The sequence below is a fragment of the Xenopus laevis genome, chromosome 3S (genome assembly GCF_017654675.1).
Source record: "Xenopus laevis strain J_2021 chromosome 3S, Xenopus_laevis_v10.1, whole genome shotgun sequence".
Classification (NCBI taxonomy): domain Eukaryota; kingdom Metazoa; phylum Chordata; class Amphibia; order Anura; family Pipidae; genus Xenopus; species Xenopus laevis.
In genome coordinates this window covers 66,832,161-66,893,108 of record NC_054376.1, presented here as the reverse complement: position 1 = coordinate 66,893,108, position 60,948 = coordinate 66,832,161, and the positions used below count along the sequence as shown (strand labels likewise).

At 36.9% G+C, this 60,948-nt stretch overlaps 1 protein-coding gene across 4 annotated transcripts; it reads right to left on the bottom strand.

Moving 5' to 3' along the window:
* Nucleotides 1-638: 638 nt before the first annotated feature.
* LOC108713041 (protein TASOR 2) lies at nucleotides 639-54,568 on the bottom strand. 4 transcript variants are annotated; one of them, XM_018255701.2, is made up of 23 exons: nucleotides 54,419-54,568; nucleotides 52,165-52,286; nucleotides 51,857-51,876; nucleotides 51,293-51,392; nucleotides 50,740-50,840; nucleotides 49,434-49,537; nucleotides 36,630-36,702; nucleotides 34,813-34,887; nucleotides 32,831-33,532; nucleotides 32,544-32,753; nucleotides 30,161-31,076; nucleotides 28,621-28,981; nucleotides 25,973-26,194; nucleotides 25,602-25,826; nucleotides 24,532-24,957; nucleotides 23,417-23,680; nucleotides 17,687-20,140; nucleotides 14,987-15,109; nucleotides 13,201-13,354; nucleotides 12,967-13,072; nucleotides 8,775-8,959; nucleotides 2,747-2,855; nucleotides 639-1,355 (listed from the first exon to the last, which is right to left on the bottom strand). In XM_018255701.2, coding segments are annotated over exons 2-23 (6,939 nt in total). In that variant the 5' UTR covers nucleotides 52,167-52,286; nucleotides 54,419-54,568; the 3' UTR covers nucleotides 639-1,348. The 4 variants fall into 4 exon arrangements, with proteins under 4 accessions (XP_018111190.1, XP_018111193.1, XP_018111192.1 ...); XM_018255704.2 differs by having other exon boundaries at nucleotides 639-1,352; XM_018255703.2 differs by having other exon boundaries at nucleotides 8,775-8,956.
* Between the last annotated feature and the right edge of the window lie 6,380 nt (nucleotides 54,569-60,948).

Here is a 60,948-nt window from a genome sequence, read left to right as displayed (position 1 = left end):
GAAGTTGGAGAGCAACAGAAGCATGCAAAAGACTTCCCAGGGGTGCCAAATATGGACTGAAATGCAACAAGATGGCATCGCAGCATAAAGCCAACTTAATCCAGCAGTACAATAGTTTTTATTAACTCCAGCCCATCACTTGGCAAGCATCCCATTCAAGAAACTGGAATCTGCTGATGAGAGAATTGTCACAGTATGATCAGTACCAATTAGATTTCATGCTATAAAAGCTTCTGCAAATGAAACAAGATCAGGCCTTTGTGGTGGAAAATCAGGGGTATTTTTTTCCCCTGGACTTTTCCATATCAGCACTCACCCCCATGCCCTAGTGGAAGGACCCTTCCCAAAGCTTTAGAAGCCACCGACATTCTTTATGGCTTCTGTCATTATTTTGGCATGCCTTTTCCTAGTTTATGCCAAGTGGAGGCTAGGAAGGTGTTAGTTTTGGAGCAAATAAATATTAAAGAGTAGGGAGAACACTATGCTATGCTCCTCCCTACACCATAACATTCGATCACGTCGGGCTTCAGCAGAGTCTTCCAGATACTTCCACTTAAATCATTTGCCTGGGAGAAAATATATACGCTGGTCATTTGAATATTGCGAATAGTAAGTATTACACCTTAACTCTCACCACATTATGTATAGAGGTCTTTATTCAATTGTTACAAAGCCAACAATTGGGTCATGTAAATAAGCCAATATACACAATTCATTCTTCATACTGTTACTTGTGCTTTATTAAAAAAAAAAAAAGTTATATTAAGATGACACTCAAACCGAATCACCCGTATTTACAAACAATACTTTAAAGGAAAATAAAAATATAATGTAAATATATGCAAATATCTTGTTGAACAGGTGTGAATGGAACCTTGTAACATACATAGCTTATTCTCTTCTGTTATCATAGTGTTGTGTGTACAAAGATTTACAGGAAAGTTGTGAAAAAGAACCCTAGGTGGATATATATATATAGATATAAATTCTAAATATGTATATATATATTTTACATATTAACTAAACTGTTTACATGTTAGTTTCCTATAACACAGCAATAAAAAGAAAAAATAATTTAAATGCTTTTAAAAAGAAAGGAAACACCGTTTACAGACTGTTCTAGGCAAGTTAAAATGCGGAGTGTAAGCAGCACATATTGTGCAAAAAGCAACGTACCAAACTTTTCTACATCAGTGCTGTGTCAGCAAAAGATAAAAATGGTAAATCTTTTTAAATGGTGCCTCCATTCATCATCACTTCCAGATGATATATAGATATATATTATATAAGGCGCACAGACACCATTCCCATCAGTCTCCTCTGGATCAGCTTGTGCTCTAATGTTTCATTACCTGCTAAAAAAAGACAAATGATTACAATAAGTTCCACAATGTCACATCAAACTGCTTTGAAAATGACTGCTTCAATATCAGTAGAACCCCCGCCGAATGTAAATTCAGGGAAATGCATTACAAATGGTGTAAAATGAGGGGAAACATAAAATCAGGGAATGTAAAATGGAGGTATCACTGTATATCTGTGTCCATGTATTTTCCCAGACAATTACATAGTTGTGGGGAAAAAAGCAAATAAAATACAAGTAGACAAAGAGAACCTGAGTAGACACATAGGGAACAAATTTATTTAAAGGAGAAAGAAAGGATAAAACTAAGTAAGCTTTATCAGAAAGGTCTATATAAATACACCAGTAAACACAAAGTAATGCTGCTCTGAGTCCTCTGTCAAAAGAAACCGTTCTTCCCTTCTATTGTGCACACATGGGCTTCTGTATCAGACTTCCTGTTTTCAGTATAAACCTCCAGGGCTTGGACTTGAGCATGCTCAGTTTGCTCCTCCTTCCCCCCTGTAATCTGAGCCCAGAGCTATGAGCAAGGAGGGAGAGACTCAGGCAGGAAGTGATGTCACACCAAGCTCATATGGCAGCTGCTATCCTAAACAACCAGATAGAACTTCTAGAGCACTAAAATAAATATAGTGTTCTAGCTTGCACTATTGTGGCTAATCTATTGGTAATAAACTGTCTTAGTAGCTTCCCTTCTTTTCATTCCATATTCACCTGAGTAACTGTTTCCTGTGACCACAGTCAGTTGATAAACACACCAAGTTGATGTAACACAGCCAGGCTTAATTGCAGTCAGCTCTAAACCACTGAGCCTTAAATGAATTGTTCAGTATAAAAATAAATAGGTAAATAGATAGGCTGTGCAAAATAAAAAATGTTTCTAATATAGTTAGTTAGCCAAAAATGTAATGTATAAAGGCTGGAGTGACTGGATGTGTAACATAATAGCCAGAACTCTACTTCCTGCTTTTCAGCTCTCTTGGTTTACACCGATTGGTTACCAGGCAGTAACATACATAACTATTTGCTTGTGAATCTGAGCTGAATGCTGAGGATCAATTGCAAACTCACTGAACAGAAATGTACCATGTGGCCCCCCTTCAAGTCGCTGACTAACAGAGTTATAGAGCTGAAAAGCAGGAAGTTGTGTTCTGGCTATTATGTTACACATCCAGTCACTCCAGCCTTTATACATTACATTATTGGCTGACTAACTATATCAGAAACATCTCCAATGATGACACGAACCAGGAGGGGCTGGGAAAGTAGTAGAAAAGTAGCCAGATGGAAAGCACTGCTAAGAATAATATCAGTGTTTACAAAAATATACAGCATTTCACACGAAAGACAAATGGCAAATAACTAGTGGCAATAAGCACTCACCATGAGTGAAGTTCTGCGTCAAGTTTCTGGATTCTCCTAATAAACCTGTCCACATCCAGCACAAGGATACCGTACTGCTGATACTCCTCTCTTACTGGTCTAGGCTTATCTGAATGGGAATCAGCACAACGAAAGAATTCATAACAATGCATCACAATGAATGGCGGCACAGTTACAAGAATAACTAAAGAAAAAGATTCTAGTTTCACAATGATATGGTATTGTATTTTAGTTGAATACTTTTATATGATAAAGTTTGGGAACCCCTCTCAGCCTGCACAATAATTTACTCCACTTTCAACAAAATAAAAGATAACAGTGGTATGTCTTTCATTTCCCAGGAACATCTGAGTACTGGGGTGTTTTCAGAATAAAGATTTGAATGCATGTAACTGCTCAATACTGATTACTGGCAACACCAAATTGGTTGGGTTAGTTTGTTAAGCCTTGAACTTCATAGGCAGATGTGTCCAATCATGAGAAAAGGTATTTAAGGGGCCAATTGCAAGTTGTGCTTCTGTTTGACTCTCCTCTGAAGAGTGACAGCATGGGATCCTCAAAGCAACTCCTAAACGATCTGAAAACAAAGATTGTTCAGTATCCAGGTTTAGGGGAAGGCTACAAAAAGCTATCTCAGAGGTTTAAACTGTCAGTTTCAACTGTAAGGAATGTAATCGGGAAATGGAAGGCCACAGGCACAGTTGTTGTAAAACCCACGTCTAGCAGGCCAAGACAGGAGCGGCAATTGCAGAGGATTGTGAGAATTGTTACAGACAACCCAAAGATCACCTCCAAAGACCTTGCTGCAGATGGTGTATCTGTACATCGTTCTACAATTCAGTGAAATTTGCACAAAGAACATCAATATGGCAGGGTGATGAGAAAGAAGCCCTTTCTGCACTCACGCCACAAACAGAGTAGCTTGTTGTATGCAAAAGCTGTGGGACGGTGTGCCTAGTTCAGGGACTGGGGCCCTTGTTAAAGGACCAGTAACATCAAAAAATAAAATTGATTTAAAGTAATAAAAATATCATGTAATGTTGCCCTGCGGTGGTAAAACTGCTGTGTTTGCTTCAGAAACACTACTATTGTTTATATAAATAAGCTATGTAGCAATGGTGGCAGTCCTTCAAAGGAGAAAAGGCTCAGGTTACACAGCAGATAAGCTCTGTAGAAAATATGTTATCAGTTATTCTTTTTTATCCTGTGCCATATAGCCTTTTTTCAATTTCCACCATTGCTACTCAGCAGCTTGTTCATATGAACTATAGTAGTGTTTCTGAACAAACAGATCAGTTTTACCAGTGCAGGGGAACAGTACATGATATTTTCATTACACTTTCAGTTTTTGGTGTTACTGTTCCTTTAAAGTGGAAGGTCGAATGAATTCAACCCAATATCAACAAATTTACGCAGGGATTGGATATTCCAACAAGACAATGACCCTAAACACACTTGGAAATATACAAAGGCATTTATGCAGAGGGAGAAGTACAATATTCTGGAATGGCCGTCACAGTCCCCTGACTTGAATATCATTGAAAATCTATGGGATGATTTGAAGCAGGCTGTCCATGCTGAGCAGCCATCAAATTTAACTGAACTGGAGAGATTTAGTATGGACGAATGGTCAAAAATACCACCATCCAGAATCCAGACACTCATCAAAGGCTATAGGAGGCATCTAGAGGCTGTTACATACAAAAGGAGGCTCAACTAAGTATTGAAGTAATATCTCTGTTGGGGTGCCCAAATGTATGCACCTATCTAATTTTTTTTTTTTTAAATTTCTTTATTTTCAGTTTTCAAACCGGGGTACAAAAAAAAAAGGGAAAATAAAAGGGAAAAGTAAAAGGTGATGTGGTTACACTTCCATATATCTGCGCATATACATTATATATTTCGTATATCTAAACATATGGTTCAAGTAATGCATAATCAACACTTTGCTCCTTTAAATTGCCTTTTATTCTCTCCTTAAATAATCCTTCAAGTATCTATGCCAGGGTGACCATGTTTTCCAATATTTCTTGCTATTATTATAAGATATGTGGGTTAACTCCTCTAATAGACTTATTTCTCTCACCGCTCTCACCCAGTCCTCATGAGTCGGGGGTTGTTCAGACTTCCAATTTCTCGGGATTAGCGATTTTGCCGTCTGGATTAAGTGAAAAGTAAGGGGGTCTTCTAACATAGTTTGTTTTTCTTTATTTATATTGAACAATATCAATGTACTATCCCCCCTCCGGATTCTTATCCCCGTGATCTTGTATACACTTTCCAATATCTGTTTCCAGAAAACGTCCAGTAGTGGGCACGTTACCCATATATGTAAATGATTCCCAACCCATTCTTTGCATCTCCAGCATCTATCCGATGTTTGTGGGAACATTCTATTAATTTTACTAGGGGTATAGTGCCACTTAGTTATCAATTTGTATATAGCTTCTTGTGTTTTCGAGACCTTTGTCATCTTATTATTATACTTTAGTATCTTATCCCACTCTTGTTCTGTAACTGTAACTCCCAGTTCCTTCTCCCATTCCTGGCTAAGCAGGGAAAGATTGTGTTCTTCTCGCGTTGTTAAAATGTTGTAGATTTTTGATAGAGGTTTCTCCATCTCCCTTTCCATTTCCAAAAGCTGTTCCCATTGAGTAAGGGGTCTATCCCAATTAGACTTATCTAACCTGCTGATATAATGTACTAATTGGTTATATCTCCAATAATCTCCCAAAAGATACCCCCACTGATCTTGTATTTCAAAAAGTGGGACCGTTTTTCCGGACCTGATAAATTCTCTCATTCTGGTCAAGTTTGTATCTTTTCTCCCCCACCTCTCAAAAGCTCCCTTTTCCATGCTAGGAGGGAAATTCCGATTGCCTAATAATGGTTGTAATAAATAAGGTGTCTCTGTCAGCTTCAAAGCCTGTTTGTTTTTGTGCCATATTTTAAGGGTCGGTGTAATCAATGTATGCGGGTCCTGATCCATCTTCATCCTTACTCCCCAATCCTCCCATAATGCACATTCTAATGGGTAATTTCCCCATCCCTGTTCTAGTATACACCAATCTTTTTTTCTACTCTTCCTGGTCCACCCTACTATCCTCACCAAATGTATCGCCACATAGTACATATATGGGTCCGGTACTTTCAATCCCCCCTTTTCTTTTGGAGCAGTTAATAAGTTATATTTTAACCTCGGCTTCTTGCCGTTCCATATAAATCTAGAAAACATAGATTTAATTGATATAAAGAAGGAGTTTGGGATTTCCACCGGTAGTACCTGGAGTAAATACAGAGCTTTTGGCATTAATACCATTTTTATAGCTTGGATTCTACCAAACCAAGATATTTTAATATTTTTCCAATTATCTATTGTTTGTTGCAAAGTAGCTAATAAGGGTATAAAATTGTCCGCATAGGCTCTATTTAATTCTCCACTCAGCTTCACTCCCAGGTATTTTATTGATGATCTGGCCCATTTAAATGGAAAATTTTGTTTAATCTGTTGTATTGTTTTGCCGTCTAGATTGACATTTAGTATCTCTGATTTAGTATAGTTTATCTTAAAGTTTGATAGCTCTCCGAAGGTTTTCAACAGTTTCATTAAATTTGGAAGTGTTATTAGAGGATTTGTTATATACATTAACAAATCATCCGCGAAAGCGGCACTTTTATATTCATTACCCTTTATATTTATCCCGCTTATGTCCGGATTATTCCTTATATGTGATAATAATATTTCCATAACTAGCAAAAATAATGTTGGAGATAACGGACATCCTTGTCTCGTCCCATTAAATATCTGGACACTTTGTGATAATGTGCCATTGATTTTGATTTTCGCTGTTGGAGTATCATACAAAGCCAAGATCCTCTCCTTCATTTTATTTTTTATCCCAAAATTTGAGAGTGTCTTATCTAAGAAGGGCCATGAAATTCTATCAAATGATTTTTCAGCATCCGTGGTTAACAGACAGATAGGAAATTGTAGTTTACGTGCATAGTGAATTATTGAGATTGTTTTAGCAATGTTATCTTTCGCTTCTCTTTTAGGTACAAAACCAGTTTGATCTTCGTGAATAATATACGGTAGGTATTTTTTAATTCTTTTCCCTAGTATATTAGCATATATTTTCATATCTATATTTATTAACGATATTGGTCTATAACTAGAGCATAAAGTAGGATCTTTATCCATTTTTGGTATTATTGTAATCTGGGCTTCTTGTGCCTGTTTATAAAATCCCTCTTTCTCTGATATATTGTTAAAGTAAAGATATAATATCGGGACTATCTCTGCTTTGAATGTTTTATAGAATGCAGCTATGTATCCATCTGGACCTGGACTTTTTCCTAGTTTCAGCTCATCTATCCCCTCCTCTATTTCTTTTAGTGTAATTGCTAACTCCATCTCTTGAGCTTGTTCTTCAGTTAATAAATTCACTTTGGCCTCTTTTATAAACTGCTCCATTGATGCTTCCTTTTGTAGAGAAGGTTTATCTTTTTGTATTTTATATAGCGTTTGATAGTAATCTTTAAAAGTTTCTGCTATCCCTTTAGTGTCGTAGTGTGTAATGTTATGGCCATTTTTAATTGCAATAATGTTATTCTGACCTTGTATCTTTTTTAGTATTCTCGCAAAATATTTATTTCCCTTATCCCCAAATTCGTATGCATTCTGTTTAGTTCTAAGATAAGCTTTATGTATTTTATGATCTAATACTTTCTTAAGATGGTCTCTCTTAATCTCCAGTATCTGGAAAGTTTTTATAGCTAGTGTTTCTTTATGTGCCTGTTCTAATTGTGTAATATCAACCATTAGATTGTTAATTTCCTTTTCTCTCTTTTTTTTAGGCTTGTCCCCAGGGCGATTAATCTTCCTCTCAATACGCACTTGAGTGTCTCTCATAATGTTCTTGGGGCTATATCTGTCGTATCATTCTCCTTTATTATTTGTATTATCCATTCCCGTATCTTGTCTTTATTTTCCCTATTATGTAGTACGTATTCATTTAATCTCCAGTTAAATTGTGCTTTACTCACCTCCGGAATTAAATATTTTACTAGTACTGGTGCGTGGTCTGAAACTATTGTTGTGCCTATAATTGCCTGCTGAAACAAATGTGCCCACTGTTGTGATACCATTATATAATCTATTCTTGAATAAATTTGATATTGTTTAGAAAAATATGTGGTCTTTTTTCTCCGGATTCAAAGCCCTCCATATATCAACCATGTGTATTTCTGCGAAATTTCTTTTTATATCTTTCAAATTCTTATACGATAGATATGTTTTACATTAAAATCACCTCCAATTATTATTAAACCTTCGCTATATATTTCTAGTACATGTAAGAAGTGTTGTAAAAATTTATTTTGATTTGTGTTCGGGACATATACATTCGCTATTGTACAGTTCTGATTAGCTAGTTTACCCTTCACTATTATATATCGACCCTCTTTATCTATTTTATAGTCCACCATGTCAAATGGCAAATCTTTGTGAATTAAAGTCATAACCCCCGTTGCTTTCTTAGTTGGATTATTACTCAAAAATATTTGAGGGTATTCTTTGACCTTTAAACTAGGAACATGATCTTGTTTAAAGTGGGTCTCTTGTAGCAAAACTATTTGCGCTTTACTCTTCCTACACTCATAGAACACTTTTGCTCTTTTAACTGGCTCATTAATCCCATTTACGTCAAATGATAATATATTACACTCCATTGCTTAGTTTTATTCCATTTTCCCTTAATATCTTTCCGTTGACCTTGAATTTCCAACTAATATTGTGTATATATGCATGTATCCCTTGTCTCACCTATCTAATTTTGTTATGATATTGCATATTTTCTGATTATCCAATAAATTTGATGTCACTGCTGAAATACTACTGTTTCCATAAGGCATGTTATATATTAAAAGGAAGTTGCTACTTTGAAAGCTCAGCCAATGATAAACAAAACTCCAAAGAATTAAGAGGGGTTCCCAAACTTTTTCATGACTGTATATACAGTTGCATTACCTGTCAAATACACAGCAAGTCTACTATGTATTCTCTGGTTCTGAAGATTTAGGATACATGACAGTTCATCTGATGCTTCTTTTTTCTTAGAGTCACATATGTGGTAAGGCAAAACTTCAATCAAATTCCTTAGTTGGTAAGATTTTAGAAGTGAACTCTTCCTCTGAGAAACAGAACCCATTCTGCTGGGAAAAAAATGCAGTGGTTCATGCATGTAAATTACATTGTCACTCACCAGGGTGAAACATCACTGAGCTGATGCAGCAGATCACACAGAGACACAGGCAGCCATTAAACACAATTTCAAACAAAATAGCCTGCCCATGTTAATAAATCAATAAATTAAGTTATGTGTAATAAAGTAGAATGACACATAGAATAAGTATGTAATACATGAAGAAAAGGAGGTGATAAAAGTCATGGAAAGCCAAGAAACCTGCTGAAATCTGTCAGTATTTAGAAAGCAATCCTGCCCCCTATCAGTGCAAATTTATATCAGCTGGTTTAGTCCTAATTGATGGCCTATAAAAAGGTTTCTCATTACCAAGGTATCACACAAGAAGCATCTCTTGATGGGTAAAAGCAAAGAGCTCTCTGAAGACCTTCACAATCTTATTGTTGCAAAACATACTGATGACATTGGTTACAGACATATTTCTAAGCTCTGAATGTTCCAATGAGCACAGTTGGGGCCATAATCCGGAAGTGGAAAGAACATCATTACACCCTAAAGCAGCCATGACCAGGTGCTCCTCACAAGAAAGAATAATGAGTTGTCCTAGAGCCAAGGATCACTCACAAAGAGCTTCAGAACAACCTTGAATTAGCGGGTGCAGTCGTTTCTAAGAAAACAATAAGTAATGCACTCAATCGACATGGCCTCTATGCATGCTCATTGCGCAAGGCTCCACTGAGGCTGAAGAAAAAGCATGTCGAAGCTCATTAAAGTTTGCTGCACAACATTTGGACAAGCCAATGAAATTCTGGGAGAATATAGTCTGGTCAGATGAGACCAAAATGTAACTCTTTGGATGTCACTGCACACAATTTGGAGGAGAAATGGCACTGCACATCATCTCAAAAACACCATACCAACAGTGAAGTTTGGAGATGGGAACATCATGGTGTGGGGCTGTGTTTCAGCATATGATACTGGCAGACTTCATATAATTTAAGGAAGGATGAATGAAGAAATGGACATTCTTGATAAGAATCTGCTGCCATCTACCAGGATGCTGAAGATGAAACAAGGGTTGACATTTCAGCAAGACGATGATCCCAAACACACAGCCAAGGAAACTCTTAATTTGTTTCAGAGAAAGAAAATAAAGCTGCTAGAATGACCCAGTCAATCACCTGACTTGAATCCAATTGAAAATTTATGGAAAGAACTGAAGATTAGAGTTCATAGAAGAGGTCCCCAGAACCTTCAAGATTTGAAGAGAGTTTGTGTGGAGGAATGGGCCAAAGGACTTTCTTTGGGACTAAAACCTTTGAGTAATTATAAAACCTGAAGTGGATAATAATGTTTTTGTGTATGCGTTTGTGTCCTATGTTAAACATGATATTGCTGAACTTTAGATGAAATATAAAAGTGGAGAGCTTCTACACCTCCATCCCCCATGATTTGGGTGTGGAGGCTGTCTGGACTGAACTGGTTTGTGATACTACTATGGATAGGTCCCCAAAAATATTTATTTTGCAATGTATTGAACTGGTTTTCTATAACAACTTTTATGTTTCAAGATGAGTCTTAAATGCAGTTAAGGGGTACAAAAATGGGGTCCAATGTGGCCCCATCCTATGCAAACATTTTTCTTAATAATTTTGAGCATAAATTTGTATTTTCGAATAAGTGGTTTCAACAGCACTATATGATATGGTTTTGTTATATTAATGACGTGTTCGATATTTGAATGGGTGCCCTTTGGACCCTACATGCATTTCATGATGGGATTAATGCTGCATTGCATTGACATTCTGGTGACTAAGAGGGATGGAGGTCTGATTACTAAACTTTTTGTAAAACCAACAGACAAGAATACGCTGCTTCATTTTAATGTCACCCAGTACAAACCAGGAAACCACAACCAAAGCCCCAATTTATCCGTGTTAAATGGATTGTGTCAGATAAGAATCTTCTAATAATAACTGGATGGGATGGAAATGAAAATTTTACAGAGGGGATATCCAGCTATTAAGACAAGAAATGGGCAGATATTCAGGAATTTGATGTCACCCCACACATTTTAAGGTCTAGGGATTGGGCTGGCCACTCCATAACGGCAATTTTGTTGGTCTGGAACTAAGATGTTGAAACACCCATTTCAAGGGCATTTCCTTTTCGGCATAAGGCAACATGACCTCTTCAAATATTTGATGTATTGAAACTGATCCATGATCCCTGGTATGTGATAAATAGGCCCAACACCATAGTATGAGAAACATTCCCATGATGCTTGTGCCACCATGCTTCACTGTCTTCACTGTGTACTGTGTTTTGAATTCAGTGTTTGGGGGTCATCTGACAAATAGTCTGCAGCCCCTAGACCCACAAAGAACAGTCTTGCTTTCATCAGTCCACAAAATGTTGCATCATTTCTGCTTTTCAGCATGTCTTTTTTTCAACAATGGGAATTTGCAGGAGCGTCTTGCCGATGGTTTGGCTTCACATAGGCGTCTTCAATTGTAACAGAATTTACAGTTAGCGTTAGACCTTCTTTGATCTTCCTGGAGCTGATCATTTGCTGAGTTTTTGCCATTTTGGCTATTCTTCTATTCATTTAATCATTAGTTTTCCGTTTTTTCCCCAAGTCTTTCAGGTTTTGGTTGCCATTTTAAGAATTTCAGATAATTTTAGCTGAACAGCCTATCATTTACTGCATTTCTTTATATGTTATAACTTTTTAATCAAAGTACACTGTTCTTCTGAACAATGTCTACCCATTTTACGCAAATTTCCGAAGAGAAATGCACTATAACCAGCATGCATAACATTTGCTGCATTCCTTCCCAAAATAAGGGTCATAATTGACCTCACTAATTGAACTCCACACTGCTATTATTTGGAAGTTATTATTTTGAACACTGTTATTATTTGGAACAAGCCTCAATTAATGATTCAATTACAGCAGCATGCATGTCATGACTGTTGGGTCTGTTGGTTTTCTATTACTCTACTACACCTACTAGTAAATTATTTGCTATGTAGAAATAGAATTTCTACCAAAAACAGTGATTGATCAGGTTAGCGATGTTGGGCTGCTATTATTCTGAATACAACTGTATATAATGATTTGGCATGTGGTGTTGCTTTACTGGCAACTACTACTCAAGCAATGATTAACTTAATTTCTTCAAGGCTGAGTACATAAATTTCTTTTGTGTATACTTTTAAAAAGTCATAGATACAATATGGCATGTGGTCCTAAACAAGAAAGGACTACATTTTATAATTGTTGGGGTGCGTTGGTGTACCACCACACAGCTTTCCAAAAAGTGGAACTTGTTCCCATAATTGAACAGATTGAGTCAATAAATGAGGAACATGCTATTCATTCTGAAAACTGTGAACCCTGATGGAAGCTTTATCTAAAGGTAGCCATACACAATAAGATCCACTTGTTTGGCGAGATCTTTCCCCGATATGCCCACCAATGGCAGTGCAATATCAGGTTAATTCAGCCCTAGGGCTAAACAGTTGGATGATAACTAAGGATGATAGCAGACGGGACGAGGACCGCATCCTCTAGTTGAAAAATAGAAAAATCAAAACCTCCCCAATTGATATCTGCCTGATTTTAATCTGCTTGTGTATGGCCATTTTAAGGCTATTTCCACCTGGGCTCATACTGCCAAATTTCCCTGCATTTGACATATTAAATTAAAGGACAACTAATCTTGGAATTAACAGTTATGAGTATTCACAAGTTCAAAAATATTTGTGAATCCAAGCAGATGGAAAAAAAGCATCTGTTATAATGTTATAAATATTTTAGCTGTATTACTAAGACAAAACATAGAGGCAACGTTTGCTACAGGTCTAGTTACCTACGCAAACATTCAGCAGCCGGAATGTACTGGTCACCTGTTTAAAAGCAAAACTCTCATTATTTGCTTTGTGTTTTTGCACATGAGCAAACCTTGTCCTTGTGTAATGTAAATTGCTTTATGATCAGACACTTACACTTACCTTTTATCATCTTTTAGTTTTCTACTCTCTCTGTAATGAATGAGCCATTTCCAGCCAGATGTTTTGTTCATCTTCTTCAACAGTCTTAAAATGTCTTTTAATTTATCTGGATAAAAACAAAGCATGGCATAGCGAGAAATAAGTGCTTGAAAATGAAAATGAAAATATTCATCATGTGCCCTGCTGGCAGTTATACTTCCCAGTATGCATCCAGAAAACAAGCCAAAGAGTTACCTAATCTTATGGAGTCCATCACTGTCTGGTCAGAAACCACAAATCCACCAGACTGGAAGAGTTCCTGAAATGATGAATCCATTATATCTTCTGGATTGTCCACACCAGCAAAGGTTACATTTGGAAGGAGCCTCAGTTGCAACAAACAGGGAATCTGCAGAAAAGATAAGCCATGTTTTTACAGAAAACAATCTAACCTGTAAGCAGTTACCCCTTCTGCTGCAGCCATTGATATATAGGCAGCAGGGTGCTGCAGTGGGTAGCACAGATGCTTTGCAATACTGGGGTAGTAGGTTCAATTCCAGCCAGGGCACTATCTGCAAGCAGTTTATATGTCCTTTCTGTGCCTGTGTTAGTTTACTATTACCTCCCACACTTTAAAACCATAAAGGCAGGTTAATCAGTCATGATAAAATGGTCTATATTGTGTACGAATATGATTTGGACTTGGATTGTAAGCCTTAATGGAGCAGAGACTGATTTGAATTTCTACAAAAATGGAAGAAATATGTCAGCACTATATGACAGCATACAATTACAATGAATTTTGACTTCCTGGCAACAGTTTCATTTTTCAGAATTTTTTCAATGATGTGACAGTTTAATCCAAAGTAGAGACCAGGCAAAACCAGCCCAGCATTACAGAAACAGTAGAACTTGATTTTTACACTAATTTTCTTTCAGCTATTTACAATTACATTCATTTATTTATATATTTGTAACACAACCCGTAATGTTGAAAAATTAAGTTGTATTCACATTTCTTAACTCTTCCACTAGGTGGAGCATGTTCTGTCAACTGCATTGCAGCTAAATGTTCAGCACCGAGAAATGAACTATGCGGATTGATAACCACTATAGTCAGGTTTTGTTCAGTTTGTTGTGGGGAAAAAATAGCAAAGGCCACAATGTGTTAAGCACAACATTGGGTAGTGTGTGTGTGATGTTGCATAAAGATTAAAATATATGTTAAAATTCACCTTATATATAGCTCTAATAAACCTACCCATCTATCTACCATGAAACTTCTATTTTTTATCTCCAAATTTTTAAGTTTTCCCTTTTTTCCCCTGTTTTTTGTTGTCTTTAAATTTTTCTAGATTTTACCTAAATCTATCTTCCAATCTATCTATCTATCTGTCTATCGAACTGTCTGTCTATCAATTGGCAGGTAAGATCTTTAGCTTAAAGAAAATCTACAGTTAAAACATGCAGGTGCACAATTTGGCTCTATCAAAAATTAGAAATCTTTTGGTTACAGGTGTTTCTGAAAAAAGTAGCTGTGTTAAATCATATCTTTTCCAGGACCCTATCTGTACTAGTACAGACAGCTTGGCTGAATTAAATTAGCGTCTGACACAGCATTGCTTAACATTTTTTAATAATGTTTATATGAAAAAGGACAATGGCCTCATGGAATAAAGCCTTGAGTACTAAGAAGCCTGACTAAAACTGAGCTAAGTACACTATTTCTCATTTCACCTGGTAGCAATGGATTGGAAGAAAGCTAATGTAATTCTGACACTTGACAATGAATTATAATTAACCTGGCAATTATGGGCCTGATCATCTGACATTAGTATTTGGCATGTTATCTGACAGTTTGCTTCTACAGTCCACAGTTTGAGATTTGCTAAATCTGTTTCATGTTTCATTTTTAACTGATAAAACATTTAAACAAGTTTTCATATGAAAATGCTTCACATTATGCAAAACCCCAAATTGCAAGTATTCCAGGTAACAAAACCTCTATTTGCATCACAGTGAATTATTTATTGTTGCATACCTTATGGATGTGCACAGATATGTCTTCATTTCTGATGATAACAAACATCTCCTCTGATGCTTCATTACTGTCGCAGAACTGTTGAGGATCACTTACAGTGTGACCAGCTTGATTAAGTAAATTCTAGGATAAACCGATATCATGTTTTAAAAAAACGTACTGATAACGTGCATAATGTTTAATAATGGACATCATAAAATTGATAGGGGGTTCTTCCCAAAATCTGTAATGAAAAGTTACAGAGACATAAACGATACAAACCTTCAGGATCATTTATATTTCGTGCAGAAGCTGGTGGTAGCATGGTTCGGGTAAACTCGCCAGAATTTGTTTTGGTGTGAAGCTACGTGCCCTTGACTAATGCAATGCAGTCAGTGCTGTATTAGTGAAGGGAGCCGCTGATGTCTGCTCTCCAAAACAGATGCCGAGTATGGGGTGTGTCTTTTTTTTTGTTTGTTTTTTTTACATTGAGTGCTGCTCTTGGGTTCACAAATGAGCCCAGATATCTCTATACAAGTACCATGAAAAAGATTCATGTCTCAAAACATTTTCAGGATTGTAAAGATAGCAATCTGAAAAATCTTTCAGTAACAGGCACTGAGCATATTACCATGGGAAAAATAGGAGACATTAACTAGGAGGTGACGTAGAAATACTTAACCCACACAAATCTTTCACGGCGTGAACAGCAAGTTTGATGTTTCATGTTACTGTGGATTATGTTTGGTTCTTGTTCTTAATTGTATTACTTTTTTCTTGTTTTTTATCAATAGAAGAGAAGAACCCTGTCATATGTATAGTGTTTTATAATACATTAGTTGTTAATAGCATAGTCATTATCATGCATCTGCATAATGTTTTATTGCCATTTGATTGGACAATTTATGCGGCTTTCTGATTTCTTAATGGATGCGGTAAAAACACATCATAAATAGTGCTGCTCCAGCAGAATTCTGCACTGAAATCCATTTCTCAAAAAAACTATTTTGAAATCTTACATGGGTCTAGACATATTGTCAGTTTCCCAGTTGCCCCGAGTGATGTGACTTGTGCTCTGATGATCTTCAGTCACTCTTTACTACTGTACTGCAAGTTGGAGTGATATCAACTCCCTCCCTTACCCCCCTAACAACAGAACAACGGGAAGGTAACCAGATAGCAGCTCCCTAACACAAGATAACAGCTGCCTGGTAGATCTAAGAACAGCACTCAGTAGTAAAATCCAGGTCCCACTGAGACACATTCAGTTACATTGAGTAGGAGAAACAGCCTGCAAGAAAAGCAGTTCCATCCTAAAGTGCTGGCTCTTTTTTAAAAGCACATGACCAGGCAAAATGACCCGAGATGGCTGCCTATACACCAATATTACAACTAAAAAAAATACACTTGTTGGTTTAGAAATTACATTTTCTATTGTAGAGTGAATTAATTGCAGTGTAAACAGTGTAATTTAGAAATAAAAACGACATCATAAAAATCATGACACAATCCCTTTAATGAACAATGTGAAGCTATTGGTCAAGATCTATTAAAACAGATGAAATGCCCTGAGAATTTTTACCTATGGTCAAGTGTACCTTATGCGTGCATGCCTCTGTTTTAATAAATGTAACATGATTTTACATGCTTGGATTGGAGTGAAGTTTTAAAGTGCTTGCCACATATCAGCACAGTAAAATAAGTGGCCCATATGTTATCACCTTTAAAGGAACAGCAAACATTTTAAAGTAATTAAAATACAATGTACTGTTGCCCTGCATTGGTTATGTGTTTGCTTTACAAAGATTACTATAGTTTACTCTATTTAAATAGGCTGCTGGTTAGCCATGGGGGCTTGACAAAGGGGAGTGTCCCCAAAACGTTGCGCATTGCATTAATAAAACTGCAAGGGCTTGCCCTGCTGCCAGTGTATTTCTTTGCATCCTGTAAGTGAGGTGGCCGACTCCTCTATCACTGGGCACCAAGAGAAGGTAACTGGGTACGTAAGGTGTGCGGTTTTCTCCAACCTTGTTTAGCCATGGTGGCAGCCATTTAAAGGACATGTCAACCAAAAAAATGCTTATAATTGTATTTTGCTTTCAATAGCAAAACAAATAAAAATAACTTAAAAACCATAGAAAATATGTAATGAATGTATATGGCAAAGTTGTTTAGAATTATGTTTACTTTTATTAGGCAAAAAAAATCATATTTGGGGTTGACATGTCCTTTAAGCTGAAAATGGAGAAAAAGCACAGGTTACTTAGCAGATAACAGATAAGCTCTGTAACAGAATATAATGATATTCTGCAGAATGCATCTGTTATCAGCTATGTAACCTGAGCTTGAATGGCTGTCCCCATGGCTACACAGCACCTTGTTTCTATAAACTATGGTAGTGTTTTGGAAAGGAATACACCACTTTTACCAGTGCAGGGAAATAAAACATTATAATACATTATATTTTAAACACTTTAATTTTTTGCTGTTCCTTTAAGCTATGTGAAGCATATTGCAGAACTTTATAATTGATATCAGGACAAATTATAAAATGTTGCAACTTTTAAATAATAATGTACATTTTAATATTTAATTAACTGAAATTTGAATAAATCTTAAAGTATGCTGACAATATATATGAATAAAAAGCACTTCATATTTTTTTAAAGACACACAACAGATATATTTGCGTAATACTTACAATTGGAAAAATATTTTTACCTTTACTGAAGAGAAGAAATGATCATCACTGGTTTCGTTTACATAAAAGTGAAAACTCCTTCTGTTGGATTGGTTCGCGACATTGTGCAATTTACAGTGGAGAGTTGTGCAGAGGTCTGAAATGATGTCCTTCACAACACATGGATTTTGTGCATCAGGATCAAAAGTCTGTCTTGAACAAGCCTCTCTAACATTTCTAGAGGTGGTGTGATCTGTTAAGGGGTCGCCTGAACGAACTCTGCTCAATTTTAAGTGAGTAGACTGAGCACACTCCTTGAGGATCACTGAAATGTCATCATCATTTGCTTTCTTTGACCTATTCCCATATTTTAACTGTTGTAAATGAAAAGTAGTTTTTTTATATTCATTGACTTTTTTTGTGTTCCTGCAGCTATGCGCTGATCTACCCTTTAGTTGATATTCGTTGATCACTTGGGAAGAGTAGGTACTATTATGCCATCTTCTGTGTTCAACGCCATCCCTTTTGTGATCAGAATGCTGAATTGTGATAAGAAGAGGGTGTTTTATTTTAGATGAACCTGAACAACATGGAATTCTCTTAGATTCAAACATTGTCCGAGAAGGAGGTTCAAAAATATCTGTTTCCATTGAGGCATTTTTTAAAACTCTTTTTAATCGATGATTAAAACGCAAATGCTCCAGATCAAGTGTACTCTGTGTTGGACTATCTGATTCTATTCTTCTTTTTTTAAATATATTGAATGGTTCATGTTTGTTTGTAGAACCACTTTTTCTATGCGAAGGCCTATCAGTTTCTAGAAAATATCTACTAACTGTTACATTCTCATATTTCCTCCTTCTTAAAACATCTTGGTGTCTAAAGTACTTAGGGATGTATTCTTCATCATCCAAAGGAACATCATAAACATCTAACGTTCTCTTATAATGCCTTGTATGTCTTACTTTTGTGGAGTATGTAGCCTTGTGTAATGATGTGCTTTCATGATCTGAACTCGGGTGGCATGAGTACGGTTTGTAAGGATTTCCAGGTTCTTGGGCAAATGCAACATCTTCATAAGTATTGTCTGACCAATAATCGTCACTTTCTGCATTTACACCAGCAGTGAGGCAAACATCTAGAGATTTTGGGCTTTTTAATGTGTATTTGTCTTGAAAGATCACATCAAATGGTTGTTTAAGTGATTCAGAAAGAGGCGCAGAGGTGTTAGAATGGAAAGAAACTGCTTGGTATTGCTTTACCTGTACTAACTCATCTCCAGAGAAGACAATATTCTCTTTACCAGAATTCTCATTTGTTGTTAAATCGTTAGCTTCCTGGATTTCTACAGTATATCTTTCCTCAGAGCCAAGCACAAGGTCCCCTTGCTTTGGAGATTCAGGGTGAGCCAGGAAAGTACTACAGTCAAAGGTCTCATTCAGGCATTGTTTTTCCAGTTGTACCTTTTCTTCAGAGAAGACGGCTATCATGTCAGCACTGGCACATTCTCCAGGTGCAGAAAGATTTTCATTCACTGTTAAATTGACTTCCTTCTGCATTTCTGCACACTTTTCCTCCTCAGGGTTAACCGTAAGATCTTCAGATAGAGCATCTATTCCTTTGTCTTTAATTGCATGCACATAGTCATGGTACACATGTAATAAGTCGGTTTTATTTTCATTAGCTTTTTCAGCCTGGGCATTAATATTTTGGGTGCTGTTAGACTGTCCAGGGTAAACATCTTTGAAATATACTGCACATTCTTGTTTAAGTATTAGAGGATATTGCTTTTCTTCAGTTATTAACTTATTTTCATTGGATTTTGGCAACGGTTGCACATTGAAAGCATTTGCAACATGTGAATTGGACTCGTTTTTATTTAATATTCCTTCTTTGGAATTTTCACATGCAATTTGCATACCTACAGTTTGAGGGAGTGCTAAATTTTCCTGACATGCATTATTCGATTCTGTTTGTGAAAAATGGGTAGAAGCATTTGCATCATCCATAAAACCATATGCCTTGTTAGTTTCCTCACTGAAACTTGTACAGGACCTATTATCTTCTATGGATAAAAGAATTGAACTTTTCTGGTCATTGCTACACAATATAGTACCTTCTGTTTTCTCTGTTAATTTGAATTGAACTGCACAATCTGTTTCATTAAGGGAGAATAGTTCCGTGGCTAACTCTGGGCAATCCATACACATTTCTACATGGGTGGAATTATCCAGTGAATGCTGTTCTCTGCAGATTTCTGACTCATTAAGCTTGTCAGAGACTGCATCATTTGCCAAAGATTCTTTTGTTGGAGAAACAACTGATTTCTCTGTGGGTCTTTCAACCACATTTTGAAAAGTGGTAACAAATCCATTTACGCTTTCATTTTCCATGACATTTTTTTCAAATCTCGCAGTCTGGTCTTTCCTACAGTGCTCTGTGGACTGCAAGGGAACTGTATTTACATCTGTATTTTGTCTTTCAAAGATACCCTCCTGCAAAGCAAACAAGATACAGTCAACCCTACTTTTATCAGTGCTTATTCTAGGTGAAATCATTCTTACAAAGTATTCTTTAAATAATAGAATCATTAATCTACTTTTTAGTAGCTACTTGTATGAAGACCAACAATGTTTTCATGAATTTTCTAGAAAAAGATTGCTTTGAATCAGATGCTTACACATATATCTCTTTAACTGTACATTACAGAATGGTCATACTTTCCATTTGCCACTGCTTCAATTGCATTTTTCATATAGTGCCATGTTACAACAAGGCCTGGAGCTTATTTAAAAAAAAAAACATTAACAAATATATATTTAAATATTTGCACTATATTAACATTCATTCATGTTAACTGAACTAGCGCTAGCCAAACCCATTGCTGCCACTGTTGTACAATAAAGCACATGGCCACCATGTAATAACCAGCAAACCACTAACAAAAAGTGGCCATGCACAGGTTGAAAATAGCTGCTGACAAAGTCAGTATATGGGGCCAGGGATGTAGCGAACGTCGGAAAAAAAGTTCGCGAACATATTCGCGAACTTGCGCAAAAATGCGAGCGGTTCGCGAACGGTTCGCGAACCCCATAGACTTCAATGGGAAGGCGAACTTTAACATCTAGAAAAGACATTTCTGGCCAGAAAAATGATTTTAAAGTTGTTTAAAGGGTGCAACGACCTGGACAGTGGCATGCCAGAGGGGGATCAAGGGCAAAAATGTATCTGAAAAATCTGCCTGTGTGTGCTTGGAAGAGATAGTGTAGGGGGAGAGCTGTTAGTGATTTCAGGGACAGATGATAGTAAGTTTGCTGGCTAGTAATCTGCTTGATACTGCTCTGTATTGGAGGGACAGAAGTCTGCAGGGATTTGAGGGACATTTTAGCTTAGGTAGCTTTGCTGGCTAGTAATCTACTGTTCTCTTTAAACAACTGCCATACGTTGACCTTGTAGGCATTGTTTGCCCAGTTTTTTTGGACGCAGCCACTGAAGCACAGTTGCCATAAAAAATATGCCATATAAATGCTGAAAATAGTAATTTTTCGCCATACGTTGACCTTGTAGACATTGTTTGCCCAGTTTTTTTGGTTGCAGCCACTGAAGCACAGTTGCCAGAAAAAATATGCCATATAAATGCTGAAAATAGTCATTTTTTGCCATACGTTGACCTTGTAGGCATTGTTTGCCCAGTTTTTTTGGTCGCAGCCACTGAAGCACAGTTGCCAGAAAAAATATGCCATATAAATGCTGAAAATAGTCATTTTTTGCCATATACGTTGAGTCAACGTATGGCAAAAAATGACTATTTTCAGCATTTATATGGCATATTTTTTCTGGCCTCTGTGCTTCAGTGGCTGCGGCCAAAAAAACTGGGCAAACAATGCCTACAAGGTCAACGTATACACTACTACAGCGGTGGATACGGATTACGTAAAATATATGAATGCTGCTTGAAAAAAAGTAACTCAAGTGGTTTTTCTAGAGACGATAATATTATCAATATTTAGACAAAATGTGAACAAGCTCACACAGCTAGATGGCGGGTTGAAGAAAACAGTGTGCAAATAATGCCTACAAGGTCAACGTATACACTACTACAGCGGTGGATACGGATTACGTAAAATATATGAATGCTGCTTGAAAAAAGTCACTCCGGTGTTTTTTCTGGAGACGGTAATATTATGGATATTTAGACAGAATGTGAACAAGGTCACACAGCTAGATGGCGGGTTGAAGAAAACAGTGTGCAAATAATGCCTACAAGGTCAACGTATACACTACTACAGCGGTGGATACGGATTACGTAAAATATATGAATGCTGCTTGAAAAAAGTCACTCCGGTGTTTTTTCTGGAGACGGTAATATTATGGATATTTAGACAGAATGTGAACAAGGTCACACAGCTAGATGGCGGGTTGAAGAAAACAGTGTGCAAATAATGCCTACAGGGCAAATAATGCCTAAAAGGTCAACTTATACACTACTACAGCGGTAGTAAAATAAAAAAAAGTAAAATAAAAAAAAAATGAATATTAAAAAAAAAAAATTAAAGTTGGTGCTGCTGAACTACTAGGAGCAGCAGATTAGCACACCAGTCCCACTCCCCAACACTGCTAGACTAATAGCACTGGGCTCTTATAGTAGTAGTAGTAGTAGTAGTAAAACAACAAAAAAATAAATAAAAGCAGTCCTTACAAGGACTACTGTTATTGCAGCAGTCAGCAGATGAGATCAGAAGCAGGACAGCTGCCCACTGCAGCTACATACAGAGCACTGCAGTAGAAGGTAGATTACTAGCCAGCAAAGCTACCTAAGCTTAAATGTCCCTCAAACCCCTGCAGACTTCTGTCCCTCCAATAACAGAGCAGTATCAAAACGATTACTAGCCAGCAAACTTTCAACTGTCCCTGAAATCACTAACAGGCAGCAGCTCTCTCCCTACACTATCTCTTCAGCACACACAGGCAGAGTGAAAAAACGCTGCAGGGCTTCGGTTTTTATAGGGAAGGGGAGTGGTCCAGGGGAGAGCTTCCTGATTGGCTGCCATGTACCTGCTGGTCTGGGGTGAGAGGGCAAAAAAAAGCGCCAACAATGGCGAACCCAAAATGGCGAACGTCGCGCGACGTTCGCGAACTTCCGGCGAGCGCGAACACCCGATGTTCGCGCGAACAAGTTCGCCGGCGAACAGTTCGCGACATCTCTATATGGGGCCCTCCGACGGTAATCCAGAATCCTTATCTGGCTGAAAATTAGTTCAGATGTCAGTTGGGCAGTCTTAAAATAGTATGCACTAATATTCTTAAAAGCTCTGTATTTTCTATTTGTAGCAAATGTATAGGAGAAGGCCCCTGCTGTTTCACCACGATAATGCCTCCATGCATGAAGCAAGAGCAAAATTGTTTTTCTGAGATAAGAAGCAGTTGACTGTGCAGAATGCTGCCAGCAAGATCTGATTACGCAACATCAGTACCCAACCTCAATTACGCACATGTGGTTGAATAGAAGAAACAACCATCATCACTTATTCTAGTATTAAAGAAAGGACCAGATTCATAATATGCTTTGTTTCAAAATGTTGGCCAGGCAGGTGTACTTATGGTCATATAATGTATTAACATATAGAGAAAAATATGTTCTGATGTTGCATACTGTATCTTGTATGAATTCATACATCTTTCTGCTAATGTTTCAGTCCTTCTTGAAGGCCTCTGTCAAGGCAAAACAATTGAATTGAATTCATGAATGGCCTGTTTCTGTGTTTACATACCTGATGCCCATTGTTAGAGGTACTCAAAAGGTTTTTGTCCGGTGTAGATTCAATTTGCACTAAAGCTGAAGTTTCCTCCAAGCTCTCATACGGCTGCTCCTGCATAAAGTTCCTAGATTCTTCCAGGAGCCTATGCTCACAAATGTCAGATTTTACACTTTGGTTGCAATTAATTTCCTTAGCTGTGTTTGCAATAGAGTTTTCCAGAGCAGAAATTAGACATACAATATTTTTTTGGTGATTTTTGCACTGAGATGAATCCACCTATAACATATTAAAAAGAAAATATTTGTTCAGTGCCACAAATATAATGTAAAATACATATCCTAATGCAATGTAAATATAGTCACTAAGGAGATCCTTGACCCTATATAAAAGTCACTTGTGTGCAGGCCTTAGTCAAATAATGTAAAAAGAACAAAAATAATATTTTGCTAAAAATATATTTTGCCAAAATATACACACACACTTAATTATATACCTTAATTTATAATGTAAAAGAAAAAAAAAGATTTTTTTATTATTGTTATTATTGGTGTTAGTCACTTTATTTTCAAAACTAGACAGAATTAAATGCAGTTACTCCCCACCTCCAGTGCCAGTTATCTGCTTTGTTTAAGTTAAAGGAGAATTCAACCTGTTCAGAAAAAAACCCGTACCCCCACCCCAGGTAGACCCCCCTCCCTCCTCCCCCCAGGCTAACTAACCCTCCCCAGGGAAATATGCCATACTCAATACTTACCCCTCAGCGCAGATTCTTCCAGCGGAGTTGCACGCATCCATCTTCCACGATCTCAGTAAGCTGATTGAGAGATCGGCAATTTCGTGCATGCGCAGTTGTCGCAAACTTCTCCAACTGTGCATGCACAGAAATACCGATCTCTCAGTCAGCTTACAGAGATCTCGGAAGATGGATTTGTGCAACTCCGTTGGAAGAATCTGCGGCGACGGGTAAGTATGGAGTATGGGGCATTTCCCTGGGGGGAGGGGTAGTTAGCCTGTGGGGGAGGAGGGTCTACCTGGGGAGGGGGGTACGGGTTTTTTCTGAACAGGTTGAATTCACCTTTAAGTACATTACAGAAACAAGCAAACAGTTAATTTGCAGGAAATGTTACCTCATAACTGAAATCAGTTACAATTGCATTTGTCTTATTATCGTTCTCTGAACATTCCATTGTCTCATCCACGTTCTCCTTGTTTCCTGCACAGGTTTCCATCGTCTTGTGAGAACTATTGAGATTTGTTCTAGTTGATTCAGAAGGATCCAATCCATCTCTGCCCCCATATTCCACATTGTCCCTTGAATCTGCAGTCCTGGATTCCTTCTCTTCATGTTCATATACCTGAGGTATGCCACACATTTCAAGAATTTCTTCCTGCAAAGACTGGGATGATTTTACATTAGATTTGCTTTTATTTTCTTCTCTCTCACAGCCTTTTAGTACTGCAAAGTGCTTATGTGCTTCAAAGGCCTCAGAGCATGGTTTGTCTTTTTTTGGACTGGCTGGTCTATCCTGTTCAGCTTCATCAAATTCAGGATCCTAAAAAATGTCAAAGAGCACAAATACGTTTTTTAATAATTTATACTAAAAACATTCTATAAACATGTTTAAATAGATTTAAGATAGTTACAATGTACAACTTTCCCAGTGCCAAGTCACACAGGAAGCTACAATTGGCAAAGAACCAATTACTGTGAGCCAATCAATGTATCTCTTAGCTTTTGGAGTTTAGAGGAACTCCATAAAAACATAGGGACAATATATGTATAAACTCAGTGGCTAGAAATGTCAGACAGCAGTACTATCTGTCACATATATCTGATCCATCTATCAATCTCATCTACTATACATGTATATAATATCTATACCCACTTAGCTATCTCTGAAGAAGAAAAAAAGCAGAAGAAATATACAGAACATTCTCTATTGATAAATACAAAGGACAAAAGCTATACAGCACCAGTATGTTCCCCATAGCTGTAATAAATTAGTAGATGTCATGCAACACATTTAATAAAGAGGTTAAATGTGAGTTTAGCAGTCACCCTACACATCCAAGGAATATATATATTACAATTTAACCCCACACAATGTTTATGCCACGCAGTACTAGGCAATTGCATCCTAGTGCTGATTTTCTTACATAGGAGAAGTTGACCATACAGCCCTATTTTAGCACTTACAATGTCCCCTGTTTCCTGATCCAAAATAGCATCATCTGTATCCAGGTGATGCTTATTCTTTGAATCATTAGAACATATATTGCTATCAAACTTTTCTGGAGAAATGCTTGCATCATTGTTTGATGTGACAGCATCAGCCTTTTGAAAAGAGACATCATCGATGTTTGTTTCTTGTTTTTTGTCTGAAATAATGTTTTTGCTCAACAGCTTTTCCAATACTCCACCCTAGAAGAGAACAGAGGACACGTCTGCTGTAATGTACTCTACTGGGAGAAGATTAACACTAGTAGTTTGTCAATAATAAAGAAGATATACGTTCAGTTCAGAGCTTCTTCAAGTATGTATGCTGTATTTAACACAATTGAAGTTACCTTTTCAGTGGTACATCCAGTGATACTGCTACAGGAATTTTCATTTTGATCACTCACTGCATCTATCTGGTTGGTGTCACGTACATAACACAGAATTGGAATACAAGTATTTACTGGCTTCACACCTGTTGCCTTTTTATATTTATCTGTTTCTTGCATCTCTTTTTTTTGGAAGGCGCTTAACACATTTTCATTTATGTGCATTTGTTCAGTGTCCTTTTCCTGAAATGTTAAATCAGTGTTGTTACTTCTTCAATACAAAGAACAATGAAAAAAACAATTAATACTGGTTTTAGTATAGCTCAGTAAGAGATATGTTTTATGATCTTTCATTTGTCAGTACAGGCAGGCCCGGACTGGCAATCTGTGGGTTCTGGCAAATGCCAGAGGGGCTGCTGTATGGTTCCATAGAAAGTTACCATATAGTGGGCTGGTAGGAGGCTGTTTTGGGCTGGTAGGGGGCTGTTTGGGCCTCTGTGTACTTGGAATGGCAGGGCCTATTCTGACTCCCAGTCCAGGCCTGAGTACAGGTACGTGTTGCACCACGTAATGGGCATATATTGAGACAGCTTTTTGGTGTGGAGTTACCCAGACTGAATTCAAAAGTAAACATCAGTGAGTTCTCCCTGAATTTTATACTTTTTTAGCTCTGGTTCCAGGTTCCACATCAGTGACCAGTGAGCAGGAATATACACACTGAATCAGGCCTGTGGGATGGACTTGCAGTAGGCATGGTTCTGGCTCCAGATCACCATTGTGGAATCTGGAACAGGAAGACACATTGCTTAATATGCAGCTCTGAACTCTGGGAGCCTGTATGAAGGAATATTTGGTGCTGTGAGAATGATGTGGATAGGGAGCCTGTGCCCTGGACTTGACAGCTACAAATGTGTGGAGAGGGATATACTATTGACATAGGATTTTTTAATGGAACTCAGTATTAGATATGTTATGGTGGCAAGGTTTAAAACCAAAGATTCGGCTTAATATAAAGTATTCAGGAAAAGTCATTACAAACTGGTATGTAACAATGTATTTATTAACCCACAAAAATAACCATAAAAAACATTAATTGCATTTCTGTTTTGCTTAGTACAGATATAGTATCTATTATCCAGGATCTAGTGCTTTCTAAATAACTAGTCTTTCTGTAATGTAGAAGATGATCATACCATAATGTAACATACTGTATACTGTTTTAAATACCGACATGTGGGTCAACGAAAAGTCAACCCAGCACCTATCACTAACCCACCCTGTCCCAACCCATGAGCCATTATTCTTTGTATACGTACATGCCCCCCAACCCTGACATCATTGAAGTGGGTAGGCGTGAGTAAGCTGGCAGAAGAGGAAGAAGTGTGCATCACAAGCAGAGAGGGCCATTGAAAACATTTGTTCCCTCACTTGCAAGTAAAATAACTGGCTGACCTATGGGTACTGCAGGTTTAAAGCCCAGCCCACAGGCCACTAATACATTATTTATACCATGCTTGTTTTCCAAGTGAAGTGATCTATTCTTTTCATATTGCTATTTATAAAGCACTACTTGTGCATGTATGCATCTCTGCACATTTCTTAAAATGCAATGATATTATATAAGTGTCAAGTGTTAAAAGACAAGTGAGAAAAGAGGACTTACGGAAGATTATAAGTGCAGGCATTCACAGATGGTCCACAAACTCATATGGACCTAAAGACTTAATTAGAGAATATTTTGTGCTCTAAGAGCAAATCTGATAAAAGTTTTGATGGGGCTGAGCAAAGTTTGCTTACAGAACTTGTCAGTGTGACCACTTTGAAGCCCTGGAAACACATTGGCCACAGGCTAATGTGTAACCAAACAGAATACCGTTATTAGTATTTAGTTATGCATTTCTTTTTGATCTTACTACATCATAAGATCCAAGGAGGGAGGCTGATGGATGAAAATATCCTTGTCACAGTAATCGTTAGAAACATATTCTCACTTAAATATCTGTGTAGCTGAAATATGAATAAAGGTGCTTAACTGCACTACTGCAATCACAACAATCGTTAGATTTTAATGACTTTTCTACCTTGTAAGGTGAATTGCTGGTTGTTTGCTGCACTGCTGTATTTATCTGATGCATGTTTATTATATTTGGGTACCTCTATGACAGGTATATTAAAATATGAACTTCCTGAACAGACATACACACCAATACAAAATGCTTGTATAGGTCATCACTGATACACTGCAGTTTTGTGTAAGCAGAACAGCTGACAAAACCAAGTAAACCTGCCAGTGAGATTGAAAATTAAATTATTACTGGAACTCAACTTTTTTAGCACTAAGTAAAATGTTCTGTTAAAGGCAGGCAGCAATGTGTTGGAGCAATTTTATTCAATCTGCCCAACTTTAAATCATTCAGGTGTATTTATTTAAATACCAGTCATACAAAAACAATATCATATAAAAATATTATATAGAAACAGATGTTTGATTGAAAATGTATTTAATTAAAATACATTTATTTCGAAAAATTATAAATAGATGTGGTTTAGAGAATATGTCACACTATGAGCACCAGCTTTGTAATTTCTCAAATACAATTCAATTCCATATCAAAAAAAATCATATTTCTATCAAGTCATATTCATATATCAATACATAAATATCATACCTGGGAAGGTACTGGTAAGATTACTTTTTCGTCACATGAACGGTTTTCTTTCTTTACACAGTCATACCTCTGTGAATAATTAGACTGAATTTCGTTACCAATTGGAATGAGCAGTTTTGAATTCTGGGAACCTGCTGCCGATGTCATATCAAACATATTTTCAGCCTCTCTAATTTTGCCCATTTTAATAGGTTCACGGATGGTACTGATTGAAACAAATTTGGCAGGATTGCTGTGTTCCACCACTTTTCTTGAGCTGCAGTTCAACGCCTTGTTTGATTTGCTGTAAAACAGAGCTACCCACATATGCAGGATAATTCTGACTTCTTCTACCTTTTCCCTTAGACTGAGATTCCATGGTCTAAAATGAACAAAAAGAAATACAGTTTTAAAAAAAGAACGATAAAGCAAAACAAGAAAAATATATTACACTTGAAAAAGCACAATGTTGACCATTGACAGCACCATAAAATTCTCAAAAAATAATCCTAGCTATGGGTAATGGCTACCTGCAGGTGAAAATCGGCTAAAATATTTTCGCACCTGAGACAATAAAAAATACTGCATGTTAAACACATCAGTCTGGTAATTGTGCAAAGTTTTCCAAACTTTTCTGCATAATATGTTTCTGCTTTATAAATACAGGTATGGGGCCTGCTATCTAGAATGCTTGGGACCTGAGAACCTCATACTTTGGAAATTTGTGTTATTTGCATAAAAATAGAGTCTATGGGAAATGTCCATTCAGTAATTTAGAGCTTTTTGGATAATGGATTTCCAGATAACGGATCTGTATTTATGTGTTAAGAAGAAGGCGAAGAATGCATGTGGTGTCAATACATATGACCTGTAGATGTCCCCATGTTAAAGACTTTTGCTTTATATGCATAGTACATTCTATACTGCTAAAAGTGTTAGAGTAGAAGCTCCTGCTTAAGTGTAATGGCTGACTGAAGCTGTTAAAAGAACAGTGTCAATATAATGTAGTGTTGCACTGAACAGGTAAAACTGGTGTATTTGCTTCAGAAACACCACTGTAGCTTATATAAACAAACTGATGTGTTGCCATGGGGCAGACATTCTGAAGTTCTGAAGAATGCCATTGTATACTACAGAGCTTATCTGTTATATGCTGTGTACCCCCTTTTCATCTTTGAATGGCTGCCACCATGGCTACACAGCAGCTTGGTAATATTAACTATAGTAGAGTATCTGAAGCAAATACAGCAGTTGCAGGGCAACAGTACATTGTATTCTCATTACTTCAAAACATTTTAATTTTTTTGATGTTACTGTTCCTTTAATAAAGGACGGTTATACCTTACCCACTCTCATCTACAAAACATATAACAATGATAATAATATTACAATGAAAGCAGTGAGGTTTAACACTTTTAATATCATGTATGTGTAACCCCTCATGTTCTGTCCTGGTAAGCAACTAGACAGAATGCCAAAAGCTTACTTTATGGATGCAGAACAATAAAATAAATAAAAATACGTGACTTTATGTTATGTAATGTTCTAATATTGCACCTACCCATGTAAAGCTCGATTAACTGTTTTCTCCAGAGAATCACAGGTAAATTTACTGTCCAAATCAAAATCATATTTTGCATCCCACTTCAGCGTAATCTTGAGGCCATCTCCAAACTGTAATACAGCACGAGGTCCTTTCTTCAAGTTCATATGAATATTCTTTCTTGGCAAACATGCAGGGTTTTGTGGTTGATCTAAAACCATAGAAGCCTTGACAGTGGGGTCATGAAGAGTCTTAACTTCTTTCTCATTGGTTTTGTCCACAAGTGGATCAACTTTAGGCTCATTCATAGGGGGCTGTGAATAAGAATGCTCCTGACAGATCTTGCTTAAAATATTATTTTTGGTCTTTGCAACTGCAGCATTTATTGTCCGTTTTAAATTATTTTCTGCTTTAATCATGGAAGAGTTATTCATATAACAGGATTCATTGTCTCTTTTAGGCTCATCGTGTTTAATATTTAGGATCTCATCAGACTCTGTTGTTATTGTATGAAGAGAAACAGAAGGCTGTGTAGGAGGACTGCAAGCTCTGGCTGTATTACATCTGTTTTCAGAATGAAGGCCTTTCACAAGAATATCAGTGCCATTTTTTGATGCCTGTGAGTCTGATGCAGCATTCGTACTGGGGAAAAGGGCTGCTGAAGAACTGAATGAGTTTAAGGCAAGGTCTGCTAATAAATTTAAAGCATGAGATTCATACATACTTATTCGTTTCTCCATTAAATTTCCAGCTCCATCACATTTTGTATTGTCCTGCTTGGGCTTTTCTCCTGACCAACTGAGAGATTTTATAACTTTATGACTATTTTTCTTAACCTTTTCCATACTCCTTATGGACTTTTTCATAGATTTATCAGAATTCTTTTCAACTGAACGCTTTAAGCTTTTTGCCTTCATTTTAGATTCCAGTTTAGCTATGAGAAAGGAGCAGGAAAAACAAGACAATATATGATTTTGTTCTTTTTAAACATGGTACACATTTTTAAATGTAATAATGAAACAGACTTAACCAGTTTAGAAGCTGCTTTGATAACTTGTGTTTGCAAGATAATAAATGTTACATCGGATTACATTAATAGTGGTAATTATTTTTTAGCAGGTTTTCATTGTTTAAAATCTCCCTCTCTCTTTTGCCCTTTTTCAACCTGGAATTGAAACTGCTGTCTAATTGATGATGAATACTACCTGCTCTAGGGTTACTAGACCTACAATATGTGTCCTTTGTGTCATTTATTGCATAACTCCCAATGATTGCAAGAGCTACAACTTTTGCGTGTTATTTGCATTTAAGTTAAATTCCTGCTCAACCTAATAGCAATTTAAATAAAAGTTGCTGAACAAAAAAATAGAATTGAAAACATCCATGGGTTTTTATTATTTCTTGCCCAAATAGGGCACAGACTGAACCCCCCCCCCCTTTCCTTACAGGGATGCACCGAATCCACTATTTTGGATTCAGCCGAACCACCGAATCCTTCATGAAAGATTCGGCGAATACCAAATCCTAATTTGCATATGCAAATTATGGGTGGGAAGGGGAAAACATTTTTAACTTCCTTGTTTTGTGACAAAAAGTCACACGATTTTCCTCCACGTCCCTAATTTGAATATGCAAATTAGGATTTGGATTCTGTTCGGTCGGGCAGAAGGATTCAGCCGAATCTGAACCCTGGCCAAATCCTGAACCGAATCCTGAATTCGGTGCATCCCTACTTCCTTATCTTGCAAACAACTGAGGCAGACAAAGGTAGTTAAATTAACAGCTCACTGAACACTGAAAAGCCTGTTGTATAATGAGATCCTCCCTATCTCAAATAGTGAAAGCAGCAGCTAAGGGAAAGAAGGGATTTATTTATACTGTATATGAAGAAGTCATTATGCCAAATAAAGCAAGCTATCCTGATTACATCTGTTGAGGTAGTAAAAATTGATAGAAAACTTGATTAATATGAGCTTGATTATGTAAGTTTTAAACTCCCATGTTAAACATAAGCATATTTGTGGGGTTTTTTACTGCTTATATGCAGTTGAGCATTTTCTGTGAAGCTGAAAATTGAAACACTGAGCTGAATGTCAGCTTACCCCTTTTCTATACCCTTGAACATGTGGAAACACAGTTAACTGAAAAGGTTTCTGTTGGTGTTTTAAGCCACTGGAACTTATAAAATGGCACAATACACAGTATTACAAAAATTGTGCTGAATGTCTTACAGCATACAAGAGCATATTTAAATAAGAAGTTTAATAACTGGGTATTAAAGGTATCGGAAGTGATCAATGTCAGGATGGATTTTTCTCCAATATAGTTTAAAAAACTAAAATATATAAAAAAGTGATCATCAAAATGATAAAAACATTAATGTACTATATATATGGCTTACTGTTTTTAGCTGGCTCTGAGGTCTTTCGTTTTAAAGCTGCGTCCTTATCCTTTACACCACCTTGGTTTACAGTTTTACTTTTTTGCTTTATTAAATTACTGCCATCAGCTGTGTTTTTTACATCCCCGGTTTTGCTCTTCCCCGACACTTCTTTGGACATTTTTTCGGTATCAGCAACTTGAACAAACTCAGCTGTAAGGACCTCTGCCCCTAGAAATGCAAGTGAAAGGTGTACGTTAATCAATGTACAAGAAGATAAAAAGCATATTAAATGTACATTAACTAACCTCTTTTTCTTCTGTTTATGCCAGTGCTGGCAAGTTTTACTGTTGTTGTGCTCGCAGAACTAACGTGTTTGTGCTCCCCAGAAGGATGAAAATGATTTTTGTTTGTATAGGACTTCTCCGTTCTCTGAATAGGAGGAGCTTGACTCTGCGGTAGGTGTGTTTCCTCATCTATATTAACTCTAGCTTTCTCTTCTTTAATTGGATTGCTGTCCTTTGCATTAAATGTTTTGCTTTCTTGTTTCCCATTTGGTGGGTTTTTGTTCTCAGTCTTAAACTTACTTTCTGATGAAAAAGCCACATTGGTCTCACAGTCAGATATTTTGAAATCTTTATTATTTAAATTGTCATTATTAGAGTTTGCTGGTTCTTCCGCTAAGAGTTTGGAAGCTTTCTGCAATGGAACAGAGAAATTTACTGGATTTGAAATATAAGAACTCAGCCGTGAAAAGTCAAGTTGACTACATTTTCCTGATAATGTATATGTAGTGTTTGCAAGATCTGCTTTTCTTTTTGATGTGCTCTCCATGTTCTTCTGTTGAGAAAATGTCTTTAAATATTGTTTTATTAATTCTTTAGGATACAGATCTTTCCCTTTGCATGATCTATTGGTTTCCAAAATGGCATACTGAAGGCCAGGCAAAAGAGGTGCAACTTTTAATGAAATGTCTTCCTTGGCAAACTTCCTCTTGCATTCTTCTTGCTCTACAAAAAAAGAAAATTTACAGTATTACACTACCCTCTACTTTAAGTTGTTTCCTTCCAAACACTTTTTTACATATTTTTTTACAACAGAAAGACTTTTTTTCAGTGACTTTCTATTTTTTTAGTAATTTTTCTAAAATTTCAATTTAAAATTTAATGTTTCAGTCTGGAAGCTCTGTAATCCAGGTACAGACTCTGAACTGTTACACTTTGCTACAGTAGTTGACACATTTCTCAGCAGCTTTTGTTTGTATTACATTAGCAACCATTGTTGTAAAACAGCTGCCTTTAATGAAAATCAGGGAATATGCTCAGGTGGGCCAAAGTTAAGAGATGTTGGTGACAGACTATTAAACTTTAAACTTCAGCATTTCAACAATGGTCAAAAACACAAAAAAAAAGAAACGTAAAAAAAGGTCTTTATTTCTTGTATACTACCCAATATCAACTAAACTGAAAAATGTGTTTTGAAGGTGAGTGATCCATTTATCTACTTGCATGCTACAATTTTTTTTAAATTTGTTTTATTTCTAATCAATATCATATTAAAAATAAGACAAAGCCGTCATTTTTAACATCCTTTATGGCTATTTTTATAATTAGGAAATATCTATGGATTTTGTTATCTCTAGCACTAATCTGGGCAAAATTAGAAAAGTAAACTAAAGTCACATACAACTTCCTGATTCCAATGAGCAAAGTCAAATAAATCAGAAGTGCACTAAGACGCCTTTGTATAATGACTTATTCTTCATTTTAAAAGATAACAGGCTGTATCTGGGGTGCTGGGGTATATTTACAAAGAAGGAGTCTTAAAGATAATTGAACATTTGTAAGTAATATATATTGGAAAGTAATTTTTCATTGGAAAGTCATGTTTAATTTTGGTTAACAACCTAGTTAAAACAATAGGGAGAATTCATGCCAAATAGAAGTGATATTGAATATATTCATTTTGAACATAGATGTATATTGACCCTTTAAGAAAATGCTTTATATTTTGATAACTGATCATGTCCTTAGCACCAAAGCATATATTCCGTCTAACTTACTCTTAAACCAGAACCAAAACTAAAACTAAAATCCACAATATGCATTCTACTATTATCTATTGGCAAAGATAAATATCAAACCACAGGGAAAATAAAGGCAAAACCTAAGGAAGCCCAAACCCAGATTAAAAACTAGTAAAATTGAAGGCAATGTTATGGTGTTGTTATTACACATATATCTAGTGTGTTATTCACAGTTTTGACTTTTTTAAATTCATTTGTTTTTACCTCTTTTTCCCAGGGATTTGGTGTGAGGAAATAAAAATAATGCTGTCAAGCAGGAGGAATCTGCTTGGTTTAGATCTGTAAAAAATATTAAGATAAAGAGACATTTAGTTTCTTTTCTTTATGTTTGTTCAATCAGATCATGTAAATGTAATTAAAAACATATATAGGAAGAAAGACAAGAAAAGTAAAATAAAACACCCTCAATTTTAGCAAATGAAAAGGCTCATCTATCTGTCCAGACTCCCCTTGCCTCAGCTCTGAAACCACTTGAGCATGAAAAGCTAAGAGTAGTGCTCTAAAATGGCTTCTGTTTCAGAGGAGAATAAGTGCACTTCCTCCCAAGATTCCATCCCAAGACAATTCTAGCAAAGAATGGCATTAAAAAATGCAGCAAAAGGTAATGGTATCAAGCAGACAATTTGCCAGAACCATATAATAAACGGTATAGTACATGTGTGGCTCTAACCTTTGACCAAGCTAATATAAAGTGTAGTATTTGATAACTTTATTCTATTGTTTTTGAATGAACAGGACCCCTACAGATCTCCCCGGCCACAGCTGCATAAACCACCTGACACCAAAAAGTAGTTGATGCAGCTGTGGCTGGGGGGGGGTCTGTAGGGGTCCTGTTCATTTAAAAACAATAGAATAAAGTTATCAAATACTACACTTTATATTAGCTTGGTCAATCATCACCTTAGGAGTCAAAGGTTAGAGCCACACATGTATGATACCATTTATTATAATGTGTGTGTGTGTATATATATATATATATATATATATATATATATATATATATATATATATATATATATATATATATATATATATATATATATATATATATATATATATATATATATCAGTGAAGAGCCGGCACTACTCGTGATCCGCTGTGTTATTTGCCTGGGTGCAAAAAAGCATCATGAATATCCAGGAAAAAAGCGAGCACTCACAGGTCTTATCAGTCTAATAAAGGTGTTTTATTTAGCAAACAGAAGCTGACGTTTCAGCTAGAACTCTAGCCTTTCTCAAAGTATATAAGAGGATTTACCTTCTCTATACACTTACAAAAATATATGAAATGTGAAAAGTAGCAGTACTTAATGTAGTCAAGCTAAATAATGAACTTAAGGTTATTACACATTTACCAGAAACTACACTGCCGGTAAGTTTGTAATATCAGCCCTGGTATTTTATCAGTGTTTTATAGACCAGGTCGGTAGAATACTGGCCAGGTGGCAACCCGTGCATATGCCCTAATATGGAAAGCTTGTGCAAGGACTAATAACCTCAAACTGTAGTATTTACTGGTCTTATATCTGAATCCAAATATCGGTTTGGCTGCAATGGGTTACTAGACACCAAAGTGTGGGGCTAATGTATTAACGTTTGTACGTTTTTCTTTTCCATGAATCAAACATTTCAGCTCTAACAATCATGCATGCAAAATCATTTGTGCCATCTAAAAGCTGTCAAGGTAATATACAAGTCAACGGGAGTGGTCCTTATCAAATTATAAAATATTTACTTACTTTGAGGTTTTAACGTTTTTCTGATTATTTTTCTCTTTTAAAAGTACAAATAAAATGAGTTTGAATGTGTTTTTGAGACATTTGTATACCTATTTGTTTCATGCTTTTATTTTATTCATACTTTTGATATTCAGATTGTTTTAATAAACAAGGAAACATTTTTTTAAAATTGTGAGTGTAAACGACACACATTCAAATTTTGATAAATAAACCACCCTGTGCCCCTTATTTTTACTTCAAAACTAATTTGGCAAAAAAGTCATTAGAACACACTTAACTTACCTTGACACGGTTCAAATACAGAAGATGATAATAAAATTAAGACTCCCTGGTCATTTAAAAACTTGACTAGTGCCTGCAAAAACATATTGTTAAATGTAAGAAAGAGAATTTAGCATTAACACATTTCCAAAAACAACAATAAAACACTAACAATGAACTGTTCTTTTCACTCACAGTGGCCATTTTGATTTTGTGATCATTGAAGACCCAACCAAGTCCCTTCCTATGACCTTGCATACATAATTTTTTTCTCTCTAATGCTGTATATTACATTAATCAGGTGAGGCGCCAGGCTGGTTTCCTCTTGTTACTTTTACACTTGTAAATTCAGCACATGTGATTATGCCCAAGCCCAAATACATTAAAAGCAAGGAGAGACAGGAAGTGATTTCTTGTGAAGCAATCTACTTGTATTAGAAATTATTTTTTAACTGCTTCTGGCACAATACTAGTCGGAGTAGTTCAGTATTGCGTTTGCAAAGCCCAATATTATAACTGATTTTGCGGTCAATGGTTTCTGTGTACTTTAAAAGCTTGTCCAGGACTTGGCCCTTGCTTTTCTGCTTAACTCTAGATAAGGTGAGTGATGCCTTCAATGAATAAATAAAAAAAAAAGAGCACACTATGCTTGTAAACTTGCAGTAAAAGGTTCTATTATGGGAGACAATTGGTGAAGATAATGACAAAAAAAAGTTGCATTTTCTATTCAAGCCAGCTACTGCTCATGAATAAAAAAAAATCATTCAAAACACTGTCTGACTGTTATTGTAAGTGGGACCAATTCCAGACTGGATAACTGCAGGACCAATAATTTAAAAAGTAACAAAGAATCAAACATAGAAAGTCATAGAATACCACAGGCTACATCGTATTGCGTTAATTCTAAGATGAATGTATATATTTAACACAGCAACACACATTCATTAAGCAGAGTATATCATCAATACACTTTCTTAATTTTGTTTTATTTGTGCATTTTAAACCACCTTGTATTTACAAATTCACTCACCCTACTGAAGACAATATAAAAAGGTTTCTGAAAGCTTAAAATCCAATCTCATCATAAAAAAATTACCACCACCATGTCTTGCACTTAAAACAGCAATTCTAAGCAAATAATGAACATTAAAAAAGTCTTATGGAAAAAATACAAAGAAGAGGTGAACGCTGCAATTTCAGTAGTTAGAATATCTAGAATATCACCTCCTTTCCCTAAAGGAGTTATTTATCCTGTAGGGAATAACAAAAGCCACAGGTTCACTAGGAGACAGCAAAGAAATGCTTGGTTACAAGGGCTTTTGTCTGACATATGGTAAAACAAAATAATAGTTGAGCTGTACTACTATAAATAAACATGCCCAACCACACATGTAGTAATTCATCTTAGTGCTTCACAGATGATGAGGTTGGGGAGGCAATCATATGTGAAACTAAAACACAAAACTGCATGGATGGTAAATGTTAGTAGATAAGTAATTATTGCCTTAATGTTAAAATAACCTTTATTTTTAGACACATAAAGCTCAATATACACAATGAAATTTCTCCTTGCTGCTTTGTTCTGTGATGTCTCCAATATCACATCTGGTAGATACACATAATTGTATGAAAAGGGTGTAAAGTTAAGATACATTATTGCTTCTCAATAAAATGGTATAGGGGTAAGGTGAAGGTAAGAAGAGCCATTAGAAAAAAAGACAGCACCACTAGGTAACTCGGGTATTATTTATCATGTACCATATTCCTCAGAAAAATATACCACATTCACTATAATATATACACACACACACACCTTTTTCTTTATCTATAATTACAATTTATATTGCATTTACTTTACCAGAAACTAGATTAATAGAAAAAAAGCTAAATAAAGTTCCCAACATGGCATTTTAAATAGGCCAGAATTACACACATAATAACATGACACTATTATACAGCAACACAAAGTGCCCTACATAATCCACATGTATTGTAGTTAAACTATAAAACACCAGCTAATTCAAACGTAAATGCTTTTGCTGCTAATAAATGTGATACTATATTTTGATTTCGCACCAAATCCACTATTTTGGATTCGGCCCAGCCCCCGAAACCTTTGCGAAAGATTTGACCGAATACTGAATCCTAATTTGCATATACAAATTAGGGGTGGGAAAGGGAAAACATTTCTTACTTCCTTGTTTTGTGACAAAAAGTCACGCAATTTCCCTCCCTGCCCCTAATTTGCATATGAAATTAGGATTCGGATCGGCCGGGCAGAAGGATTCAGCCAAATCAGAATCCTGCTGAAAAAAAGACAGAATCCTGGGTGAATCCCCAACTTAATCCTGGATTCGGTGCATGCCTAATTTTAACAACAAATAAAAGAGAATTATCTCCAGTTGTACCACAGGTGAATTATCATTATTCTGGTGAGACCTATAGATCAGCTGTGAAAACCTGCCTGGAGTTGAACCAGGGACCTGGTGTACCTGTGCTGTCTTCATTACCACTGCTCTATGCGAGCAGACAGCTAAGGCCCTGGTTCACTCCTATGGCTATGCTTGGTAATTGCTAGTAAGCATGGCTTGTTTCACCTGTTGCCAATCTGGCCACAGGTGATTTGTGTAAGCCACTTGATTGGCTATAAAACCCCCTACTCTGCGCTCTGGGTGCGCTTCTAAGTTCTAGTATAGGGGTCATTCACTTTTAAATGAATGTTTAGTATGATGTAGCTATACATATGCTATATAAGACCATATTTAGCTTTTTGTTTAGCAGCTCCCTAGTTTGGTATTTCAGCGGCTATCTGGTATGCAAAGATCTTATTTACCCTCGCAAACAGGCAGTGCTTTGAGAAACAGGAATATGAATAGGTGAGCGCCTGCAAGGGAAAATAATAAAAAGTACAAGGTAATTTCAGGGTCTGTCTGTGATAATTATCTATTGATGCCCTTAGAAATTTGCAAACATGCAGTCTAGTAATTACATTAAAGGAGAAGGAAAGGCAAAACATAAATGCTTTTCTACATTAAGACTGGTGTACAGATAACTCACTGCAGGTTTCCAAAGTTGTCTGCCTGCTGGTATGTGGAAGCATGAGCACTCTGCGTAGACTGGTGTGTGACTCGGGTGACGTCACTGAGTCTGCAGGTGCAGCCTTGAGGCGCGTAGAGCAAAATTTCTGTTCTTTGCACATGTCTTAGGGTTCTGCTTTTTCCCTTTGCACGCATGCAAATTCGGCTATGCGTGAGTCATCATTGACCCCAAACACCACGCCCCCCAGCCAATCAGTTCATTAGCGTCTCAGTACTAAGTAGACGCAGAAGCATTATTTATTGCAGTATACTGGGGACAGCAAGCAAGGATTTTCGGTGCGCAGCGAGGGGACAATATATATAATAAACAGCTTGTGGTGCGCAGTTCTGGGAAAATAGTCGCTCCTGGGGTCAAGGCTTTTTTTCCCCCCAACATGTGCAACAAGGAGAATGAGGCAGAGGGAAGCTTCCTGTACTTCACAAACATGGCGCCTGTGTTATTACAAATGCGACCAGAACAACAAGACGGATTTCAAACGATAGGAGTGGCCTGGGTGAGTTCAAACTTTAGAGATTTAGGAGATATTGAGGAGTACATTAGAGGTAGATAGGTGATGTTTTTTGCCTTTCCTTCCTTCCTTTAAGATTATTGTACTTTCTTTTGGCAAGAATTTAGGGTCTTGGGATGAACAGGCTACGACTGAAAACAATACAGATGAATAGTACAGTCCATAATCTAACATTTACACAGGGTTTCTCCCTAGGTTTACCTGCATACAGTAGGAATGTGACATGAATAGTTTGCATTAACCCCTTTTTGGCATGAGTTCATTCAGTTGGGGATATGTAGGAAAAAAATGCATGTTGGGAACTTTATTTTTCCCAACATGCCATTTTAAATAGGCCAGAATTACACACATAATAACATGACACTATTATACAGCAACACAAAGTGCCATACATAATCCACATGTATTGTAGTTAGACTATAAAACACCAGCTAATTCAAACGTAAATGCTTTTGCTGCTAATAAATGCAATACTATATTTTGATTTTGTACCAAATCCACTATGCAGATACATACAGTAGTGTGAAAAACTATTTGCCCCCTTCCTGATTTCTTATTCTTTTGCATGTTTGTCACACAAAATGTTTCTGATCATCAAACACATTTAACTATTAGTCAAAGATAACACAAGTAAACACAAAATGCAGTTTTTAAATGAGGGTTTTTATTATTTAGGGAGAAAAGAAATCCAAACCTGTGTGAAAAAGTAATTGCCCCCTGAACCTAATAACTGGTTGGGCCACCCTTAGCAGCAATAACTGCAATCAAGCGTTTGCGATAACTTGCAATGAGTCTTTTACAGCGCTCTGGAGGAATTTTGGCCCACTCATCTTTGCAGAATTGTTGTAATTCAGCTTTATTTGAGGGTTTTCTAGCATGAACCGCCTTTTTAAGGTCATGCCACAACATCTCAATAGGATTCAGGTCAGGACTTTGACTAGGCCACTCCAAAGTCTTCATTTTGTTTTTCTTCAGCCATTCAGAGGAGGATTTGCTGGTGTGTTTTGGGTCATTGTCCTGCTGCAGCACCCAAGATCACTTCAGCTTGAGTTGACGAACAGATGGCCGGACATTCTCCTTCAGGATTTTTTGGTAGACAGTAGAATTCATGGTTCCATCTATCACAGCAAGTCTTCCAGGTCCTGAAGCAGCAAAACAACCCCAGACCATCACACTACCACCACCATATTTTACTGTTGGTATGATGTTCTTTTTCTGAAATGCTGTGTTACTTTTACGCCAGATGTAACGGGACGCGCACCTTCCAAAAAGTTCAACTTCTGTCTCGTCGGTCCACAAGGTATTTTCCCAAAAGTCTTGGCAATCATTGAGATGTTTTTTAGCAAAATTGAGACGAGCCTTAATGTTCTTTTTGCTTAAAAGTGGTTTGCGCCTTGGAAATATGCCATGCAGGCCGTTTTTGCCCAGTCTCTTTCTTATGGTGGAGTAGTGAACACTGACCTTAATTAAGGCAAGTGAGGCCTGCAGTTCTTTAGATGTTGTCCTGGGGTCTTTTGTGGCCTCTCGGATGAGTTGTCTCTGCGCTCTTGGGGTAATTTTGGTCGGCCGGCCACTCCTGGGAAGATTCACCACTGTTCCATGTTATTGCCATTTGTGGATAATGGCTCTCACTGTGGTTCGCTGGAGTCCCAAAGCTTTAGAAATGGCTTTATAACCTTTTAAATTGAACTCAGGTGTGATAAACCACAGTTAAGTTATTTTTTAACAAGGGGGGCAATCACTTTTTCACACAGGCCCATGTAGATTTGGAGTTTTTTTTCTCCCTTAATAACGTAAACCTTCATTTAAAAACTGCATTTTGTGTTCAATTATGTTATCTTTGACTAATAGTTAACGGTTTTTGATGAGCAGAAACATTTAAGTGTGACAAACATGCAAAAGAATAAGAAATCAGGAAGGGGGCAAATAGTTTTTCACACCACTGTATAAATGTATTTTGGTTTTACACAAACCTAGTGTACCATAGTGGTTGGTCCACAGAATTTCTGTAAAGCAGGGGGATTCAAACCCCTAAAAATTGGAAGTTCATATAGCGTTTATGCACCTTTTCTACATAAAAAAAACTAAACAAGTCCAAAGGGAGGATACATTTTCACTTTTATAGAGCTTATTTACAAAAGCAATTTTGTAAATAATCCTGCAAAACTGCTGAATTACCTCCAAACATCTATTCATAAAGGTTCTTGCTCCTGTACATGCTCCTTATATCTTTCATATAGGACCCAGGGCCGTTCCTATGGCAGGTTACCAAGGGTGGCAAAGAAAACACCTAATTTTTTATTTTTCAAAATGGAAATTCGTATTTCCTGCACTAGCATTGTGGTCCACCCTGACACACTCTGATGCAAAAAGGTAAGCACAGGCAGGGAAGCGGGGCATCGGGGGTTCTGCCTAAACTTCCCCGGATAGCATCAATACCGGCTCTGATGAACTGTGTACAAGATGCATAGTACCTGCTGCCTTGAGAAGATGTTACCAAGTATAATAATGCAAATACACACCAATGAAGAAAAACTGACATACCTACTACATTGCTAAATTTCACTCAAGTTATACATGCATTTTGCAGACACCTATTACTGTGCTGGAATCTGGGGGGGGAGAATATGTTTTGTGGGCAAGAAAATATGGAGATTGGAATGTGTTTTATTGTGAGGGTGGCAAGCTTTTAAGGGATTCTGTCATGTAAAACCATGTGTTATTTTAAATGCAGCAGTTAATAGTGCTGTTCTAGCAAACTTCTGCACTGAAAGTTGTTTTTCCAGAGAGCAAACAGATTTTGTAGCACTCAAAAGTAAAAATCCAAATCCCACTTTGACTCTTCCTTTTATATTAAGTAGGAGAAACAAAAGCTTATCTGAAAGCACTTCCATTTTGCAGCGCTTACTCATCCTGAAAACACATGACCAGGCAAAATGATCTACGATGACTGCTTACACACCAATATTACAACTTAAAAAATACACTTGTTGGTTCAGGAATAACATTTTATATGGTAGAGTGAAATTTTTGTGATGTAAACAGTGTCATTTAGTAATTAAAAGGATAGCATAAAAAGTATGACAGAATCCCTTTAAGAACACATAAAATAAAAAGTTCACATTACTTTGACAAATAAAGCTATAAACAAACATTACGCATGGTCAGCCACATGAAATAGCTTTCACTTTCCATTTCTTGGAAAGCAGGCTGAAAATGAAAGTAAAACAGTCTCTTGCTAGATCTCATTAGAGAAGGACAGAAATTACATCTGTTTAAAAGCAGTACACAGCACAGATTTTACAGCTGCTTTAATACCGATGAAGATTTCATATTCTTCGGGATGTCAAAGAAGGAAATGAAGAGCTGACACAGCTGCAAACAACAAGAGCTATCTTTCAACTACTGCTTAGGATTCTATGGCTATGAATGTTAAACTGTGTTTCTACAGCTTTTAAATGCTAGGACTATATAATGTGAGGCAGATTGCACATGACAAAAGGTAAGAAAACTTTGCCTATCACACACTGAATTACATATAGATCACATTAGCAAGTAGTTTGCATACCCGCTGCTTCTACACAATTTTGCTGTAAGTTTTCCTTGTGTGGCAATTCACTTAGGAAAAGCATTTGAGGGAGATTAGTCATCCATAGTAGCGAAGATTTATTAAGGGCGACTAATCTTTTGTACCAGTACCCCAAGGCTTTATAAAAGTATATGTAAATTTCCATATGGGTACACTGAGAATTGTATCTCCCTCACTTATACATTTTGCAATGGAATAATTAATATTTTATCATACGTAGGTAATAGTGATGTGCAGGTTGGGAAAACTCAACCCGCAACCGACCCGGCTTCACCCCTCCATTCATAAACCCTCACCACCCTGCCGATGACGTTAGGGCGATCTCCATACCTTAATAAACACAACAGGATTTTTATGCCACCTTACTAACCTTACCCAATAGCGCTACAGCCCACTAACATGGAAGTTTTCAGCTTTGGGGCAAATTAATGAAGATTCACCTGCCCATATTCTGGCAACAAACTGCAGAGAACACAAGTTCATTTTTGATCTTTTTCACTTTTTCAGCATATGATTGCTTTGGCTTGCTCCTTACGAAGATTTAAAAAATAAAGTTTTTTTCCCCACAGTTTTAGTTAGGAAGCTTTTCATTTTGCCAAAAACTAGATTTTTTGTTCAAAGGAAAACTGTTCACCCAAACAGTTTATATCAAATTAAGTGGCATATTAAAGAATCTTACCAAGCTGGTGTGTATATATATATATATATATATAAATATATAAATCTAAGAAGAGGATCAGCACTCACAAATAAAAATTTATTTAAGAACTATGGACTGACGTTTCGGCCCATCCAGGGCCTTTCTCAAAGTATCTTAATAAACAGTGAAAGTTGCTTAAATTCAAATACTGGCGGGAAAAATGATTGAGAAATCATTTATAAGTGCATATGAGTAACTTTTTGACCTCTATAGATTATATCTTATTATTTGAGTGTGATGTTTAATGATAGTCGCTCATTTTATGACGTTGCAGGTACGTAACAGTGGCTGTTTTCCCGCCAGTTTTTGAATTTAAGCAACTTTCATTGTTTGTTAAGATACTTTAAGAAAGGCCCTGGACGGGCCGAAACGTCAGTCCATAGTTCTTAAATAAATTTTTATTTGATTTTTCTAACTCCTGTGAGTGCTGATCCTCTTCTTCGATTTGTATTATTTAGTTTGCTGATCGTGCACCCAGGCAATTTATCACCTTTTATCGTGAGTGCTGGCATCCCCTCGAAAGTATATACATACATATATATATATATATATATATATACACACATACTTTTTTTTTTAAGTAACTATTGCCCTTTTACATCTCTTTCTTTGAACCACCATTTTTGTGATGGTCTGTGTGCCGTCTCAGAGATCACCTGACCAGAAATACTGCAGCTCTAACTGTAACAGGAAGAAGTGTGAAGAACTCTGTCTGTTAATTGGCTCGTGTCACCAAATATCTATGGTTTGTTTGGTTGCACCATGAATCATAGGATCCCAGGGGGCAGACATTATTTTTTTTTTTAAATGGCAATTTTCTATTTATGATTACCCATTGGCACATACTACCAAAAAAGTTGATTTCCATGAAGCAGGGTTTTACATATGAGCAGTTTTATGCAATATATTTTTATAGAGACCTACATTGTTTGGGGGGGTCTAATTTTCTTTTAAATTTCCATTTGGCAGCAAGCCAGAGCAATGCAGAAAAAACAAATGAGCTCAGGAATTCTTTTGCAATTGTTTGTCCAAACATGAACAGATGAAATTTCATACACAGTGTCAAGAATGTTAGGACTGCAGTGTGAGGTTGCTGGCAAGTTATGAGTTACGGTTCTCTTTACTCAGCATGCCTTAACAAGCTCAGGGGAGTAGCCTTTCATCAGGGAACAGAGGTTTTGTAGTCTCAGGGAGCGCACACACACATCATTGCCAGTTCAATTTTGGACTCTTCATGTGTTCCTGAATGCTAGTAAAGGCTACACAGTGTGCATCCTTCCGATCTGACACGATGAGAGGAAACACAGGCCTCACATCGGATGCACCGTATCTAATGTAAGCAATGCAAATGTCACATCTACAAATTGATTGCATCCGACGCGACTGTCGGATGCGAACTCTGCACTTTGCGTCTTTACCTGACAGTCGTGTCGGATGCTATCAGTTTGTAGATGAGACACTTGTATTACTAACATTAGATTCAGCGCATCTGACATGACGCCTGCGATTCCTCTCATCACATCGATCTGAAGAAGGTGCGTTTCAGCCCTAAATCTGTACTCAGTGAATCCCTGCTGTGTGTTCCGTTAAACTGCTCAGAACCGCACTTTCCCAGGGGTAATACAAACCTTTCACCTGAAGGAAGTTTCCTGCCCATGCCCCATTGGTACCACTCCAAGTCACAGTAAGATCTGTTCCTCAGTTGCCACTTCATTATGTTAAAAGTACTGTGTCTCCAAGTAAAAGCGGTTCTGTTACAGTAGCCTGACTCATGCAGTTTTAGCTCCCTTGAGTTACAGCTTCAGTGCTCTCCTGTCTAACACTGCCATGCAGGCTGAATGTGCTGGGGGAAAGTCCTTTAAAAGGAATACAATTGTTGCAAACAGTCACTGGGATTGGCAACATTGCTTAGTAGCAGTTATAATTGCCTTCAGCCATTGGGATCCGTGACCTAGTAACTTTACTCTGACATTTAACACAGGAGCTGGCGTTTTCCAGATAACAGATCTTTCCGTAATTTGGATCTTTATACCTTAAGTCTCCTAGAAAATGTAAACATTAAATAAACCCCAATAGGCTGGTTTTGCTTCCAATAGAGATTAATTATATCTTAGTTTGGATCAAGTACAAGCTCCTGTTTTATTATTACAGAGAAAAAGGAAATCAATTTAAAAATGTTAGATTATTTGATTATAATGGAGTCTATGGGAGACAGCCGTTTCATAATTTGGAACTTTTTGGATAACAGATTTCCAGATTAAATGACAAGGAAAGGCAAAAAAATAAAATCCCATTTTTACTTTCTTTAATCAAAAAGAAACCTATCTCCAATATACTTTGATTAAAAAATGTGTACCGTTTTTATAAGAAACCTGACTGTATGCAGTAAAATTCTACCTTCATTTACTGATGTGGATAGGAATTGTCAGACGCTCCCTAACTGCTGAGCAGGGAAACAATCATACTTATGAACAGCAGGGGGAGCCCCCACCTTACTTCCCAGCCATGCAGAACTCAAGCAGCTTTGTTTATGACGATCCCTAAGCAGCCCAGACCACACTGAGCATGTGCAGGGTCAGGGTCAGGCAAAGATTTTTAACAAAGTTACAAGATGACAGCCCCATGTGGCCAACTTTGAAAGCATAAATTATTTGTTTGATTAGGCTTGTGGTGCAGTAAGTTCATGCTTATGTTTAGTGTACAAAATACAGCATTTTTAGACTTATTCTATTTTAGACTTTCCTTTTCCTTTAAGGATCAGATACCTGTATATGTCCCTTAGTTATCATCAACTATGTCAGAACCAATATTTTATAGTAAGCTTATCATATCATTTTTTTTGTTACAGCTGTCCAATTAAGACAACTTTCTCAGAGAAGAAAATGTAATATAACAATACAAATACATGAAACCGTTTTATCAGCTACAAAATACTTTGAGGCATAGGTAGGTCACACAGAACACAGGACATGAGCCAACTTTTAGCTTAGATTTCTCTCACACATTAAACCATATAATCTAACCAGATCAACAAAAGGTCCACAAAATTCTGTAAAAACATTTAAAAGGAATAATGGGTTTATAATGTTATTATATTCCTGTTCCTGGAGGTAGAAACATAAAATGCATGTAAAGAAAAGGTTTTATTGTTAAATCTAATTTACATATAAACCTATTCAAATGTGAACACAAACAATGTACTAATAGTTGGGTTTGCACTATATACCTTTTGAGCATATGATGCTAGAAAAATATGTTCACATATTGGAAACTATTCTAAACAATTGCACTTGATGCATCAAAACAAGAGCTATTGACTTTACTCAACTTTAAATAACTGGGATGGTGCCTGGCAGCCTGCCGAGACAGACACATTACCACTTAGCTCAACTATAGGAAAGTACACAGATTGTCTTTGAACACATGAATCTTTAATGAATGGCATCAATATGCGCACCAACTGCGCCCATTTTTGTGCGACCACAACTGCAGCTGTCTGTTGGTCTTAATGATGTTGTATGTTTTTCAGAAGTTTATGTAATATTAGCAGTTTATAGTGCGAGACAGGCTTCAGTTTAACAATGCTCTTCAAAGGCTATAGGAGCCATTTATCATGCTGTGTAAAACAGTGGTTTTATATTTATCTCATTTGATGTGGCCCATAGCAGATTTCAACAGTTACCTATAAGTTAGAAAACAAAGGCAAAGATCTGATGGGTTGCTGTGGGCAACATCATCAGTGATGTTTTTCTCCATATAACTTCCTGCCTGAATTTCTGCCTATCCACGCATAGCTCTGGGCTCAGATTACAACAGGGTGGGGAGGAGGGATGGGGAGAGAGTTGCGAACCGAGCATGCTCAAGCCTGTGCCCTGGGTGTTTCTTTGACAGAGGACTCAGAACAGCATTGCTTTGAAGGTTTACTGGTGTATTTATATAGAGCTTTCAGTTTTGTGAGGAACAGAAAAATAAAGCTTTCACTTTCTGTTTCTTAGCAAACACTTGAAAGTGAAAGTATGACTGTCCCTGAATATATCACAGATAGCAGTTTAGTTTCTTTTGCTTAGAAAAAAACATCTTTTGCGTTTGCTACAAGACTGATGAATTTTTTTGTGCAACTGAAAATCTGTTAGTTGTGTAGGTCTTTGAACCTGGCCAAAAAAAAAAAACTACACACACCAACTGTTATGCTTCAGTTACTTATATTTGTATTGCTTATGTTTAATTTCAGAATGGACACAAAAAAGTTAATTATTTAAAATATTTATACAATTAATATAGAAATGAATCCTTGAACTCAAAGAAGCCTATTTTTAGGAGGGAGGGCAAGTACAAAGTTCAAAATATTGACACAACACACCATTATTCTGGCTTTGGCTGTACTTAGCTGGTGCTACACTTTGTGTTTCCCAAATAAAATTCAAAAACAATTGCACCTGCTTTTTGAGGGATGTGTAAGTAGGTACAACTTGCCAGCCTATGCATTCATGAACCACAAAAAGAAGAGTTCACTTCAACTTGAAGCAGCTCTAGCTACATTAATTATGGAACATTCATGTGCCTGTGATCATCAGCATGCTACCCACTTGGCTTAAAATTGCATAACGGTTTTAAAAATTAAAAAAATCAAGTTCAGTTTGATATATAATGACTTTAGAATCCATGGAAACATAAATTCAGTGCCAACTTCAATTTATTATACCCCAAAAGTCAGTAAGCACAAAGCTTGTTCTATGTATAATACTCCTAGAACACATGACACATAAAATGCAGTTTCAATTCAATATATAATAACATTAGAACAAACAGAAGATTAAGGTACATATGGTTTAATTGTGCTGTAATAAACTTTCCACTGTAGAAATACACAATGCTATGGCTGACACATACATATTGTTTCAACAAAAAGATATAGCAAACTAATCTTACCAGTTCTTTTTCTTTCATTAACTCTTGCAATTTGTCCAGTTCTAACCCCACCACATTAGATGTGATTACTTGGTATGCACTGTAGTAGATGTTTTCAAAACATGCTTAAGAGAAAAGAGATATGAACTAATATTATTTATTTATTTATATATTTGTTATATATCTAATGGGCCATATACTTAAAAAATGTAGAGAAAAGATGAATAAAGTGGGGGAATGATTTATGAGTCAAAGATAGTTGAAAGAGAAAATTGTGAACTCAAGGCAATAACAATGTTCTCCCCAACATAAAAATCTTAACCATTTCCCCCACCTCTCTGGGTGAAATACAGACTACTGGCATGTTTAAAGGACATGTCAACCCAAAAAAATTTTTTTTGCCTGATAAATGGAAACACAATTATAAGGGAAAGTGAAATGCTCATATATCAAACTTCATACAGTGATTAAAACAGTGATTAAAACGCTATGCATCAATTCTGATCAGTTCTTTACAGTGGGTCTAAATGATGATTTAGACCCAATTTGTACATTTACACTGTACATTAAAAAAACAGAAAGCACTGCTATTGGGAAGTTTTATTTATTTTTTTCTAAATCTGTACAATTAGAAATCACATGAATTTCGTATTAGACCACATATGTTTCAGAGTAGTAAAGCAGTAAGCCATGTCACTGGCTTAATTGCTTCAATTTGATAGAGTAGATTCTCTTATTTCTCAGCAGCAGACATGGAATACGAAGGTATCAAATGTAACAGATTAGTGTTAAGACCAGGCTTGCTAAACTGCTAAAGGGAAATATGTCCTTGTACTAAACAGAAAAGAAAAAAAAATAATAAGCAAAACTGCATGTAAAAAAGCCCCCCTTGCTAATACATTTTGCAGTGATAATGTGCTTTTCAATTTATTTTATAGGTTTTTATTTAGCATTTTATAACAATAAACAAATAAATAATAAAGCGTGCATGGTTCCGTCATTATTATAGTCATCATGGTACATCATATGCATGCCTTTCAATACTTTTCAGTTATTTTATACTTTTTTGGTATTTTTGTTATTTTGTACTGAACTGATAAAACTCAGATTACACCCTAAACATTGTGCCCTGGGGGTAAAAATAATCAAATTACCCAATAACAAAAAAAGGACTGATTTTCTAAGCAGCTGCAAAATGTCAATAACAAATGGAGAACTCCAGTACCTCAATATATAAAGAACACTTTCTCAAGCAATTAACTCAGTTAATTAATCTTAAAAATGTGACATTTTTGGCCAATAAATTTAGTTCTAATGGGAACTGTACCTTCTTGTCCAGTTAAAGCTCTCTTTGAAAATGTGCCCTTAGGTAACTTCTGTATTAATTCTGGCAATTTGATAACTTCTTTAATTTCAAGTTTATTTGACCTGCATGTTCAAAAATATAAGAAAAAAGAGAAAACCCAAAGTTCTTTTTACTTAATGCTAAGACATATGCATGAAAGTAAAACAAATCTTGTTTAAGCATCTAACTCACCAAGTGCCATTGAACTAGGTGCCTACCATGTTTTCAAGGTAGGAAAAGACGAAGAATAGGTTAGGAAGGATTAGGATAAATTGATGTAAATAATAACTTACCACTAAAAACATAATATTTATGGCATTAGTCATTTCAGCTTTCAGAATCATAAATACATTGCATTATCATGTTTATAAAGTGCCAATATATCCCGCAGCTGTATAATAAATGGGTTAATACACTGTACATACAGAATTACTTACAAAGCAACAAATACCTGATAGGCGATAAAGATCGAGTTATATACAACGCTCTTACATATGATATTTATAGAAGAAAGAAAAAGAATGTAAATACATACAGCTGAGCTGGAATCCCAAAATTGACTGTAGACTGGAAAACAATATCACACATCAGTTGATCCTGGAAATACATCTGTCCTTTCCACACATTGTAATAGCCTGTAAGGAAAGTGTGTACACATTAGACATGGAAGGTAAGTAAATAGTAGGTTTTTTCTTAAATTTTTTTGTTAAATTAATTATAGAATATTTAAAATTTAAAAAATAGCAAGAAAAAGAAATCCCAAAGCTTGCATGCCAATGTAAAATATATCAGAACTAATAGATAGACAGATCAATCAATCTAAAAATAAATATGCTGCTGTGTAGCCAAGGGCTAAATAACACAGGTTTAAAAGCAGATAACAGAAGAAGAATACAATGGGCTTCATCATACACAGGAATCTACACCCATTGTAGCAAAGTTTATTCAGGGCACATACATTTCTGTAATTGTATGTGTTCCAAGGGTGCTCTTACTGTTAGTGGCTGATGTTATATAGAAAAGTATGTATGTCTTGGAACATAATCCCAAAGGAAAGTGATCTGATTCTCAGCAAGAGAACAATATAGAATTATCTTACCTTCATGGTGTAGTTTAACCCTAGAAAAAAACAAAGAAGATCAGAAATTCAAGGTAAAAGGCTATATACATGTGATTTTTAACCCCCCACCCCAAACCACATAATGAAGCCTAAGTAATACTTAAAAACAGGTACCTGCTTTTTAAAAAATACTGTATTACTTTTATAAAGAAAAGATATTGCTGCTTTGTTACACTGAGAGCAGCTACAGCAGTTTTTTATTTACAATGTTCGTAACTGTATACCTTTTATCTTAAAAGTTAACAAAAGCATGCTTTGTTATGGAAGAAGCCAAAATAATTACTTACATATCTACTATGCCTGGTAACACTAGTGTGCTATGTTTGTGGAACTGAAAGATCCCAGTTATACAGGTTCACAGGAGACTTGGAAATCTAACATTACCATTGTGAAATTCATACTTCTGTGGCTAAAAAAAAAGATATAGATTACATCATTATCAGTGCTTAAAATGCACTAAACATTTTGTTGAAATACATGTCTGTGTAGGTTTTCTTTCATCCAGGTCATGATATTTCTTATAGTGGAAAGTCTTAGGCTACCGTCACATGTCATGCTTTTCTACCACCATAAAAATGACAGAAGTGAAAATTCTAGCTAGGCCCCTGTCCACTCCATATGTGTGCTCATCAACAAGTTGTACTTTTCCTGTGAGACAGGCACAAATGGAGCAGTTTTGGGCCAGAAAATGCATACTTGAGATTGTTGGGGTGAAACCTCCCTAATGTTTGCAATGACTGGCAGATTACAGTCCTGCAATTATACATAATTCTATGCGTTGTGTGACAGCTGCCTAAGAGGCATGCTTATTAACACCGGACATAAATACCGATAATCAGCCATTAGATTTGAACAGTCTTCTACAAGTTAGAAAACAGTACTTGTTATGTTACATCAAAATGATTGCACCAAGACTAATGGAAGATTTATATTTAGTGAGCAAAGTGTTCCTTTTCCTCTTTCACAAAAACACACACACACCATTACGGGGATCATAGAGGTCCTGTGTCTGTGAAGAAAACAGACGTCTAATCAGCTGTCACATATTCCAACTAAGGTGATCAGGGTGAGAAAACTGAAAATCTAAATCAACCGTGCCCTATTCTCAAGATGCCTCATCTACTCAAAAAGTGTCATGGCTTCAGAGTAAAACTTCTGCAATACATTAGCTGATACATTTCTTATCTTTGGCCCAGCGTTAAATAAAAGGCAGCTGTTATAATTGATACAATAGTTGCTAATATTCCATAGATGCTGCTGAGAAATGCATGTAGCATTATATGTAGAAATAATGTAGCAAATTGTAACAGTTCAGAATCTGTACCTGGATCACTGTGCTGCAAGACTGAAACACCAGAGACTGGAATTTAAAGCAATTTATTTCTGGTGAACAAAGTGAAAACAACTAAATTGAAAAATTATTTGGAAGGTTAACAACCCCTTTAATCCAGAATCTGAGAGTCTGGCTTTAGATCTAATATAGCCCTCTGAGGGGTGCTACTTTTCCCTACAAGATTGGGGAAAAAACCCCATAGATCCTGTCTTTTTACATGCAGGGTTTGCACAAAAGTCAGTTATTTTGTTGGTGGAAGAATGAGTGCTAATACATATGCTAAGAAAGGAAGCCCCCTAAAAGATACATTAGATCTGTCAATGAAAATCTGGCACCCAACTCCTGATTGAGGAGCGACAGAAGCTGAGAGGCAGAGAGAAGAAAACTTGATTATTTTAGAAGTGGTACTGGATAATTTATTGTAGGGATGCACCGAATCCAGTATTTGGTTCGGGATTCGGCCTTTTTCAGGAGGATCAGCCGAATCCTTCTGCCGCCAGAACTGAAACCGAATTTGCTTATGCAAATTAGGGGCAGGGAGGGAAATCGCTTGATTTTTTGTCACAAAACAAGGAATTAAACAATGTTTTCCCCTTCCCACACCTAATTTGCATTTGCAAATTCGAATTCAGTTCTGTATTCGGCTGAATCTTTCGCAAAGGATTCGCGGGGTTCGGCCCAATCCAAAATAGCCGATCTGGTGCATCCCTATTTTGTTGAATAGATTTACGTTTTATATTTTCATTTGATACTACATCCCAGGCACTGTATCCCTGCGCATCACCTTGTAGTTGGTAACTGTGAGAGGAGAGGGGCAGGCGCTAGATACCCGTGAGCTAAACAGAAACAGATATGTTCCCAGTGCTTCATCCCACACAGGAAATGACACGTTCCTAATGCAACTCTGCGTTACACAATCGCTGCTTTTCCTTTCACGCTTGAAAGAAGGCAAATCGCTACCGAACCAAAATCCCACTCGCCAGCGTCAAACATAAACAATCCCACAGTCCAATGAAATCGCCCTACTGGAATGTATCGCTTGGCTGTCATTTTCTCCTCTGAGATCTCAGGGTGTACCATTGACGTATAAACCCTATACCCCCTTCCAATCTGATTTTGGTGTACCCTGAAAAGCAGGCGCAGCATGTACTGAAGGATCCATTACATTATCACATACACTGCTCGGAAATGATAGATCAGGGGCTCACCTCTCCGTATCCCTTTCCAGCTCCTGTACAAAAAAAAAAAAAAATCCCCGCTGCCTAAAAATGTCTGACGCTTAACAGGCACAGTGTTCCAAGAAGGGTAGTCTCCGGAAGCACTTCCCGTAGGAAAAAAAAAAGCCGAAGAGAAAGTGAAAACTCACCCGGAAATGAAAGGTACAAGTTCCGCCCTCTTCTGCGGCTCCTGTGCTTTAAATGATCTAGATTATTTTTATTGCTAGATGTGATCTAAGCATTTTTTGAAGAGTTCAAGTGACGAAACTTCTGAGAATTTGACGTTTTAGTGGTAATGTGACAAAGTGACTCGTTCCCGGAAAGTGAGGGGTTGTTATGGAAACAGAGGCAGTGTCAATTATCCCCTCGGCCATAATTATTCTGATGAGCATATACTTATGGCAATGTGCCTTAATTTTGCTGTAAATGTCTATTTAGGCTTTCTCTCCGTCCAGAATGCTGAATGTGCCTAAAGTTATAATAACGTGCATATGTTTATTTGACTGGAGCATGAATGATAACGTATAACCAGGTGTCATTTTCAAAACCAGCCAAAGTCTTCCACACATCCAGCCCAAAACTAGCCAAGAGGCACTTCAAATGTAGCCCAAAAATAGCACATGTGCAGTGGAAAAAAGTCAAAAAAATAGACGAATATATATGAAGATAATTCATACCTCCCAACATTTTGGAAGTAAAAAGAGGGACAAAAATTTTTTTTCCGCATGTAGCGCAGCAATTTTTTGACCACACCCCTTTCTGTGGCCACACCCCCTAATTACCATGTTTGTTTTACGAAATTTGGCAGGTTATGAAAGTTTGAAAATATTTCTCCTTATCTAAACTGTGTTTTTGTATCTCAAAATTGTTACAAAGTATCTTATTTGCACCTGTTAGCTGTTCTGGGCTCTCTGCTAAAAGCCAATTAAGTGAGAAACTTTGTTTCTTTTTCTGGCTGTTCAGTGCAGAGAAAAGAGGGACTTTCCAGTACAAATGAGGGACTGCGGGTTGAGCTGTCAAAAGAGGGACTGTCCCTCCTAAAAAGGGACAGTTGGGAGGTATGAGATATGCCTTTTTCAAATGTATCCACGAAGCAAAATGGGACAGGAGATATAGGGGTCCCATAAGACCCTCATACATATTCAATTTCAATAAATATTGGTAATACAGTTCAACCATTTAAGGTGGCCAGCAGATTTTTGTCCTGAAATTGAGGAAAGTCAACAGAAAATGCGTGAATGCTTAAAGGGGTTGTTCACCTTCAAACAACTAGTTGTTATCAGATAGATCACCAGAAATAACGACTTTTTCCAATGACTTTCTATTTTCTATGTGTCACGGTTTTTCTAATATTGAAGTATAAAGTGTCATTTCTCTCCTTCTGAACCAGCTCTGGGAGGGGGGGTCGCCGATCCTGTAAACTGTTCTAAATTGATACATTTAGTTGATACATTTCTTATCTTTTACGGAACGCATTTTAGGACATCCTGCAGCGAAATACTTCTCCTTCATGCTATGTCCTATGTCTTTGGAATGGCGCATCGGTTGCTTTTACCGTCAGTCATCGTTGAAATCTGCAATCGCACCTCCGTCCTCTACCCTCCCTTCTCAACCTTCAGTCTTACCAACTCCGCCATCAGCCCTCCATCCTCCACCCTCAATCCTCCATCCTCCACCCTCAATCCTCTTCCTTCTGCCCTCAATCCTCTGCCTTCCGCCCTCAGTCCTCTTCCTTTTAGTCCTCGTCCCTCCGCCCTCCCTGCTCAGTACTCCCCCTCAGATCTCTCTTTTCAGCCGACAGTCTTATTCATAACTTTCTGAAGTGGTGAGCGAGGGTGGAGGGCTGAGGGGGAAGACTGAGGGCGCAGTTCGTATGACGGCTGAGAATGAAGGGTAGAGGACGCAGGTGCGATTGCAGATTTGGACGATGACTGACGGTAAAAGCAACAGATGCACCATTCCGAAAACATAGGACATCGCATGAAGGAGATGTATTTCGCAGCAAGATGTCCTAAAATGCGTTCCGTAATCTTTGTCCCTGCTGAGCAGAATCTCTGGGTTTCATTACAGGCAGCTGTTAGAATTGATACAATTGTTGCTAATACTCCAGAGATGCTGCTGAGAAATGTATCAACTAAATGTTGCAAAATTGTAACAGTTCAGAATCTGCACCTGGATTACTGAGCTGTCCGACTCAAACACCAGAGACAGGAACATTCAACTTTAAACTTAGATTTTGGAAAAAACGTAAAAAATAAATAGTGGAAAGTAATTGGAAAAAGTCATTATTTCTAGGGAACAATCTAAAAACAACTAAATTGAAAAAAGTGTTTGGAAGGTGAACAACCCCAGAGCAACGGGAGACTGGGGTACAGGGCCCAAAATCTGGTAACTCATTGCATGCTGGGTATTGTAGTCTTACATTGAACTTGGCAGTTGGCAAATTTGTAAACAAAAACTACCCAGCATGCATTAGGAAAAGCAGGCTTTTCACATTAGGGAAAGAAAAAAACTTTGGCTGGTTTCCAAAGTACAAACCAGCCAAAGGCTCAAAAAGTAGCCCAAATCCATTCCTTGGCTAGTTTGTACTTTCAAAACCGGCCTGGGCTTTAAGTTAGTAGCACAATTTGGCTAGAAAACCGCCAACCTGGCAACCCTGGTGTATGTCTCCTCACTTTCCTGTACACGTCAAAAAGGAATTTCTTTCGCACTTAGTAATATTGATGTTAAAATGCCAGTTTGTAAGGTTTAAATCTGCACTCATTTTAATGTCATGCTCTCACTGTTTAAAAGAATCGTGTGCCTGTGCTCAATGCAGAACATTTTTAAAGGGGAACTATTGCAAAAATGAAAATTGGTGATTGGTTGTTAAAGGTCCTCCATGCAGGGCCATATTTATATACATATATTCGGTACTCTGTCTTAAAAACATCACTGTGAGTATTAACACAACACAAAACAACAGAAGTTGTTTTGCCAAAAGGCAAAAAAGAACAGTAATAATAAATAATTATGTATTGTGGCAGACACACATTGTTCTTGTCCCAATTAACCTAAAGTGCTGGACTGAAGCAGGATCACACCCCAGTTGCAGATCCCCAAATGTGCCATTTATTAAAAGGCAACATGAACTCCTAGCACTTCCATATAGTTGTATTCAGCACAGCTGTCTTTCTGTTCTGAGTTAAGTGCTGTTGCGCCTATTGACACAGGCTGATGATCGTACGAATCATCGTACGATCTGACTTTCCCATCTCCCGACCTGCCACTTACCATTCCAATCAAATAAAGTAGTAAAAGAACAGATCAGCTGATGTTCTGCCCCTGACACCAATCGTATGAAAGTTATGTCCGACCAAAGTTAGTGACAGCCTCCCACTGAAAATCGTACGATCGGCAATACATGAAGAGATATTACCCGCAGCCGACAGAAATCTTTTAACCTCTCCGATCGACCAATTTCCGCCGGACGAAAAATGACGGGACTCTCCACACACAGTCAGATCTCACATATGGCCAGATTAAGGGGCAATTTTAGGGGTAACTATGCGGGGGGAGCTGGGAGCGGGCACTGCCTAGGGTAGTAGGTAAGAGATTTTCTTATTGGGGGAGTTTAGTTTTCCTTTAAAGGGGCAGATTTATCAAAGGTCGAAGTGAATTTTCGAATGAAAAAACTCAGAATTTCAAAGTAATTTTTGGGTACTTCGACCATCAAATAGGCCAAATTTGACTTTGATTCGAAAAATCGACCACTCAAAATCAAAGTACTGTCTCTTTAAAAAACTTCGACACTTCGCCACCTTAAACCTGTCGAATTGCTGTTTAGCCTATGAGGGACCTTCTAGAACCTATCTGACTCCTCAAAACTTGCCCAAAAGCCTCAAAGTTTTTTTTAAAAAAAATCCTTAGATCGTGCGATTTTCCTTCGATCGAATACGGACGTTTTCGCTGGAAAAAATACTTCAACTATCGAAGTACTCAAATTGGACGGTTGAATTTCGAAGTTTTTTTACTTCGAAATTCGATCTTTGATAAATATGCCCCATAGTCTAAAAATGTTGTACATTATGTTTTTGGATTCTGTACCAGCCCAAGGAAACCACAACCCCTTTAGCAGGGAAAATCTGTGCCTCTGAAGATGCCTCTGTAACTCCCCATCTTCTTTTTGCTGATTCACTTCACATGCTCTGTGCTGCTGCTCGGAGCCCACAGACACTTTCCAAGATGGTGACCCTCTGTGGCAAGTTTGAATCCTGCATCATTGCAGATATTGAGAAGCTGAACTTTAAAGGGGTTGTTCACCTTCCAAACACTTTTTTCAATTCAGTTGTTTTTAGATTGTTCCCCAGAAATAAAAACTTTTTCCAATTACTTTCCATTATTTATTTTTTACGTTTACGTTAAGTTTAAAGTTGAATGTTCATGTCTCTGGTGTTTGAGTCTGGCAGCTCAGTAATTCAGGCGCAGACTCTAAACTGTTACAATTTTGCAACATTTAGTTGATACATTTCTCAGCAGCATCTCTGGAGTATTAGCAACTATTGTATCAATTCTAACAGCTGCCTGTAATGAAACCCAGAGATTCTGCTCAGCAGGGACAAAGATAAGAAATGTATCAACTAAATGTATACATTTAGAACAGTTTACAGGATTGGCGACCCCCCCCCCTCCCAGAGCTGCTTCAGAAGGAGAGAAATGACACTTTACCCTTCAATACTAGAAAAACGGTCACACATATAAAATAGAAAGTCATTGGAAAAAGTCGTTATTTCTAGTGATCTATCTGAAACCAACTAGTTGTTTGAAGGTGAACCACCCCTTTAAGCTGGTGCAATAAGTTTAGTATGTAAAATATGGCATATTTAACCATATTCATTTTTAGGGTTTAGTTCTTTAATGTTGCAGATGACTTCTGTCCAAGCTGCTGCTAACCCCTAGGACAATCACAAATCAAATGAAGAAACCAACTACATGAGAAAGAAGCTCTCACTTCCCCCCACCTTCTTATCTTTCATTCTCAAATGCTTTCTTACTCTCTCCCTTTCCCCTCGTTCTCTCTGTTCTGTTTCCTGCTCTTATCTGTTTATTTTCAATTATTATTGTGCTGTATTGACTTATAATGAAACCGTGTTCAAAGTGACTGATGTTGATCAACAAACTCAAGAAATAATGGCATTTGTATACCCATTATGTCATAACAAACACACAATGTACGGTTTTACCATTTTAATTTATTTTATTTACTTTTAGAAATTCAATACAAAAGTTTGAAAAAAAAAAAATGAAGGAACCTATGTTCTCCCATGCCACATTTCACACATTTCGCACCATCTAGCCTTCCCATAGCTTTAAGCCTCAGGGGCATAATATACATTTATTGGATCCTCTTAAATTGTACCAATCTGTCCCTAAAGGTGACCATAGATGCAAAGATCCTATCGTACGAATCGAGTGTGATTTTCGGATCGTGTGTGGAGTGTGCCGACATTTTTCGTCCGGTGGAGATCGGTCGTTTGGAGACAAGGCATTCTGAACCACCCCCCCCATTCATTTCAACAGCAGGCAATTGTGGTTAAGAAACGTAGACTGTGCAAGAGATCTAAGTTTCAGTGGCTGCATTGCATACATCCATTGAGGCATGTGGGTATTGTATGAGCACCCACTCCACAGGTATCATAGTTGAAATAATTTTGGGAGTGAGAGTTTGATGTTACTTTCTACTGCCCTAGCAGTACTGAGTATGTCTTTCCAGACGTAGAAGAGAATAATAGGAAACGAGCCCCCTCTTTTAACATATGTCAGCCCTCTCTCTTGGTCAATGGTTGATGATAGTTTGAGGCTATTACAGTAAAGTGTAACTTGTGAGTTTTTATTTTTACTTTCTAGATGAAGATCCTAAGGACTGGCAGGTTAACTCATCAGAGGACTTGAGATCTTCCTTTTGAATCTACATGATGTATGTACTGTAAAAAAAAAACATTTATGTAAAAATCATGTTGTGAGCATACTTCTTTTTCTCTTTGGATACTGCTTCATTGCTGGGATATGCCTTAAAGATAATGTAATTTTTAAAGAAAATTATGTATTCAAATAAATGTCAGTGAATGAAATGTTTATCCTTTCTTATAACTTGGTTATTATAAGCCTGGGAGCTACAAATTAATCTGTCTATAAATGATTCTGTATATAGTCACCATTTGTTCTAACTCTTTCGTGGTTATGCAAGTTAAAACATTTATGTGATTAATACCAACTGAGTGGCAATGTTTCCTGTAGGTTTGGTAGTAACACATTTAATAAAGCATAACCCCCCCAGATACATGAGTAATATGCTGCCTTCAAAAGCTGTGCACCCATATCTGCCAGTCATAGTTCTAATAAAATGGTAAATCTACATATTTATACTGTATATCTTTGGAGGTTAACATTTGTCTGTGTTGTGCAGGAGTGCCAGCAGTGTTTGAGCCAATAAAAACGTTACTTCCTATTTTCTTAAATCCAGAATATTATTACTCATACTA

Excerpts from the sequence above, each read along its gene's own strand:
- LOC108713041 (XM_018255701.2), bottom strand. Across the intron at positions 51,393-51,856 it reads GGTTAAACTACACCATGAAG|GCTATTACAATGTGTGGAAA; the intron begins GTAAGATAATTC and ends CTTTCCTTACAG. Across the intron at positions 32,754-32,830 it reads CATAAACAGAAGAAAAAGAG|GGGCAGAGGTCCTTACAGCT; the intron begins GTTAGTTAATGT and ends TTGCATTTCTAG.